The sequence below is a fragment of the Mya arenaria genome, chromosome 15, assembly GCF_026914265.1.
Source record: "Mya arenaria isolate MELC-2E11 chromosome 15, ASM2691426v1".
In the NCBI taxonomy this organism is placed as follows: Eukaryota; Metazoa; Mollusca; class Bivalvia; order Myida; family Myidae; genus Mya; species Mya arenaria.
Window position 1 is genome coordinate 7,710,396 of NC_069136.1, and position 72,089 is coordinate 7,782,484.

At 35.5% G+C, this 72,089-nt stretch overlaps 2 protein-coding genes across 5 annotated transcripts in view; one reads left to right on the forward strand and one right to left on the reverse strand.

Moving 5' to 3' along the window:
* Positions 1 to 213: 213 nt before the first annotated feature.
* On the forward strand, positions 214 to 54,679 carry LOC128220025 (tyrosine-protein kinase SRK3-like). Of its 3 annotated transcripts, XM_052928265.1 has the most exons (13): positions 214 to 461; positions 1,080 to 1,523; positions 12,396 to 12,511; positions 31,200 to 31,268; positions 33,580 to 33,758; positions 36,331 to 36,473; positions 38,028 to 38,131; positions 40,061 to 40,219; positions 44,875 to 45,039; positions 47,050 to 47,306; positions 49,234 to 49,387; positions 50,286 to 50,417; positions 50,974 to 54,679. In XM_052928265.1, the coding sequence occupies exons 2-13, from the start codon at positions 1,468 to 1,470 to the stop codon at positions 51,150 to 51,152; spliced, it is 1,713 nt and encodes a 570-aa protein (XP_052784225.1). In that variant the 5' UTR covers positions 214 to 461; positions 1,080 to 1,467; the 3' UTR covers positions 51,153 to 54,679. The 3 variants fall into 3 exon arrangements, with proteins under 3 accessions (XP_052784225.1, XP_052784224.1, XP_052784227.1); XM_052928264.1 differs by lacking the exon at positions 214 to 461 and having other exon boundaries at positions 892 to 1,523; XM_052928267.1 differs by lacking the exons at positions 214 to 461; positions 1,080 to 1,523; positions 12,396 to 12,511 and adding an exon at positions 12,560 to 12,678.
* Positions 54,680 to 65,890: 11,211 nt separating this feature from the next.
* Positions 65,891 to 72,089, reverse strand: part of LOC128220648 (E3 ubiquitin-protein ligase RNF13-like) — a 22,107-nt gene continuing 15,908 nt past the window's right edge. For both annotated transcript variants that reach the window (XM_052929130.1, XM_052929129.1), the window contains exons 11-12: positions 68,834 to 68,959; positions 65,891 to 68,121 (exon numbers count right to left, since the gene is read on the reverse strand). In XM_052929130.1, the coding sequence (XP_052785090.1) occupies positions 67,694 to 68,121; positions 68,834 to 68,959 (554 nt within the window). In that variant the 3' untranslated portion in view covers positions 65,891 to 67,693. The remainder of the gene's footprint in view (positions 68,122 to 68,833; positions 68,960 to 72,089) is intronic.

The following is a 72,089-nucleotide window of genomic DNA, read 5'->3' on the forward strand; positions in this document are numbered from 1 at the left end:
TCACAGTCATGTGTCTGACAGACTTGTTAGAGATATCTCAGTCTGCTGCCATAGTATTGTTAGTACAGCCTACTCGAGACTCAGTGGTTGCTTGCATGGATAATTCATGAATTACGTTCTAGAACTAAAGCATATGTATATATTATAATATATAGTACAACGAACAAGGTAATTTCTCGCGTGGCTGTATTTCATATAACATAAATCAGAAATGATATGTGTACAGTTGTGAAAAAAATCAAACTTAAATAGTGTGCATATTCAAGTTGTTTATTAACATGTTAAAAACGTACATGTATATTCGTGGTGTTACGTTTTATGTTTTGCCATACATACTTTATGTTTGATCAAGTGACTTTCATATATGGATTATTTTGTGTATTGGTACATATGACAAACTTAAATTATTGTTTAATACGCAAGGTCGTACGGTGATTTGCAATTCAGTGAGACAATAAAAGGTATGTAACTTATACTCGTGTGCGTCAACTCGACTCCACTCTACTTGAATATCTGTACTCGTATCTCGATTACGTCTGTCATCTCCCACTGATCTTTTTTTTCTAAATGAGAAATAATTTCCTGTGGATCTCTCTTTTGAATTAAAAGCATGTATAATCGATGAGATGACATTGCACTTAGAAACATTGATAAAACAATACTTTGTAAAGAATGTAAGTGCTAAATAATCGTACTGGCGCATTTATCAATAGAGTTTTATCATTAATCAAGATGGTCCAAACGCTTGTATTCAAGTCTGCGGCTTCACTTTGCCGACTATCCAAGACACGCGGTGATTAATGAATTTCTGCGATATTGCTTAAACAAATAAATTGATCCGTTTCAAAACAATACCGGTGAAGGTAGAAGTTCTACACCTACAGTGGAGTGGGTTGAAATGCAAATGTTTGCCATGCGCAGAATATCATGCATATTTTATCAACTTCCGGCGAAGTAGAATTAATTCCACTTCTGTTGTAATAGGGCATGTGCAAAAGTAAGTAATTAAAGGAAAGCTTATTTCAGCTTGCTAGAAATCAAAAACAAAACCCTGAACTTACTTGTCGTTTTGTCGCCAGGTATACGGAAAGGAAGGTTGTCTAGCAACGCACAGAGGAGCGCAAAAGATGATAGTTGCCTAGCAACGATTTCCAGCAGTGTCAGAACTTTACCAACGAGCAGACTAATATTCTGGATTAATAAAAACAACAAAACTGAAGTTGGTGTTGGCAGGAACGTGTCTAATGTCAGATGAAGCCATAAGCGATTAAAACGAGATAGTGATTTAAAAAGAAAACATATTTTGTATGCTTGTGTATTTGGAATAGTAAACGTCCATGGTTCAACATAATTATTCATGAACCAACGAAATTTGAGTACATTTAAAAGAATGAAATTTACGTCCGTGCACATAGCTGGGATAGTTCGTTGACGGGAAGTAGTGTCGGGATACCGGAAGTGATTAAGATGTTTGGGGAGCAACGACATCCGTGTCGCCGGTCTGTTTCACAGCAAAACTTCAGGTGAGAGAACTCAATACAATCCTAGACTAGGCAAATAACTGAATCATAACAAACTCTAACACAATTGTATTTAACAGTTGACTCTGGCGTCTCTGACATTTAAAACGTTTACGACATTACCGCTACAAACATTCCACAGCCCATGAAATCAAAACTTATGAAAAAGTTGTCTTTTTAAATATGATGGCTCTTAATATACTGTAAAGTATTTTGCTATTTTATTGAGTTCTTAATATAAACCAACTTTCTACAGATTTGATGAGATGTACTATATGAAAACTATCTGTCAAAACAGTGTGTTACAAACCCCTCATGGTACATCATTGTAATCTCATACATATGATACTATGTTGGCACTGATATGTTGTGTCTGCGAAATTATACTACACCTCAACATGATTGACAGAATGCCTATACAGTGTCTGTGTATTTTAACATATTTTTGCTGCTTCTGGAAATGACTGCGTATATACTACACAATTATAGCTTATTCTAGCCTTGAACCTTTGTTTTCAAAGAGGGGGAAGCTTATCTTGAACCTTTCTGTTCAAAGAGGGGGGGGGGGTAGTCTTGAACCTTTCTGTTCAAGGGGGGGGGGGGGGGGGTAGTCTTGAACCTTTGAATTCAAAGAGGTGTGTGTGGGGGGGGGGCTGGTCTTGAACCTTTCTGTTCAAAGAGGGTGGGGGTGGTCTACAACCTTTCTTTTCAAAGGGGGGGGGGGGTCTTGAACTGTTCTTTTCAAAGAGGGGGGGGGGGGGGGGGTAGTCCTTGAACTTTTGTTTTCAAAGATGGGGAGGAGGGGGTGCATATTAGAGCGTATACCTTTTGAAACCTCATCATAAAGAAACTGTTTTCATAATTTCATAAGTTGAATATGGCTCAACGTGACAAACAACAAACACAACTTAAAATATGAAGTGCAACATTTTAACAGGAATAAATACTTGAGCTGGACATTCAGTGCACACGACTCTGTGAAGAGGTCTACAATAAATCCCATATTAGGATAACTAACAACTACGTTTCTCCGCAAGAACTCATAGACAAGATCGCTTGTGAGTAATATGCAATATCCAGGCGTATAATTACTGTTTGCTCTAACCATGGGTCCCGAAATTGGTTTCCAGGGGCAATATCAGTTCGCAGATCACTGTTATGGCATCCCAGATTATCGGCATTGATCTGACAATAAAGTTAAAGGAATAAATGAATGGACGAGAACTAGTCCCTGCCATTCTGTTGGACAAACACTGACATTGTATGTATGGATTTATGTGCATACTGCCCACATTAAGAATGTATACATGTCAGAAAAAAATGTAAAAGGAGTTATCGAAGGCAGACAGAAAACATGTATAAGCATTGGTTAAAGGCAGAAAACATGTACGATGCTTAAAGCGTGAATTATTTCCTTTTTCTCAAGACTCGTTTGAACGTAAAGGAAACAATTATAACAGAACAGAACATAACTGAACAGAACAGAACAGAACAGAAGCACATACAGTTTGTCGTCATAGAAACAGTCATCAACGCATGCAGAGACGCAAACAATAATTCATGATTATGATCATATAATAACGCAATTTTTTAAGATAGCAAATTGCATGCAGTTGAATTTTATCTACAGAGTCTCATTTCTGATTTGCCTCCATGATAAATACAGGCAGCTTATGTTACAATTACTTCTTTTCAGAGTTAAGAAGAGTAATTCATTTGAACGTATTCGGTCTGGCAAGATAATAACTAGGTATATAATGATCTCTTAATTGTTTATATATATCACATAATACTACAAAATGATATTCGTCTTCAAGATCATTCGATGAACATAATTCACATTTCCTTTCATGGCGGGGAATACACGCATGTATTTTGCTTAATATTGTAAACTATGCATTAATAACAAGACATTTCAAAAGTGGTTTTTATAATGGTTTTGCAAAAATAAAGTATTCCAGCTGAAGATACGTATACAAGGTACATATACAGTTGTAGAAATATAACACTGTTCCAAGAACAAACGTTCTTGCAAAAATACATGTCAGTAATTGAGCGCGTGGAAGTAGATAATTTTGATGACTTTAGAATTGGCTAAACTTTCATAGTAGAGATGTCTCCAAACAAAGGGACAATAACATAGAGGATGAGTGTGGATGTTTTAGGACTAAATATATCTCCGTCGGTACTTTATGTGCTGTTGATAATGTAATTGAACGAAGTTTGAATCTGAAGTGACTACTGACACGCAATAAGGGTATATGTTGTAACAAGCTATGTCACTGCCACATGCAACTCTTCGAAACTGCGTCATTTGCTTCACATTGCAATCATTATAGATAACGTTCTAAGAACTAATAAACTTGCAACTTCATGAAAATTAAACTACGACCCAACCTCTTATGGCCCCATTGAAACGCTCAGTATTGCAACTGCCAACATAATGCAGCGGAAAAGTGTTTTTTGCTCATTGCATGAAAGGTTTGCATCGGTGGTTTTACGACATTGATTTGCCGTAGACACGGAAATATTTCACGTAAATCCTACGCATGAAGTTCTGACAATGTTATACACGGATCCCGGAAGAGAATGTACTCGATATTCAAACAAGTTGCTTTTCAATGCTCGTCCTAGGCCAAACAGTCATAAACTTGACACGCGCATTGATTAAGAGAAATCCAGCCCCGTCCTTCATCCATCACTTGCTGACAACGTATAACAAGGCCGCCATTGTAATGTATCTGTCTGAACATGGAATGGATAATTAGCAAATCACGTAAATATACTGGAAGTCTCCGCAGCTGTAGGCGAGGTTTCCAGGGAGCGTATTTAAGTACTAGGGCCGTTTCATTCAGAGTCCTTGGAGCGATACCATACCGATTATATATATCTCCAGCAACGCAATACTACTGTTGAAAATACATGTATATCAGGCCAATTGTATACAACTATGCAACTTATCCGCAAGTGAGGTTAGTTAGCAGACATGGTTATGGTTCAGGTAACCGGACCATACCTACGAAATAAGTGCCGACTCTACCGTGTTCAGGCTGTACCAACTCCAGTACCGCAAAACGAAATCAGGTATTGTCAAATGTAATTTTTGACATGTTAAAAGAATTAATGCGCTGGTGTTACAAGGTGCAGTGTGTGTATACCACGTGATAAATTACGTCATAAATGCTACGTCGGAAGGCAACTTTTTGCTTCGAATAAAGACTTTAAACAAAGTTAACTTCACCATTTCTTCACCATTTAAAATGAAACGTTGCGCAGTCTACGCAGCTTACGGTGTCCTGCCTGCGGTCTTTTACCAGAGTTTGAATGAGGGTTTAGTTTCTTAAAACACTTCGACAAACCTTTCTACAATCCGGCCGTCTGACGGATGACTGTCAAAACATTATTTTGGAAACAGGTTTGTCGACGTGTTTGAGGAAACTAATCACCTTATCAAACTCCGGTAATAAAACGAAGGCGGTGCTCTTAAAGCGGCATAGACTGCCCTTTGTTTCATTGAAAATGGTGTAGTAAAATAAAAGTTATCTTTGATTTAAGTCTTCATTTTAAGCAAAATATTGCCTTCCGACGTAGCATATATGACGTAATTTATCACGTGGTATACACACACTGAGGTGGGGCGTATGGTGCTATGCGGTTAAAATAGTGCGAATTAAAATACCACTGTATTTGAATGCGTTCAAAATATTGCAACGTTAATGTGAGTATGAAAGCAAGCCGAAGAATAAAAATATGTGTTAGGAACCGAGGGGAAAATACAATTATAGATAATCACGCAGAAATTGACAAAGTTTTGACTGGAAGACCCTGTCTTACTTTACCTACAACAAATTCAAAATCTGATATCATTTACTAAAATTGACACTAGCTATACCTTGCGAGATAAACAATGTTTATATATTCTACTATATAAGGGTGTATCAGTTACTGTTATGAAACTAGGTAATTGTAATTAAATTCATGAACTTACATTACCTATTCCTAGGTAATGACAGGCACTTACTGGTTAAAGTTTGGGGTCTTTCTCATTTTTTGGATTAATGTCTGATAACAGAATTGTATAAAAAAAGAGTAAAATCACGCTTGTCACGCCTACGGCCTTTCTAGGTCTCCATTATAGTTTGTTGGTTAAATATCTTACTTTTTAAAAAAGAAAATAAACAAGCAATAATAACTTTATTTTCCTATTCCTTATGTTTCTGTTTAAATATGTAGTTAAAAACCTTTTAAAGCATAATACTGAATATTACTTTGAAGCCATTCCTCAATGACGACAATAACGCTCTTACATACAGTCTAATTACAAAAGCCTACTTACGGACCGAGATGCAGCGGGTGACCAGTTTACAGACAGATGACCCATCGGAGGGGACAACTGACCGACCACCCGCTGGGCAGGTTCATGAATGCAGTCGTGGTTTGAATCTGATCCGCCGGTTGATTCTCTGTTTGAACGCAGTGACCGAATGTTTGACCAAATTCCAGAACGGCTAACCCGATGTCGAGACCGACCATAGCTGGCTGGTCGGCTCAATAATCGACAGACCAAATTTTTACCGCATGGTAATTAGTACCCAGTTTCAACGTTTTCAAAATTTACCCGACTAATGTGGGGTTGGGATCCAAAATTGGATCTAAGATTGATGTAGCCAATCGGACTGCGTGGTAAAATCACTTTTCAACAAAGGGCCATTTATTAACGGTCGGCCAGCGCAGTTTTTTTACGATAAAAATTGAGTAATTCGTTGAAATATGATGTATGTGGTCAATAAGCTACAGAATTTGAGTGGAAACGTTTTATATCCCCCTTCTGGGACGTATTTGCTGAAGAGAACGCCGTAGCCAAAGCAAACCAGAATTCATGACAGTTTTATGTTACGCTGTTATTTCACTTGTAGCATTTTATTGGATCATCGTAGTCTGTTGACACTGGTTGAAACTGGAATTGGGGTTACGCCATAACTTTAATATGTAGTAAACATAAAAAATCTACATTTAAGTTATGGATTCCAGAACTAGGGTTCAGTATGCAACGGGGTCAAAATTTAATGTTACACTGGCGACCCTTACATTTTGGTGTAAGGGCGCCGAAGTTCGTATACTTGTACGTGGTTTAGCATAAAACACATCCAGCTGAATATTCATAGGCAGCTCGTTTGACCCTCCAAAATGACGGATTACAAGGCCGGCACCAAAGGCGTCTGATCACGCCGTTTTTGGTTTGCAAATTCCCGATCTTAATCAATCAGAATAATATTTCCATAGATGTGTAAGAGTCCTGTATTAATTCTAAATCCGGGGCACCGTGGGACGTCAGCCTAGCGAGCAAGTCCCGGACGTCAGGCGAAACTGCGGTCATTAATTAAGGGGAGAAAGGTATGTGGCCGATGCGTTAATTATTTACTCGGGTTGTCTTCAATATATTTCTTAGAAAATGCTGTTCTTAGTTATGGATGATCTGCAACATAAGAACACTTCGGATAAAAAAACTTCTAAATTATGTTCTCTCATTCATGCGGAGATGGACCAGAATTGATTGTTTGTGTGTTTGTTTGTTTTATGCAAGATGCGCATAGTTGCTTTTTACTACACTATATCTTGAAATGAAGACAAAACACGCAGGCACTCACACCCATATCAGCCGATTACTCGCGCACGCACACGCACACGCACACGCACACACACACACACACACACACACACACACAATAACAGCGAAAGGAACATTTAAATAAAACACTTGCTAAAATTCTTACCTGAAGCAAAAAAACCCTAACCTTTCAGTTTTACAAGTATTTTTGGAGTTGTTTTATTACTATTGTGTGCAGTCCTGGGCCAAAACTGCCTACGTGGAGTTAAGCCATTTGCGGTATCTGGCTGGCAGTATTTGCTTGAACTATATCTTCGCAAGAAGTTAAGTGGTATTCTTTTCTCAAACAATCTTTCAATGAAATCACCATATTTTCTCAGCAGATGCGACCGCCAGATAATAGTTTATCAATTACGAGACGGTTACACATACAGATATTGAACTCTCTTGGCGCGGCTGATGAATGTGAAGATAAATACAACAAAACATGCAGATCTTGTTATAAATCATTATCTGACAACATAATTGGCTAACAAACTAGTCGACTAGCCAATTTTTACAATGATATCGGACAAGCAAAAACCATATAATTTCTCACCCGTGTTATCTTGTCCTGTTTTCTTTCCTTTGCGTTTAGTGATGTACTTCTAGAAAGTTGATTTACTTATAATGATAAATTATGAGTTGAGTTGAGTTGAGTTGAGTTGAGTTGAAGAACTACTGATGTATGTCGGACGATTTTAATGAAACTCGGAACAAACAATCGTCAATCGTTTTCGAAATAAATACGTCACACTCACCGATGGGTATCTGTAGTCAAATGGCGTGTCCTAATTAATAGCTTTCTGTCATAAAACTTAAAATTAATATTTTTTTCTTATATACGCATACTATAAAGAAAGCAGTAAAATTATATTATTCTACTGTTTTAACAACGTTTGCGCCAAAATGCACGTTTCCGCTTAGGGGCGCTCTAAACCAACAAACTTCGGGAGGAACGTGGTCATGTAAGGCATGCCGACTTAACAACTTATTTATTTACGTTAGCACGTCGGCTTTGTACCATTGTGGCGGGAAAAACAACTATCCTTCAGTGTTTAGTGAGCTTGACTCAATTTTATTAAAATAAATAGAAAATACTCATCACAGTAGTACTATTAAAATCACCATTTGAAATCTAGAAGACAGCTCTCAAACTTTAAACGTATTTCCATATGGTCGGAATTCAATGAAAATAATATCCATATTAACAACTATAAAAAACAAAAACGATTCGCGTCCTATTTGCAATCATTTAATTGAAAGACTATCTATTACTTTTAAACGCAATAAATAAGTATATAAAGGTATTTATGAATTGCCCTGATAATAAATGTTCTTTACATATTGGTATGGAATGGCTGTAAAGAAATGTACATATAATTTCATGTATATATGTTCATGGAAAGCTGATGAGAGACACAACAAGTGCTAGAGGACAAATGACGTTAAGTGGTCATTTGGATAATTGTTTAATGACGGAGCCTAAATTTTCTTCATGGCCGTTTTATGAATTCCACTCAAATAACGTTTCAAAGTTTTGCAAACTAAACTGAAAACGAAGTCATAATTGATGACGAAGTGAACGCTATATACCTCAGCATATACATCGTACATAGGATAGAAGATATATCAGCATACATCGTACATAGGATAGAAGATATCTCAGCATACATCGTACATAGGATAGAAGATATCTCAGCGTACATGCGATGGGAGATACCTCAGATACATAGGATTGGAGATATCTCAGTATAAACAGCGTACATAAAATGGGAGATATATCTAAGTATAAACATCGTACATAAGATGAAAGATACCTCAGATACATAGGATTGGAGATATCTCAGTAAATACAGCATACATAAGATGAAAGAAGATATCTCAGATACATAGGATTGGAGATATCTCAATTTATACAGCGTACATGAGATGAAAGATACCACAGATACATAGGATTTGAGATATCTCAGTATATACAGCGTACATATGATGGGAGATACCTCAGTATATACAGCATACATGAGACGCGAGATATCTCAGTATATACAGCGTAATTAAGATGAAAGATACCTCAGACACATAGGATTGGAGATATCTCAGTAAATACAGCATACATAGGATGAAAGAAGATATCTCAGATACATAGGATTGGAGATATATCAGTATATACAGCATACATAGGATGGGAGATAGCTCAGTATATACAGCGTACATGAGATGAAAGATACCTTAGATACATAGGATTTGAGATATCTCAGTATATACAGCGTACATAAGATGGGAGATACCTCAGTATATACAACATACATGAGATACGAGATATCTCAGTATATAAAGCATACATAATATGGTAGATATCTCACAATATACAGCGTACATGAGTTGGGAGATATCTCAATATATACAGTGTACATGAGATGGTAGATATCTCAGTATATACAGCGTACATGAGTTGGGAGATATCTCAATATATACAGTGTACATGAGTTGGGAGATATCTCAGTATATACAGCGTACATGAGTTGGGAGATATCTCAATATATACAGCGTACATGAGTTGGGAGATATCTCAGTATATACAGCGTACATGAGTTGGGAGATATCTCAATATATACAGCGTACATGAGTTGGGAGATATCTCAGTATATACAGCGTACATGAGTTGGGAGATATCTCAATATATACAGCGTACATGAGTTGGGAGATATCTCAGTATATACAGCGTACATGAGTTGGGAGATATCTCAATATATACAGCGTACATGAGTTGGGAGATATCTCAATATATACAGCGTACATGAGTTGGGAGATATCTCAGTATATACAGCGTACATGAGTTGGGAGATATCTCAATATATACAGCGTACATGAGTTGGGAGATATCTCAATATATACAGCGTACATGAGTTGGGAGATATCTCAGTATATACAGCGTACATGAGTTGGAAGATATCTCAATATATACAGTGTACATGAGATGGTAGATATCTCAGTATATACAGCGTACATGAGATGGGAAATATCTCGGTATATACATCGTACATATGATAGAAGATATCTCGCATATATCGTGCATAAGATGAAATATATCTCAGGTACATAGGATTGGAGATATCTCAGCATACAGAGCGTACATAGGATTGGAGATACCTCAGTATATATAGTAGATAAGATGGAAGATAATCCCAGGTACATATGATTGGAGATATCTCAGTATATATATCGTACATAAGATGGACGATATCTCAGTATAGACAGCGTACATAGGATGGGAGATATCTCATAATAAACAGCGTGTATAATGTGGGAGATATCTCAGTATATGCATCGTACATAAGATGGGAGATATCTCAGTATATACATTGTACAAAGATGGGACATATTATAAACAGTATACATAATATGGGAGTAATCTCCGTATAAGCAGCGTTCATAAGATGGGAGATGTATCCGTATAAACAGCGCACATAAGATTGGAGATATATCCGTATAAGCAGCGTACATAAGATGGGAGATATATCCGTATCAACAGCGTACATAAGATGGGAGATATATCCGTAAAAACAGCGTACATAAGATGGGAGATATATCCGTATAAACAGCGTACATAAGATGGGAGATATCTCCGTATAAGCAGCGTACATAAGATGGGAGATATATCCGTATAAGCAGCGTACATAAGATGGGATATAGCTGGTATACTCATCGTACGAAATATGAGCGGTATCTCAGTTTATACATTGTACATACGATGGGATATAGCTCATTATAAACAGTGTGAATAAGATTGGAGATATCTCAGTATTAACAGTGTACATAAGATGGGAGATATCTCAGTATACACAGCGTACATAAGATGGGAGATATCTCAGTATACACGGCGTACATAAGATGGGAGGTATCACAGTATATACAGCATACACAATATGGGAAATATCTCGGTATATACATACAGCGTACATAAGATGGGAGATATCTCAGTACATACAGCGTACATAATTTGGAAGATATCTTAGTACATAGAGCGTACATAAGATGGGAGATATCTCAGTGTTTACATCGTACATAATATGGAAGATATCTCAGTGTTTACATCGCAGATAAGATGGAAGCCTGTTTATATCACAGTTAAAAAAAGCAATGCTTCGTACAATATCATTTTTAACAGTTTCCAACAGATCTTGGTCCCGTGTCTAAATAAGGTAAAAAATAACAGCAACAACATGTTACCACTATTTACCAATACGATCACTTCATGTTTAAAACAAAGGTTGATGAGTTTAGTGAAATTAAATTGTTTCTGTTTGATACTTAATGTGCAGTGGAAGAAATTATCTGATCGGGGAACAAGCGGATTCCACATATGTTAATGTGAGTTCCCATACGGGAAACATTTGTCGATTTGTCGCCCGTTCTTGCCATATGGTGTATGGTAAACATGCTCTCTGCATAAAGATATTCATTTTACAGAGAGTCCGAGGTTGTATGTTAGAAAAATAATTCTAAATTCCTACCGTTAAAAGTTGTTTTTAATTTCCCCGATATTTGGGGAAAATCATATGCTTTTTAGTGTGTTTTTCGAAGTAATGGTAGTAAAAGAAAACTGCTACGTTTCCCGATCAATCACACCTGCATGGAATGCATGAATGTCTTTTTTTCCGGCCAGATTGGGAAACAAGCGCTTCCAAATTAGGAAACTGTACTCCGGAAAATTCTCGATTTCTCAAGAAAGAGTAAATCTGGGTGGTAGAAATTTATCTTTCTATTACACTACCATGATGCAGGCTAGTTATTCGTATGCACGAGACCATTTGACTCAGGAGCATAGCTGGGAATCATTGTAGTCGCAACATATTTTTATGCGATGAAAAGGCTCCAACATATCTTCCGCTGTGGTGCCAATAAGTTGAAAAGGGAGGCAAACGTTGAGTTGAGTCTGCAGTTTTTCTTTTTCAAAGGTTCTTACCAATGGAATTAACATTCAGGTGTTAACTTCAGACAACTGTTATCAGACAGCTGGTTCAGATGGCTGAAGTCGTCTCCCTTCAAAAAATACTTTTAACGGAATTTTCTTATATTCATATTTTGTCGCACAACACATGCCGGTACCGTTAAGTTGACGACTAGAAATTCTCGGTGTAGGGTCGGGAGGTGTGGCGCTCGTGTATTTCTGGTTTAAGACTTTTTCTTATTGTTTAATGTCTTGTTTTTTTAATTGGTTTCAGTACAACGTCAAATGACGAAGGTGTCAACATGCGATATTTTGCTGCGTTTACATCGATCCCAGGAAATATGAGCAGTTTCAGGCCCGACACCCGACAATCTTGTCCAATTTACACAGGTGAGTTTATCTGGGATTTCCCCAATTATGACGTCACTGGAGTTTCCGCGCGCACCTGTATCCTTGACCTTAATTTAGAAAATCAACACGAGGAACGATTTACCAAACGATTGTGTTTACCTTTTGATAATAACCTAATGGAAATAACCTTGCATTGTTTTGAAAAGGTAAGCATCAAGAAAAACATAAAATTACGAATTTAATTTGTATGCGGCAAAATGCTACGGTCATTTTGGCCACTGATGGACATTTTAACGTAGGAGTGGTTCGCAAGTGTGAAATGTCAAAATCCAACATGGCCGCGATCACTTCCTGTCTTGATTAGGTAGCCTTATATAATATATTTAAGCCTTTAAGTTGAAGCTATGCATCATTTTCATAGAAATGCAATACGAGGTCAAAGGTCGTGTTTTGATAACTTTCAAATTGTTGATTATCATGCATTTGTTGAGCAGATGAGGTCACCCAATTGTCATCTAGTTCAAGTTACTACAAATAGTTGCGATTTGGCAAATCCTTCTTAAAAGAGATGCCTACTGTTTGCAATTAGCGTATCAAGATTTTAAAGCATTGAATGAGCTTTTAACTCTGCCCCAGTCAATCAACAAAATATAAAATCAATTTCAACATCTTTAGAAAATCAACTTCACACATCAAACCGACTGCCACTTATCCAAAATAACTCGGAAGTCAAAAACCTTGTTTTTCCTGTAAACAACAAACAGTGTCATGCCAGGTTTGGATTTTGTAAAAGAACAAAAAAATTTGGTAGTTGTATATTGTTGTACATGTGAATTTCTTACAGTGGATATTTTACATTTATATGAATTGGCTACCTTGTGGGAATATTATTGATGTCCAAATGTTTAAAAAGTTTCCTTTAAGAAGAAGCATTATTGTGTCTGGTGTAGGACTTCTAGGACTATCATCAACCACCTGGTTAGCTGGGTTTGTAGCGCACTGCTATTCAGCAGTCAATTCTTGTATATAATGCACCAGTCATTTGTAACCACGGCCCCCCCCCAGGTCCGTGGAATAGCGGAGACTTTGACTTTCGGTCTAGCCAACCCCAGCTAAAATCCCTGGCCTGCGGGGATGAACAGATGTAAAGTCCCTGACAAATGCCCCTGCACCCCAGGGCTCTCACTAGGCTGAAATTTTTGGGAGAAGTGACTTCTCTCTTCAGTCAATTTAGGGAGAAGTGGGGAGACTTTAGGGAGAAGTGATACTTTTCGTAACACCTGATACAAAAACTATGCCATACCACACACTTAAGTTTATATTCACATTCAAATTAATTGCTATAAGTATAACTATATAAAATGTTCACAAATAATGTATCATTTTTGGCTCAGCAAAAGTGTATTTGTCAATGTCACATAGTTTATCTCCAAATAGCATCTAAAATGAATCAAAAACCAAGACAGCTAAGGATTTGAAACAATCAAAATGACCTTATAAATGAACTGTCAATATAGTAGGGGGACGAATCTTATTTGGTACGTTCGGGATGGGTACGAATGTCACATTCAGCTATGCTGTTATATACTTGTCTCTGGCTAAATAATTTTCAATATGCTGACATTTAAGAACCAAATGACATTTAAATCACTGTTCTTGATGAATTTTTTACCAATACATAATGGGAGGTTGAGAAATTTACTCGGAAAATTGTTTTGACAAAATGGCGATCTCGCCGATTTTTTAAAGTCATAAACAGGAGGAAAATACTGTAAGTAAACACTACATAAAGCAAAAGAAGAAGATATTTTTGTGTTTTCAAATCATTTTTTTATCATTTCATTTTATCATGAACATTTCACTAAAACCAATCAAATATTTGTTGATATGTCATGTTATTGATTTTCTAAGCGCCACCTTGCCGATGGCCCGAGATGGCTATGACCGTCTGCTTCAAAACAACAATGTTTAAAATGTCTTGCATTGTTTGATCAATACATATATAAATTACTTTTTAACTTCTTTAATGCTTGACAATATTTTTCATAATTATGTTGCCTTTTCAATCCGATTAAGACGAACTTATATCATTTGATCAGGGACTTCTCAATGTACATTCTGATTGGTTGACCATCAATAGCTCCGCCTACTGGCGATGTTTTGGTAATTGGATGGCACGGCCCAATTATCGGATTAGGAGATTACCTAATTTTATGAATGGCTAATTGCGGTGTTTTGACTAATGTGACAGTGGTCAAATACTCGCTGATTGACAGATTTACAATGTGCTAATTTTTTCGGCGAAGTCAATGTCGCTTTGATGATACAAATGGGCGAAGTCTGGGAATTTTAGGCGACCACTTCGCCCAAGTCGCCCCCTCGCGAGAGCCCTGCACCCCAGGGACCCTAAGTTAGGCCCATTCCCCGCTATATTTAAAGCGAAGAAAAATCCACCAGCATTCACCCGGCACTGCGGGGCCACCTGAAAGGTAAAAACATGGCCCATTTCCCCGGCTATCCCCGGTATTCCCTTGGACCTGGGGGGGCCGTGGTTACAATTTACTAGTGCATAACCATTTAAGTCTTTAGTTTGGTTAATGTTCCTCAAAAAGTTTATAATTGGTCAATATTTATAAATCCAATAAAGACCATTGACCAATAAAAATGCTTGCATGTGCAAACTAACCAATGATAACCTGCAGATAAGTTATTCAGTCTTATACAATTTGTCCCAGCCAGGTGTTTTTGAATCAAACTTGAACCAGGTGCAATTTTCTTACCATGTTGCATTTTATAAGGTTGTTCTTAACATTTACTGAAAATAACAACCAGATTTTTTGCAAGTGGGTAAATTTTGAACTCGCAAATTCAAATAGTTACTTGCTTTTTTCTCAAGTATTAAATTTGGTTAAGTCGACATTATATGCCGAAAAATAAAGTAACAAAAGTCAATACAAGTGAGTTCTAGTTAAATGTTTAATGAACAAACTTGTGTCAAACATTACTTTTTCGTAAGAACACATGACAAAATTATTTTAATCAATAGAACATTAGACATTTTTTCATTTCACATATTTAATTAGTCTGAATAAAACTTCTGTCTTACTTTTATGTCACTGTAACATTCAGGAAAAAACCCAAATGGTATGGAATCGCACACACAAACAGTGGTTTCTTCCCCTTGCTGTACTTCTCTGCTTGTCAAGGGAGATTACTGTGTTGGAATTTGTGTACGTCATCAGATCAGCACACGAAATTAGTGTCACAAAAGCGTTTAATGCTTACCTTTTATGTGTTGTAAAGCGTCTTAGCGACATATATGAAATATGGGACTCGTGAATTTTAGCGAGTAGATTTTTTATGAGGTAGCTATCAGCAAAACTGACTTGCATTTAGCGAGTATGCTTAAATTTGATCCCTGGGGTTTGTAATGAGATAACTTGTGACCTTTGTAATGTCACCAAGGTCACATTTGTCTGTAATGCTAGAAGTGGCCTTGTGATTTTCATATTTATTTAATATTACAAGAAACACAGAAATGCAGCTGCTGTTAGGTTCCAGAGAAAAGCTATTGTAAATGGTTCTTAATTGAAAACAAATAAATCAAGTGTCTTCTTGACTCACACTATTTAAGGAATCAGGAGGGGTCCTTCTGATTAGGAAAAAAGTAACATTTTGATGAAAATGTGAATATCACTTTTTCCTAGAAATGAATAAGAATACTTTAGAACTAGAAAAAAATTAGAAGCATGTGATAAAGTTTCATTTTTTACAGCAGTTGGGAGGTCTGATCTTTTGTTGGCATAATTTTTAAAAATACAATGACAGAAATTGAGAAATTGTTGAGCATTTTGAATGGGACCTACATGTAATTTCTGCCTGAATTTGGTAAGAAAAAAACTATGAATATATTAGTAAATATTTTTTCTTTTGACTTCCTCAGTATGTTTTGTGTTGTATGCCATAAGGGAGAAAAATCAAATTGAATGTTTTATTAGAGAATGAAAAAAGAGCTTTTAATAACATGATATAATAGTGAATTTCTTATGATAAAAGAAATGCAATAATGCCTTACACACCTGTATGACATTGTATAATTGGCAGAGTAAGTGAAACTGTGACAGTCTTCCTTCAAGAATTGTTTACAGTTGTGAATTAAGTTATTCCAGAATTATATAAATTGATCACTCTCATTGGCATGATGTTGGGCTGAGAGTGAAGTGTTTTGGGGGAATTTGAGTACCTGAGGGAAACCCACTTGTTAGATTTGTGACCACAAACCAAACTCACTTGTCCCCAGGCTGGTTAGTGAATCTGGGATGCCTTTACGTGAAGCAAGTGCACAAACCATTGAACTTTATATTGGTCAACCTTCAATTCTACATAGAGAACTACTTAAAGATCCTTTGATTTTGTTGAAAGGGCTTGTTACAAATGTTTTTTAAGCAGTTATATAAGAATAAGGGTTCAAAATTGTTTCAGTGACATTTCTTGGTGCAATTTGCTTCCTTCTTATGGCTGTTTCCACTTGCAAATGTTTCTATTTTTTCCACAAAATATTAATGTTTTCCTTATAACGATACTATAAACAGAGTGACTGGTAAAATGAATAAGTATGTTGAGAAAACCAGCTCTAATACATATGGACTCTACATAAAAAGTCAAAACATGTATATTTGATATCTGGTATTTTGGCATGAGTTTATATTTTCCCAAAGTTTGGTTTTGGTGGCACAGGTGCCAATTATTTTTTTTAAATCACTGCACGTAACCGTAAACTAAAGAGTGAAATTTGAATACTGCGAATGACTTTTGGGAAAGCTTGCAAAATTCTGCAAGTGCTTAATTGTTTATCTTTTCTTTATGGATGTATGCATTGAAATGAAGCTGCAGTCTTATAATAATGTATGGTCTTGATATTTAATGTCATCATTTATCACACAGATTTTGCAAATGTTTTTTCATTTCGGTTGGAATCACCAAAACCAAAAAAATGTGAGTGCATAATAAAGCTATTAAAGTCTTACTCCGAGAATTTGGGGATGTTCATCCCAGACTGAATTGAATGTTTATTATTGTTTTGAAACTAGGTTGAAGTGTCACCTTAACTTCTCAATGAGTGGGTATGATATTACCTGACCTTGATAATTCTACACCTTGGGGAGGGCTTGCATTACAGTTCATTCATAAAGAGTTGATAAAATTATCTAAATGTGCTGTAATATATTCCAGTCACGCCAGATTGAGTTACTCTCTATTCATGGTTTCATTCACATCATTTATTTTAAAGTTTTTTTCACATCATTATGTTTTTGACAATAGCACAAGAACAATTATGTCCCAAAATATATTTTATTGTCTTGTCTTGAAATGAATTATGCTGTGTCGTGCAAATTTAAGGGATAACTTCACATGATTTTGACAAATTTTGTTCTAACATAAAAGTGTTCTGTACATGACCGATACACAACATATATACACACAAAAATGCTTGTGGTTTGAAAAACCTGCCATGCCCATAAGCCTTAAAAAACATAGTGCTATCTATTTTAAAAAGTCTTTGAATTTAGAATTGATGCTCCTAAAAACAAGAGACAGCCATGTGTCACCCAAGTGGGATATGTAATGTATGCTGTACATTGATCCACCTAAGAATAATACCATTATGGAACCATATTTATACAATATATTTATCTACAAAATCATCTTGAAATGATATAGTTAAAAAACAACAACAGGGATCTGCAATTTCTTTCTTGTGTTGTTCTAAGTTGATATCAGTGTTGTATTGTAACATACTTATTAATTTGCACTGCGGCATGATCTTTATGTGAGGTGTGGTTATATAAATATAGTAATTCTATCATATGAACTGTCATGATTTGGTGACAGAATTGTCTGATTAATGTCAGAATATTTTCTAGGGGCAGTTTATTCTTGTATTCATTACATCCATCACTTACAAATAACTGCTTGTATTTGATAGAATAAGTTTAATATTTTATTGACTTGACAGTATTCAGACCTGAATGTGTGTTTAAAAGCAGCAGATATATTGATACCATTGATATGATGCTGTAACACTCATTCTGGATAATCACATATTAATGGTAAAAGGCTGGAAGTATGTACTTTCAAAATTAGATGTTTTGATGTGACATAGTCCCATAACCAATAATTTTGTGTAAGTACATACTAACAATCTTTAACTTTTTTAGTGGTCTTCATGAACTTGTGTCAACTGACCACTTACACAGTCTGTATCTACCACTTCACCTGATTGCAGTCAGTAATGGCTGACTGCTGATTTACTATTAAAAATGCGTGTAAATTGGCAAGTTCAAAATATATATTATGTTGCAGGGTGTTTTTTCCCAGTATTTTGGGAATATGACCTATACCCGTGAGTTTGGGAATTTTCGTGTCATTTTTGGCAAAATTGGGAAATTCTTCATAAATAATTACAAAGGATATAATTTATATAATACTATAATGAATAACATTGGTATTTTCAACATAATATGCACTGACTCCGTTAACACCTTACATTGTTTAATCCCTTGTAATAACTCTTTGAAATAGTCAATTGTTTGATTAAAAAGTTCTTAAAAATTTCAGAGACAATTTAATGGGCTTACCTTCCTCTTAAAATTGATACAAAATCGGTTGTCTATTAAAAATGATGACTTTCAGACTCATAGAGATAATATAATGTAAACATGTTGGTGAGGCATGACAAAGAACAGCATTGTCTATTAGTTATTTTAATCCCCTTCTGCATTGAATAATTTACTGTCAACTTTAAATAATTAATCCTTTTGTTGACATTGACACATGTTTTTAACACATACTGTCTGATTGAATAAAAAATATAGTTCAACCAATGAAAATCCACCTTTCACCATGACGGGGATATGACATCATTCTATGTCTCTGTGAATAGACGCATTTAGGTGAAAGAACTGTTTTGTTTATATTTTCATCGCCTTTTTTCATATTTTCTTTTGAACTTTTAGAACTCCAGATTGGGAATTTTTATTCGGAAATTGGGAAAAAAAAGATACGTTTTGCCATTGGGAACACAACCAAATACTGGCCAAAAAAACACCTATGTTGACTACTAATGCACCAGTCAATTGTAGACACATCAGTTCATCCTCGCAGGACGGGGATTTTACCCGAGGTTGGCTGGACAGAAAGTCTAAGTCCCCGCTTATCCCTGGACCTTGGGGGGGGGGGGGCAGTGGTTACAATTGACTGGTGCATAACATTCTAAAGCAAAATAATATATTGAAACCAAATGCATGTGAACTCAATTTGTATTTTGTTCTTCCAAGGTTTTAATGTGACTAGTAAATCTTGGTTTAACAGTTGTGAATATTTATATGGGATGGTTCAATGTGAACTAGTTCACAATAGGAAGATTTTGCCTTCAAACAAAGTCATCTTCGTAACAGATCAGAGATTCTCGCATGCCACACGTGTGTTTAAGCGAAATCAAATATATAAGTGTGCAAGACTTTTAATTAAAACTGAAAATAAATTTTTATAGGAACTATTTGACATCAATAGTGATTTGAAATTATTGCGCTTTATGACATCAGTTAACAACGTCGCACAAGCTTTTTGGTGCAATGTACATAAGGGCAATTTATATGTCAATTTTACCACAAATTGATACTTTTAGATATGCAAAAAAAATATCATTCATGTTTTACCGGTCAGGAGTGGAAAATCCGACCCTCCTAACCCGGCATGCCTCGTTACTGGCTTATGCGCGTGCCCTGGAGTTGGATTATTCTATCCGTACTGGAAACACATGATAGATACTTTTATTGTTATTTTGACATTCTGCCGATTTCCATTTCAGTTCAAGTTACATTCATTATGTATTTTATATGTTTGTATAGTTAAAACACCTCAGCATATTTATTATACATTCCCATATTCCATCAGAATATGCGTAAGTCTGATGGTAAAAACCTTGCAATAGTTTTTCGGGCTATTAGTAGTAAATTCAATGTTCCTATGATTTATGTAAGGTCTGACTTAAATAGTTTTTAGTTGCTTTGCATTTAATTAAACATAGAAATCGTAAACTACCTACTAAGGAGAATCATTTGTTCCCTGCCTACTGATATTGCATATAAACCGGTTATGATGGTGTAAGAGGAAGGAACTCTAGGTTAATCAGTTTATTCTTGCATACCGGACGTGTGTTCCGGTCAAGTGACCAGTGCTGGATAAACCCATCTTACATAACCCATGTAAGATGAGTCACGTGCAACAACGCGCCACTTCTTATTTAACAATTGCATGATTTATGAAAAATATATAACGCAATTTAATTAAAGCGCAATCAAATATATATGTTTGCAAGACTTTCAATTAAAATTGAAAACAAATAATCGTAATAAAACGCTATTTTTAGTTATTTAAAATTACTGCGCTTTATGACGTCAGTACACAACGTCGCACGCGCCTTTTGGTGAAATGTACAAAAGTGCGTTTTCTACGTCAATTTTTCCACAAACTCATAATTTTGGGTATGCAAGAAAAAATATCAATCATGTTTTTCCGGTCCGGACTGAAAAATCCAACCCTAGGGCACGCTGCGTTACCGGTAACTCGGCAAGCCTCGTTACTGGCTTACGCGCGTGCTTGGGTCGGATTTTTCTATCCATACCAGAAACACATGATAGATACTTATAATAATTATTGCTTCATGGGGCTGTAGTAATCAAGGACTAATTCCAAGGCAGAGTTGGGATTATTTCCCTTGGTTGCTTAAATCAGATTGATATATTTCATGCCTTTCTATATCTCACTATATTCCATGATCATTTTATTTTTTTTTATTGTTCTTGACACACAATACAAGATTACTGTTTGTCGAAATTAGTCCATTAAAAGCATTCTAAGCCCAAAGGTGTGGTGTTACCAGGGCCTTTATTCACAAATAATGTCTTCAATCTGAGTTCAGGACTGATGGGCTCAGAAATGCATATTTATATTTCATGGTTAAATGGCTATTACAAGATAAACATTTCAAAAAAAATCTGTATACATATGTAAAACTAACCTGTTCTATGATCAGGCATATATCTTTAGTAAAAAATGGACTAGTTATATAATTTAAAGGCATTTTAAAACACTGAAGAATTCATTTTTCTGAGGCTGAGTGTCTAACTCAGACTCAAGACGTACGTGAATATTGCCCTAGGGCTTGTCAAAATCCTCAAGACCCTACTGTTATTTAATTCATTTTGTTCAGTAAGGATGCATGTGGAGGCACTAAATTTGACCATTAAAAGTTCGTGAATCTATTTAAATAGTTATTTTCAGCAGTCATTGTAATAGCTACTCAAATATCAAGTAACAGAGAATGTCATCAATGTTTCTATAGAAACCAACCTCACACAGTCGCGCAGTGACATTTATTAAAATCTAGGGAAGCTACTCGTAAATATAATATATATATATATAATATATTCACGGCACAAATTTAGTCTTAAAGGTATTACTAGTTGTATAAAGAACCACTGTGTTCATTGGTATCATTTTAGGAAAACAGTCATAGAGATAGACTTGACATTTGATAGGTTTTCAAATGGATTTACTGGGCTTATAATGTAGCCTTATTTGGGGTTATTTACCAGCAGTTTATTTATCATTAGTTCTAAAATAAGGCCGTTTGCGACTACCGGTATACAGCAATGTGAGAAATTAAGGGTAATATAAGTTGTTGAATTAAAACTTTGTTCTACCATCTTAGCATATTTTTCAAAGAATGGATGATTACTGGAGGTTATTATCCACTGGAAAAGATGGTAAGTTTTATCTGAATTTTAAAAAAAAAAATTCTATCTCACAAAGTCTTTTTAGCTTTAGACAGTCATGTTAACAATGAATCGCCCGCAAACATCAGTGAATTGATACTTAACATTTTAAGGTTTATAATTCAGGACTTGGTCCGTATGCATTTTTTTTTCGTGGCAGATTGCCCCTAGTGAAATCACAGTGATTGGTATTAAATACATGACTGTGGCTTAGGGTGGAGCAATCAAAGGTGCTCGTCACATTGCCTGGATACAGTAATATATTTATTTTATAATTTTTTATTTTTAATATTTTTTTTTATTTTTAATTATTTATTTTGGTCAAAATAGTGAATATATGTCATTTAAAAAATTATTCCACAATTTTTCATGAAAGAAAATTAGTATAATATATAAATAAATATAAGGTAAACATGTGCAAAAAATCATCAATTCCAAACGGACCTAATCAATAGAGCATAGTTCCTAAAATATTTGAGATAATCTAATAATTTTTACTGTTCTGATAAGGTAAGATTCCCATCTACAAGAAAAATATAACTTTTATGCTAGTAAGATTGACCTTTACGGCATATTCAAACAAAATGCACCGACCAGAAGCTGAAATTCGCCATTACGAAAGAACCGGGAGGTTGAAAAACAACGTATTTTTTCCCCCCTAAATCACGTTAAAAACAGACTGACATGCAAACTTTCCGTATGCATTACAAAGAGAAGCTTAAAATTAAAAATAAAAAAAATATAAAATAAATGTATTACTTTATCCAGGCAATGTGACGAGTACCTTTGGGAGCAATATATGTTGAATTGTTTTGGGACTCGTTGGTAACAAAATACTACATGTTTGGAATATTATGGTCAAAAATGTAAAAGGTACCATTGCTATCAGCTGTGCAGTCCTGTTTTATACTGATATTTCTCTTTTCTAAATGGAACCAATCCTAAACAGTTGAAATCATTTATAAACTTTTGAAAATAGGAAGTTTCTGCTCCTGCAGAAGACAGACAGCCATTTTCTAAGACTTGGCACATAATTTCTGCTACCCGTGTGGGCTTCTAGAAGCATCAGCCAATTGGTTCGTTGATTTAATTAGTTTTTGAAATTGTAAAGGAAGTATTTAAAATAGTTACGTTCTTCAGGTTTGGCTGAAACTCAATGCTTCAGGTTTGTTGTCTTAGAATTCACATGGCAGATCTCGATGATTTTATTTACTGGGTAGAGTGCCAAAGAATATGAAGACAAGAGTCAGATAGGGTCCATTTGTGCATATAAATTACGTTTACCAGCATGTGTATTAAAAGTTGACTGTTATTTCTTGCAACTTATAGAAATTCACATGAAATACCAAAAAGAATCTAAAAAAAACCTGCAACAACTATTGAGATTCTACAAAGTTTTAAGATTAGAGAGTCATTAATCACCTTGGCAGAAATAATTCATATTTTCCAGAACTACTGAAGCACAATACGCTGGTAAATTATTCAGACTATTCCATTGATGAAATGCAATAGGTTCAGAGGAAATATCTATTTGCCTGATTTAACACAACATCATTGAACGCTGTGGACTTAATTAATAACATGTATCTTCCACAGAAAAAAACCTAAGTGAATAGTCTGTATGGAACTAAACCTATTCCCTGTGAGAAATTAGGAAAGATAGAAGCATTCTAATCATTCCTAATAATTATAAGGCCCGGATGAGAAAGGGTGATTTCTTTCAAGTTGATTGAAGGCTTTATTAAAGTGCTTACAGACAGAGATGGTGAATCAACTGTTCTAAAACACCACTTCCTGTATGGGCTATTTATGTTGGTGGAAAAATGCTTGGATCCAGTTCAAAAACTTGCTGTTGTAATAACGAAGGATGGGGGTCTGTTATAACTGGGAGTAATTTTTTCGGATTGAATATCTGTTTGAAAATATAGGCGATCAAGCTGTGTATTGGAGTGATGAGTTTTTTATGTGCATTTTGTAATGAGCAAGAAAACGAGTAACACTTTCAGTGCAATGGATTAATTGTGATTTTAGATGTATTCTGTAGTTTTCTAGTCAGAAGTACATGTTACCTTTATATTTAAAATAAAGTTTGATCTTTTAATTCTAATTCATTTTCTTTACCAGGTGTAGTATTTTGAATATTATTACAAACTTAAATGTTATGAAATGTTTGTTTGTGTGTTGATAATTCTTTTTTTCCTGGAACTTTGTTAGATAAATGACTTGAGATGTTCAGAAATATAGAAAGATTTTCTCTTTTTAATTACAGATGGTTTACTGTATTAGTATTGAGTGGTCTGGGAAGAGGAATGGTTTAGCATTGATTTGATTTATAACTTGAGAGGATTCTTATGGTTTCCTTCTACCATGTCATGGATTTCTTTCTAAATTAAATTTCGAACTGGCTTATAAATAAATTTGCACAAAATAATAGTTTTTAGCTCATCTGTTTCTTACTGAAAAAAAGTTGTTGTAAATATTGTGATATCGTTGGTTTTGATGTCCTCCGGCTGCCAAACTTCTTATTGTTCAACAATCTAAAAAAACTTTGCCATAACTTAAAAAAGACATTCAAAATATTGAACTGAAACTTGGTACAGATGTTTGCCAGTTACAAAATCACAATATGACTTGAATATTTGTTGAGGTAACCCCTTGTTCAATGGGAGAGAAACAGACAACTGCATTCAAGCATTTGTTCCTTGGCGGTCTTTAATTCATTGTTATGACTGTTAACACTGTTTACACTTTCCAGCTATTACTTTGATGAAGATAATTGATTAATAAAGATAATGAAAAAAATAGAATGAAATTGTGAAGATTATCATCTTAATTTCGATCCAGTCATGTAATTAATACTTAACTCTTCATTCAGTCTGAAAAAAATCATGAGAAGAATAGGTTAGCAGACTTTTTATTTACCAGATGTGGGGTTTTAAAAAGAGTGGGGTATCTAGAAAAGGGGCTGTGAGAAATGTGTTTAATTATCAATTTAATTAAGTTTTAGATTTGAAATGCCATATATAGTTCTTATGTATTTATAAACATATAATAAGCTGTTTAACAAAACAAGTGAAATATTTCAAATTTTATTATTTTAAGCATTCAATTCCATATGAGTTGCATGCTCCCATAAAAGGACAGGGTGCAACACCCTTCCATAACTCTTTAGCTAAAAATCCCTAAGGCTAATCTTGAGAAGATTGCACAACAGAGGGAGAGTGTTTATCTCTGTATTGCAGTATTGTCCCCAGAATTTATTCAAGTGGTCTGCAAGCCTCATTTACTGGTGACACCCAGCACCATACCGATCTATGGCAGTAATTGATTACAGAAAATTGTCAACAGGGAAACAAAATTACTGATGTAATTATATAGTATACCAGAGGCTATCTTATTCACAGCAGCACATTTTCTCTGCGATAATTACATTTGCAATGGATTTCTGAGGCGTTTTTTTTCGAGAATTCTATCAGAATTCACCCCTACAGCAATGTAAATTGGAAAATGGGGAGTTTTACTGTTATATCAAATGTGGAAAATAATGCTTCTCTGAGCGCTTTTGTCAGATTGGCTTTGACATTTAACTAAGTATTTTGTTTTGTTAATTGTTTTGTGGCTTGGTTAAAAATACTTTTTTATGTAAGTTTGTGGCAGAAAAAAAAGTGAAACTGTGCATGTGTGTGCACTGTGAGGGATGACAGTTACTGCTAATTGTGCACATAACAGTTACTCTTACTGCTAACATTACATTTTGAATTGTTTTGAAAGGTTTTAAGTGTCAAACAGTTTTGGGTGTTGAAAGATTTATTGAAGTAAAAAGATGGTGATTGTTTATTTGTTATGTTTTAGTGCTGATTTGCATTAATGTTGGAAAGGAGTTGGTAGAATTTCAGATGGTTAATTTCTGAAGCTGGCTTGAATTATGTTCTGAGAAATGATATCAAATTTTGACTTAACCTGTCTTTCTATCTTAACTGATTTCAATTTTGCTCTGTTAAAATAATTCAATTATTGTGACATAGTTTAATACATATGCAGTTTTACAGTGTAAATTAATAGGAAAATGGAAAAGAAAAGTGATAAAAAAATGAACAAGGATAAGAAACAGCCCAAGTCAGTTAGCCGGAGTATTTCGATGAGATTTACAAATTTTCGGAATCGAGGAAAGGCTGTCGACAAATGTGGACGAGTAAATGAACAAGTTTTATCGATTGGTCGCCCAGTCGGTTCGTGTAAGACACAGTCTGTATCTATGGGAGCAATGAACCATGCCCAGTATAGGGCTGATATGGGTATCCCTCGGGGCATTGTGAACTTGTGTCAGCGGTGCTCTGAGCGGGCGAGAGATGGGCAGGGGGTTGGGCATTGTTCAGGGAGTAATGAAGTTAGGGTATCGGAGAGGAGGTGTCGAGGAAAGTCTGCGGACAGGTCACACTGTTATCAATGTTCAATAGAGAGACAACAGCGGAGTTACTGTGATTTTGACGAAATTTTCACCTCTGGACATACTAGTAATCATTCAAACATTAGAAATAATAACAACATGATGTCATTGTCATTTCCAAGTTCAAGGTCACTTCACTCGGGCTTAATGTTAAGCCAAGATAGCACCCCTGTGAGCCCCCACGAGGCGCCATCTTGTCCACCCCCTGCTCTGCCGACACCCACAAAAGGCTGTGTTATGATTGGCTCAAATTGTTTACAAGGTCAAGGTCATTCCTCTAACAGGGATGACTCCTTGTCCCGCAGTTGGGATAGAATATATGCATCAAGACAAGGTTGGTCCTGCATGTGTTTTTTTTTGGTTTTATGTGGGTAAAATGGCTATAAAAGATGTTAGGTGGGCTCCAGGCATTTCAAAGTAACATGTCAGTGCATGTAAACAATCTTGAGCTGTGTCAGTCTGTAGGAGTTACCTTTGGACATAAATCTTTCAAATAGTGTCTGCAACAGTACGTAATTGAAATCATTCATGTGAAATGTTGTTACCTTAAAAAAGGTTAAAAGAAAAAAAAGGAAAAGTAGTATTATATTAATGAGTGTCTCACTTGACCTCCATGCCCCCCCCCCACCCCACCTTCCCAGAAATCGAAGTTCTAAAGTGCTTTCTTGAAAAACACCTGAGTTTTAGAGTATATACATTTAGATTTTGCCCAAGGTCTCTTTGCAAAAATAACATGTATATATATCTGGCAATAAAGTAAAATTACATAGAATATCTGGTGTTGAGGCTGTTCATATGAAAACAGGCACTTGGCAGGTAGTCACGGCAACATCTGTTTACTGGTGGCTATTTGCAACATATTATAATATCATATAGGTAGCCTTTCAGGAGCGATATAAACCCAACTGGTTTTTGCAAGTCCATCATGCTAAAGGCTTATGAAGGTGGGGGTATGCTTCTTGGATTTTTTTATTCATTGAATGCTGGTTAACAGACAGTTTCTGGCATTCCAAGAATATAAAAGCACATAAAAAAGTTTTTAAAATTTAAAAAAATGTTTTTACTGAAAATGTGGCGGAATTTCAGCTCCAGTCACAATCCTAAAAAGTATACTTAATTAAAAAAAATGACTCAATTTTAATCTACAGACATTTTGACTTTTCACTAGGTCTTAGCAAGTCAGCTATTACAGATGTGCTTATAATTAAATGTGGTTATATTTCCTTAAAACTCTTCAAACACAGTATCTTAAAGGGGCTTTGCTTTTTTTCTTTGATTGAGATAATCATTATGGTCAATTTACTACTTTTAAGTCATTTTGTTGTTATTTTGACAATTTGAAGGGCCCTGACCCCATTGAAAAATGTAAGAACATACACTAAAACAGCAGGCCCCCGGCTCCTGTATCACAAAAATACTGATGCACTGAGATGTCTATATGAAGCGCTGAAGTTGTCTATATGAAGTGCTGGAAATGTCTATTTGAAGCGGTAGAGATGTCTATATGAAGCACTGATGTCTATTTGGACAAAGAGGATAAAATGAAGTTCCATGTGAACCTCCTGGAATTTGATGCACTCAAAGAGCATCTGATCAGATAGTTTTCAAGATAACTTATCTTGAAGGAATTTGTCTTAATTATGAGAGCCAATATAAATGTTTCAAGTATCCAGTTTTTTTGCCAGTAAATATTTGAATTCACATAAAATGAAAATTTTGTGTTTATTATTATTGCAAAGAAGATACATTGCATCCTTTACAACAACCTAATGATATGCACTCCAGGCGTGGGTCTTTTCCATGGATTTATAGTCCTGCAAATCCTGTAAGAGGAATGAAATTTCATGAAATTATTTTGTTTGAATCCCGGGGAACTGCTTGTTTGCCTCAAAATTTTCAGAGAGGAGGATGCTTTAAATTGGCCCCTGCTGTATTGTGAAAAGTACAATTAACTGTTGGAAGGATAATTTTGGTAGCTTGTTTGTTTAAAAAAAGTTCAGGTAATGTCTAAAGGTCTGCTATCTTCACATTCAAGCTAAGATAAATGAAATGGAATTAAGTGTGCAGGTAACAGATACATGATACAAAACTCATGACTCTGGTTATAATAATTGTTCAGTTTTGTCCCTTTACAAACTCATTACTCTGGTTATAATAATTGTTTAGTTATGCCCCTGTACAAACTCATGACTCTGGTTATAATAATTGTTCAGTTATGCCCCTGTACAAACTCATGACTCTGGCTCTAATAATTGTTCTGTTATGCCCCTGTACAAACTCATGACTCTGGTTATAATAATTGTTCAGTTATGCCCCTGTACAAACTCATGACTCTGGCTCTAATAATTGTTCAGTTATGCCCCTGTACAAACTCATGACTCTGGCTCTAATAATTGTTCAGTTATGACCCTGTACAAACTCATGACTCTGGCTCTAATAATTGTTCAGTTATGACCCTGTACAAACTCATGACTCTGGTTATAATAATTGTACAGTAATGTCCATTTACAAACTCATGACTCTGGTTATAATAATTGTTCAGTTATGCCCTGTCGTAAAACTCTTGACTCTGACTCTAATTGTTCAGTTATGCCCCAATGTAAAACTTGACTCTGACTCTAATTCTTCAGTTATGCCCCATTGTAAAACTCTTGACTCTGACTTTAATTGTTCAGTTATGCCCCAATGTAAAACTCTTTACTCTGACTCTAATTGTTCGGTTATGCCCCGTTGTAAAACTCTTTACTCTGACTCTAATTGTTCGGTTATGCCCTGTTGTAAAACTCTTGATTCTGACTCTAATTGTTCAGTTATGCCCCTGTTGTTAAACTCTTGACTTTGACTCTTATTGTTCAGTTATGCCCCGTTGTAAAACTCTTGACTCTGACTCTAATTGTTCAGTTATGCCCCTTTACAAACTCATGACTCTGGCTCTAATAATTGTTCAGTTATGCCCCATTACAAACTCATGACTCTGACTCTAATAATTGTTCAGTTATGTCCCTTTACAAACTCATGACTCTGGCTCTAATAATTGTTCAGTTATGTCCCTTTACAAACTCATGACTCTGGCTCTAATAATTGTTCAGTTATGCCCCATTACAAACTCATGACTCTGACTCTAATAATTGTTCAGTTATGTCCCTTTACAAACTCATGACTCTGGCTCTAATAATTGTTCAGTTATGCCCCTTTACAAACTCATGACTCTGGCTTTAATAACTGTTCAGTTATGCCCCTTTACAAACTCATGACTCTGGCTCTAATAATTGTTCAGTTATGCCCCTTTACAAACTCATGACTCTGGCTTTAAAAATTGTTCAGTTATGCCCCTTTACAAACTCATGACTCTGGCTTTAATAATTGTTCAGTTATGTCCCTTTACAAACTCATGACTCTGGCTTTAATAATTGTTCAGTTATGCCCCCTTACAAACTCATTACTCTGGCTCTCATAATTGTTCAGTTATGTCCCTTTACAAACTCATGACTCTGGTTTTAATAATTGTTCAGTTATGTCCCTTTACAAACTCATGACTCTGGCTTTAATAATTGTTCAGTTATGTCCCTTTACAAACTCATGACTCTGGCTTTAATAATTGTTCAGTTATGCCCCTTTACAAACTCATGACTCTGGCTTTAATAATTGTTCAGTTATGCTTCTTTACAAACTCATGACTGGCTCTAATTATTGTTCAGTTATGCCCCTTTACAAACTCATGACTCTGGCTTTAATAATTGTTCAGTTATGCTTCTTTACAAACTCATGACTGGCTCTAATTATTGTTCAGTTATGCCCCTTTACAAACTCATGACTCTGGCTTTAATAATTGTTCAGTTATGTCCCTTTACAAACTCATGACTCTGGCTTTAATAATTGTTCAGTTATGCCCCTTTACAAACTCATGACTCTGGCTTTAATAATTGTTCAGTTATGTCCCTTTACAAACTCATGACTCTGGCTTTAATAATTGTTCAGTTATGACCCTGTACAAACTCATGACTCTGGCTTTAATAATTGTTCAGTTATGTCCCTTTACAAACTCATGACTCTGGCTTTAATAATTGTTCAGTTATGCCCCTTTACAAACTCATGACTCTGGCTTTAATAATTGTTCAGTTATGCTTCTTTACAAACTCATGACTGGCTCTAATTATTGTTCAGTTATGCCCCTTTACAAACTCATGACTCTGGCTTTAATAATTGTTCAGTTATGTCCCTTTACAAACTCATGACTCTGGCTTTAATAATTGTTCAGTTATGCCCCTTTACAAACTCATGACTCTGGCTTTAATAATTGTTCAGTTATGTCCCTTTACAAACTCATGACTCTGGCTTTAATAATTGTTCAGTTATGACCCTGTACAAACTCATGACTCTGACAAGGAATTGTGGTGCTCTTATTTACCCATTTTATCTATGAGAGTGTTGTGTGTTTCAGAATGGCTGAGGATGGCAGTGTCACAACGTAGCAGTCTGAAAGAGAAGCTACAAGAAGATTTCCTATCATGTAAGTAGTTACATTACATTTAGGTGGTCTCTCTCATTATATGGTCAGGAAAATAATTTTTGGATTCCTTTGGGATTTTATAACAAGAGTTTCAGTTGTAGGTGCGTATTTAAAATCGCAATTAAAATCATAGAAAAAGGAAGTATTTAAAAAAAAAACCTGGCAGGTAACAGACACATAAGAAATGACAGAATACGCAATTCATCAAATTAAATTATTTTACCTCATTTAAAAAAAATTGTTTCCCTGTATTGCCAATCATTTTCCAGCAGCAAATTGGAAATAAACGGGTACTACGTTGTTTGATTATAAAAACTTTCCTTTGTTTATACGATCTAAGAGTAGGATTTGTTATTGAAAATGTAACAGCTTGGCCATCTCCGGCAAGCCTCTGAATAGACCTCCTAAATAGGCTTAGAGATACACGAAAATGTAATGTGGTTGTTACCTCGATTATCATTACGCTAGGTAGATACGCCATTTGATAATGTAAACAATGGACTGAAATGAATAATTAATTTCGTGCCTTTCACGCTTTTGAGAAATTTGACTAATATGGAAGCAATATGATGTCACTAATTCTCCTTAGAACATTGAAAGTTCCTTGACAGTTGAAAACACATACATGTTTACAATATGGGCGCTGCCATAGTGACGATTTTCTAGGTCATATCTGTTGGATAATGGCTTACAATGTTCTGATTGTTGTGATTGGTCCAAGATAAGATGCTTTACGATCATAGACAGGTGCAGGAAAATCACATGTTTTAATGCAAACTTTCCTGCAAAAATGTCAAAGAAAGAAGGACAGAAAAAGTAGAAAAAAACTTGATCAAACGCTTTTACGCTTTATTTGAATTCACAGCTATCTGAGGAGATAAGCCGAATTAATAACAGACACAGAGCTATCTTGTGATGCTTAAGCCATATGGCAGGATCAATAATTGATGGAATTGTCAACAACATTTGTTATGGCGAGTCCAAAGCAAAGAAATGTCATACGGGTATAATAGTACAAGCATATTCTAATCGTTAAAGACAATATACACTTGTGACATTAAATCCAATGCAAATAATGTTATTGTTTCATATCACACTTAAAAAAAAACACTTGTTCATTGTTGTTACTCAATTAAAATGAAAATGATGGGGTAATAGAAACTTGAAATACTCATTGATAACATCAGATACTTCAGTGGTAGGTTTCCCCATACCAGTAGATGACAGGCCACTTTAGGGTGTGTGTGTCAGCTGACCAAAGGTTAAGGCCACATATGTTACTTCTTATGAAAACTTCTTCCTCAAGCTTACTACAGAATGGTGTGTGACCTAGGACCATGAATTTTGAGTACAATCTCAAATTGGGGTGGGGTGTCTGTTGATCAAAAGTTAATTACAACAGTCTAAACACATAAAACACATTTATTCAATACCTCCACATGTTTCGACAAAGCAGTGCTTAGAGGTAACAATAAATGTTTCACAAACATCTCTTGTTGTTGTTTTATTAAATGAAATGAAAAAGCGTGTTGTAAATTTTCCTGATTTTCGATACTTAAGTCATTTGTATGATAATCTATATCGAGTTTCCGGGCATTTTTTGCACGAGGAAGGCTAAAAATATTTATTTTTTGACATACCTGTCAAGTTTGGCTTCTTTAGTTTTAACATCATTTAGCACTGTCATGTATATATGGCTTCAGAAAACAGCTTCAAAAAGCCTTTATCTTCACCTGCCCTTGAAAGTTTTCCTGTGACTGTGCATGAGTTGCAATTATTGTGTTTCCCATTTTATGTGGTTTGATATCGTGACACCTTGAATCAAACATTCACAAACAACAGTTAATCAATATTTTGGAAGGTCTGATTGATTAGTCAGTAATTGCAAATTTGGACCATCACGAAACGAAAGCAGTCTATAAATCCTATATTATAACTGCCGTGTTTTTAGCTTCAAAATTATATATACTTGTAGTCATATGTTTTGGTCAAAAGTCGCCTATATCTGATATTAGTGCCTAAATTGAGATTTTAATTAAGAGGTTCAGTTGTAGATGATCTGATAAAAAAAGTGAATTTATTGTAGCTTGTTTTTATATTTAGAGGGTTTAAATCCACTTTTTACAAAAATTTATTTGGTTACCAGTGGTGACGAAATAGTTTTGCAAATTTTAAACAATGCAAATAAGTGACCTTTTTAAATACGAACAATCTGCAGCAAAATTATAATTGAAGATATAGGTACATTTGGACTAAAATTATACCATAAATGTTCTATTAACTCTTGTTCATTCATTTCCTTTCTCTTTAGGTAAAATCTGCCTGGAGCCGTATAGGCGGCCGAAGGCCCTGCCATGTCTTCACAGCTTCTGTGAGCACTGCCTGAGCGATTATGTGAGGCGCAATTCGGGGTCTCGGTCCGGATACTTTGCCTGCCCCATGTGTCGAAAAGAGGTGAAAATACCGCCTGGAGGCATTCAGGACTTTCAGGTAAATATAAGTGGAAGGACGGGACGTTATTTCAACCATAAATTTAATGTTCTGGCCGAATTTCTCGAAACTTCTTAAGTCCCTTATAACAGGATTAAGCTAATCTCACTATTTATGTTATTCTATAAAATGTGCTATATTTACTTCTTCAAGAATTTTTAGAAATTATGTAGGAATAATCTGTATGATTATCAGAATAAACCATTTTTCATTTACCAATAAAACATTTTCAGTATGCATTTTTATGCCCCCACAAAGTGGCGGCATATAGGGTTGCCCTTGTCCGTCCGTACGTACGTACGTACGTCCCGAAGATTGTTTCCGATCTAATTCTTGAAAACCGTTTGTCCAATCCTCACCAAACTTTAAACACATGTTTGTGACCATAATATCTTGATCAAGTTCGATAGTCATGGAAATCGCTTTAGTCATTTAGGAGTTACGGCCCTTTTTTGCCAAAAATACTTCAAAAATATATGTTTCCAATCTAATTCTTGAAAAGTATGTGTCCAATCCTCACCAAACTTTACATACATGATTGTGACCATAATATCTTGATCAAGTTCGATAGCCATGGAAATCGCTTTTGTCATTTAGGAGTTACGGCCCTTTATTTGCAAAAAAAGACTTGAAAAATAAGTCCCGAAGATTGTTTCCGATCTAATTCTTGAAAACTGTTTGTCCAATCCTCACCAAACTTTAAACACATGTTTGTGACCATAATATCTTGATCAAGTTCGATAGTCATGGAAATCGCTTTAGTCATTTAGGAGTTACGGCCCTTTTTTGCCAAAAATACTTCAAAAATCATTATGGCTTATTTTCTGTGACAAAAAACCGAAGTGGGGGCATCCGTGTCCTATGGACACATTTCTAGTGGCTAATTGAAATAAGCGACTTAAGCCTGTTAAGCTTAAGAAGTTTCGAGAAATTGGGGCCCGTGGGGTGGTATTCACTATACAACGTAAGTTAGTATTCAATTTACAACTTGAATTAATCTTATGGTCATACATCAGTGAGTACATTCACTCAATTGGTCCAGAATTAGTGTTTTTTTTTCTATAGTAGTTACAAGTCAATAGTTATATTTGAATGTACTTAGGCGCATCTGCCCTGTGGTATAATCCTAACCAATAAACCAGTTAAAAGATGAAAAAGCCCTAAAAAAACAAATTCACATGGATTTGTATAGAGTGGTTATTTTGTAAAACATGTGTAAATTACATAGGACATTGTATTTGGTTTAATTCAATTAGATAACTTTTCCTTAAAGCAAATCACATATCCCAAAAACAAGCTGGAAAAAAAAAAAAAATCACCTTCATGAACTTACGGTAATTGAAGCGACTTCAATCAGTATTATTTAAATTCGCCTTGATAAAACAGGACATTCATATTGTATAATACGTAAGGATTTATGACATCATTGTTTATTTCAATATTGCACTCCGATTGGGTTAGTGATATGCCAATGATATACAACGTTACAAAAATCACCTACTCTTTTATACAAACCTATGTTGTCCGTTACATTTCTTGAAGAACAAAATCAATTCTCCATTGCAGAAGATACCGCATATTTTTAATCACAATGAATAATCATTTGAAATGTAAATATAAGTATTAATCATTTAAAAAAAAATCTTGCTTAATTCTATATGAAATTAAGGGGGCAAGCGCGCTTCATGAAATTTGCTTGCATGCCCAACTGCATGCATACATAACGCAAGCAGGAATGTGATCAATCCTTGAATGAAAAGTCACCTTTGTATTTCTCATTGATTTTTTTCATTAAAAATCACCTCAAACAATTCTTCAAAGAGGTTGTAATGAAACTTTTTGTCCTTTTGTAGTATTCTCAAAGGTGGAATGATGCACGCTAATATTCAGATGAAATCACTCCCTGATATTGTGAAATGTGATAGAATTGCAGGCAGAATTATATTATAAGCCTGACAATGGTGAAAGGTCTTCCATTCTGTTATGGTGTATGACTCTCTGGGGATATTTCTGGGCCATTATGCTATAGGTTGACAGTGGCTGATTCTTCTGGTCTTCCTTTTAGTGTTTCTGTTGTTTTTTTATGTGAAGAAACAAAAGTTGTCAAAGCCACTATGGTGCTGCTATTTAATTATGTTGCTCCTGATGTAATGCAAAAACTTCAGTGATGGTCACAATTTAAAATCATAGTTAATTGAAAGATATTTATATGAAACTTGGTACATAATTTAGTATGTTTAAAATGTGCCATTTGACTATTGAGTCTTGCTACTAAAACAACTAAGAAACATTAACAAAAATTACTGAAATCAGTATTGTTTTCTCTATTATCATTGGTCAAGATATATATATATATATATACATATATGATGAAAATCCAGTATCATAAACAGTTCTGAGCATTAAATTTACTGTGGTATAATTTTCATTCAGGGGAACAGCTGTATGAATATGTTGTGAATTGAAACAAATATTAATTCCACATCTGTAGATAATTCACTAGACTACTGCAAAATCTTAAGGAAATAAGAAATATTAAAGAAGTATATTGAATATTGTGTTTAACTTTCAGGACAACTTCATCCTGCTGAGTCTGTCGGACACACTACACGAGGATGACAGTGGAGAAATCTGGCAGAAGGATGGTTACCCCCTGTCCCCACCCCGTAGTCTTGCCCCTCCCACACCACTAGAGGTGCAACTAAGGCAGTATGAGTAAGTGGTCTTTTGTGTAAAGTTCAGGTGGGCAGGGGCTAAATGCTCTGTCCACAGATAACACTCTGCCCCCTCAACAAAGCCCCACCATAACCACTCTGCCCCTTCAACAAAGCCCCACCATAACCACTCTGCCCCCTCAACAAAGCCCCACCATGACCACTCTGTCCCTTCAACAAAGCCCCACCATGACCACTCTGCCCCCTCAACAAAGCCCCACCATAACCACTCTGCCCCCTCAACAAAGCCCCACCATGACCACTCTGCCCCCTCAACAAAGCCCCACCATAACCACTCTGCCCCCTCAACAAAGCCCCACCATGACCACTCTGCCCCCTCAACAAAGCCCCACCATAACCACTCTGCCCCCTCAACAAATCCCCACCATGACCACTCTGCCCCCTCAACAAATCCCCACCATGACCACTCTGCCCCCTTAACAAATCCCCACCATAACCACTCTGGCCCCTCAACAAATCCCCACCAGGACCACTCTGCCCCCTCAACAAATCTCCACCATGACCACTCTGCCCCCTTAACAAAGCCCCACCATGACCACTCTGCCCCTTCAACAAAGCCCCACCATAACCACTCTGCCCCTTCAACAAAGCCACACCATGACCACTCTGCCCCCTCAACAAAGCCCCACCATAACCACACTGTCCCTTCAACAAAGCCTCACCATGACCAACACCCCATCCCTTGGTATGATAGGTTTTGTAGCATTTTCAGTAACTTGCGTTGACTATTTTAAGATCTCCATTAATGGGGAATGTCATTGACCAAAATTGATGTCAATGTCATTAATTATTCAGAGACCATAGACGTAATGGTGAGGCCTAAAAAAATAAATTGTTTGGTTAGGGTTACATCCTTTTCAAAAACAGGTAGGGTAGGTAGGCTTTATATAAGAATATCATTTTCATCATTGGATAATGGTGTTAAAGTTATCTTCTGGTTTTTTTTGTTTTTTTTTTAGTTTTTCTCTTCTTTTTTTTCAAACTGACTATAAAAACGGTAGGGTCGGCGCCTATTCTGTCTGTAGGGTCGGGTTACCCGAACCAAATGTATTTTTTTTTTTAGGCCTGAGCTTCTTTGAATCATAAAATGACAAAATATGTGTGACATTGAATTTTTCTGATTACTATGTTATCGAAGACAAGAAGACCGATGAATGAATGCTAAAAGGTGGTTCCAAAACCTTTAATTTGTTAAGGTCATCTTATGTGCGATTTATTAAAGGCATTTACCCTGCAAATTATGCTTGACAATGTGCCCAGGGTCAATCAATATGCATGTTGGGTTGAAAGTAGTCTAGTGATATAGGTACCCCCGTCTCATCAAAGATGTTGTGGGTTAGATCCCCACCAAGGGAAGTTTCTCAGAATGGACTCCAATGAAACAGGAGGAAAATGATTCCAGCATGGTTCAATTAGCCAATAAGCCCACATTTTTCATCCCAATAAAGCCCAACAGATTTAGTAAAACTAAGCTAACCCCACAAACAATGCTTGCCTGATTTTACAATGTCAATAAATCTGCATGTATTTTCAGCTGGTATTTTGGAAAGGTCAGTCGTAATGCGTCAGAGGAGTGGCTTCTATCATCAGGCTACCCAAAGGGCTCTTTTCTCGTGCGACAGGGCGAGGCCTCCCCAGGTATGCACAGGATTTATATATGGCATTTAGGGCTACATTGCTTGGACTTGATCAGCATTTCAAAAGGCATAAACTTCACCTTAGGAAAATAGATTGACTTTCACCTTGAAATATATATTACTGTTTTGTTAAATAGTTCCACGCTAGTACACATGTCCTAGCCATCATTTTAATGGGTGTGGCTTGGAGTTTGATCATGTGTATGATAATTGGGTTGTGTGATGTGAAACCATATTCTCTATTTATTATTTTGAGGAAAACATGAAAATACTGTTAATAGGCTGTCGTATAGAAAAGTTTATATAAGAATACAATTTAAAAAGCCTTCTAAGAAACGCTTTTTAGCAAAATTGTGGTGCTATAAATGTCTTCAATAGTCTGCAGAATTTTTCTACCTGAATACAGCTGATAATAATCTACCTTCCCATTTTAGAATTTAGAGAGTGTAATGATTTTTCCCTTTATAGTTAATTTGCTGGGAGAACAATTTCCGAGACTAAGGACACCAGGTGTTGTTCTTCCATATAATTGCCTTCGTGTAAGGATTGATTTCATCGTATGAATTCAGAACCATATTTCGCTACAGTTCAGATCAGGCAGAACATTGGCTAGAAACATGTCCTTTTAGTACGTATACAAGAAGGAAATGTCTTAAACATCCGTGTACAGAGGACTCTGTAATCAGACCGTGATATAAAGCTGTATGTGGCTGGCAGATCATTATCCTCGAAATGCTCAACTAGACAGAAATAATACCCTCACTTAGCCATCAATCCTTATTTATGTAAACCTCAATCTCAAGGCTTTGTGTGGCTTGATGTTTTTTCCGAACATTGCCTTATATGATGGCATGAACTGTCAGTTACATGCCCTCCCCCCGTGGTGTTTCAGCCAAGACATTAAAGCCACCATGAGATAGTGCCAAACAAATTGAATCTCATACATAATAGATATTTCCTGGAACATAGGTCTTTGGAAAAAATATGTTTTGTTGTAATTATTTTTATACTTAATTTGTCTGGCAAGGAAAATTGTGCTTCTGAGCAATTGTTTTCATTATCTGTATTAGATATTTTCAAAACCTCTTATTTTGGGAGAAAAGAAGTCCAATTTCCTTTTCATATAGCTGTGCAATTAATTCAGATTTTCCACCAATGGCCTGAACTTCTTCATTTTTTATATAATCTTATGTAAAATAAAATTAAAAAAACTCTTACATACTTACATACTCATAAATCATTTATTACGCCCTAAAACAGTTTTACAAGGCCCTAATCAGGCTAGTGTGAATTCCCATCACTGTATTCACTCTAGGGTCAATGGTATTATGAGGAAGTGATGTTTTTTGTATGAGGTTATGCAAGAACAATAAGATAGATCGTAAATCACTTGATCCTTCTCTTATGTCAGTCAAATTTGCTTTTACAGCATCCAGTTATCAGGATTTACTCAAACCTTGGACAAATAATTGATATTTACAGGGCTTCTAAACTCCAGTTTTAACCAGGAAATCAGAATTGAGACTTTTCAACTTCAGTCTATTGTACAGTTGTAAACATTGTTTTTTTGCTCAGACATTTGTATTTAAAACTGTAGGAAGTATTTTTAAATGAAGATAAATGACTTTTGAAACAGTTTCAAAAGGGGTCTAAGCCTGCTTTCTGCTTGAACAGACCTTCAGCTACTTTTCTTGATTTACAATTATCAACTATGAGGACCCCTGAATTATATTCCATTCTACTTTGTCAATGTTTTTTGTGTGTCAAACTGGTAATATTGCTTCGTTATATACATCTTGTGTGTTAAAGCAAATTTTGCTGAAAATTAAAATCCATGAAATATAAACCAACTAAAATACCTGTGATAAATATGCTCCAAAATTGACTAGACAGAAATCAGTGGGTGTTAACTTTGTTCTTCTGTTTTCAGACACGTTGACATTGTCAGTTCGCGACTGTGATGAGTTACGTGGGTACCTCGTTAAACACTACAAGATACTCACAAGACGACAGAACAGGACAGAGTATTTCTTTATCACACCGAAACGCATGTTTGACAGCATGTCGGAAATGGTGGAACATTATCTAGGTGCGCATTACTTTTTGAATAGTATTTGTGTTGACAAAGGTATTATTGGATATTTGGCTATTTTTATGAGAGACTTAAGAGACTGAGCATTGATTGTTAGCTACATTCAATTTCCCATACTGTGCTACAAAAAAATTAATTGGAGCGATAAAAATTCATTAAATGGACTGAATGATGTCTTAAATTTAGATTAAACTCTATATAAATTTCCACGGACTTCATTTTGTTTTTAGCTGAAAATTACTGATGTTGAATGGATTATTATTTCAGTACTTGTAAGTGCGTAACTAAAATTGAATGTAGTTGTAATGATAGTCTTCAAGTAGTCTACTTCTCGTGTTCTGACGATAGTGTTATTTCAATCTTTATCATCAATCACAAAAACACTGGAAAGGTTTTAAGAATTTCTCCATTAAGTTTCTGGAAAAAGCTTAATTTGTTAGATTTTATTGAGTTATATGTATATATCTTGGGGCACAATAGGAAATTGTGTCTTGTGGTTCTCAAGGAAATTTGTGTCTCCTTGTCTTCCTAATTGAGGCATGTTACCGTAAATGCACTTCTAGTCATGCGTGTCCTTCACATTGGTAAACAACTAGGTTCTCTGAATCATTCTGGGATCTGTTCAAATCTCAATGTTTACTCAAAATTTGCCAAAAAATGTTCACATCTGCCTTGTAAAACCTAAGGGCCTTTCCTATGCATGTGAGAATGACAGTTTGCCACCATAAAAGGGAAGGATAATTAATCTGGCAAAATTGTGAAATCTGCATGATTATAGAGATTTTCACAATGGAGAATGGGTGAGACAATATGACCTTGTGGGTGTCAAGGCAAAGGGTGAAATTGAATATGCTGCCATTTGTGTGCGAAAATGAACACCGCCTACCATTGCCTGACAGGACAAATACGGTAATTGTCAGACAAAGATAGGAAGATAATTAAGTTATTGAATAGGTTTCAGGACTTTTTATCTGAAGATAGATGTTCAGCTGTAATTTTACATGGAATTGCTTTTTAATATAATTTATTTAATTTAGCTAATCAATATGAAGATATTTAAACTGACACCGGTGAGCCTTGGAAAAATATTAAGAAACAAGTGACTTCCAGGCTTTTATTATTTCAGACAAACAGGCTTAGCAAACAAAAACCTGAATTGTGAATCATGTGCTGTTATAAACAGTTCAGAAACAAGTATTGTAAAAAAAAGGAGGTGATTTAATTATTTTGAAGAAAACAATATGAACAATGCAGATAATAATGCAGTGTGTTTGCGTCCATGCCCAAATAAGTTGTTTTAATGCACCAACTTTTTCATTACAGAGAGAATATTATAATTCTTCTACTGTCATTTTTCTCCCAAAGAAAGTTTTTTTGACATGCATCATGCCAGATAGAGACTGATGTTCACAGAGGAGAATTCAGATAAATGTAACATTTGATATTGGACATTATTGGCGGACATTATTGGCCCGTCTATGTGATTGATAGAGCTATCTGTCATGGTGGAATTTAAGACCTAAAAATGTGTTAGAATGCACTTGGGAGATACCATGTTACCATGCCCTCATACATATTCATTTACTTTATGTTTCAAACAAATCTGTCAATTTCAGGAAACAAAAAGTAGTTTTTGCTATCTAGAAAGTGAATATACTGTGTGAAATAAAACATACTTAAAAAACAATCAAGTTGTATATCTGCTGAATAAACAGCAAAAAAGAATCCATATAAATCTGAATTTATTTAAATGTACAGTTTCTAAGGTCCTGCCCAAAGGTGCTCTTCACAATGCCTGGATACAGTAATACATATTTTTTTTATTTTAAATATATATATTATTTTTTTTATTATTATTTATTTTAGTCAAAATAGTGAATATATGTCATTTAAAAAATTATTCCACAATTTTTCATGAAAGAAAATTAGTATAATATATAAATAGATATAAGGTGAACATGTGCAAAAAATCATCAATTCCAAACGGACCTAATCAATAGAGCATAGTTCCTAAAATAATTGAGATAATCTAATAATTTTTACTGTTCTGATAAGGTAAGATTCCCATCTACAAGAAAAATATAACTTTTATGCTAGTAAGATTGACCTTTACGGCATATTCAAACAAAATGTACCGACCAGAAGCTGAAATTCGCCATTACGAAAGAACCGGGAGGTTGAAAAACAACGGATTTTTCCCCCCTAAAACACGTTAAAAACAGACTGACATGCAAACTTTCCGTATGCATTACAAAGAGAAGCTTAAAATATCATTCTTACCATTAAAAACTCGTTGAGTAAGACGCGTATTTATCCAGATCGAACGTTTTTTGTTGCAGTGTTTTTACTTTCACTTCGAGTTTTGACCTTGACCGCGCACTCGGCTATGACTTAACTACACGAAGCGTTTTCATTGGACGGCTACCATCGACTTTCCTTGTTTTATTGACGTAACTGGAAAAACATTCAAATGTTATCCAAAGTGAAAGTAGAAATACTGCAACAAAGAACGTTCTATTTATAGCATAAAAGTTATATTTTTCTTGTAATTAAAAATCTTACCTTATCAAAACAGTAAAAATTATTAGATAATCTCAATTATTTTAGGAAAGTCTATGCTCTATTGATTAGGTCCGTTTGGAATTGATGATTTTTTGCACATGTTTACCTTATATTTATTTATATATTATACTAATTTTCTTTCATGAAAAATTGTGGAATAATTTTTTAGATGACATATATTCACTATTTTGACCAAAATAAATAATAAAAAAAATTAAAAAAATTATTTAAAAAAAAAATAAAAAATTAAAAAAAAAAAAAATATATATATATATATATATATATATTACTGTATCCAGCAATGTGACAACACCTTTGGTCCTGCCTAGAAATGTGAAAATAGCAGTTGTATTACCATACTTGCTAAAGTTCAAAGTTGAAAGTTTATTGTTCAAAAGGCCTCCGGCCCATGCTATAAGTATGTACGTCTTTTATTGCCTGCCAAAAGGAGTGTAGTTCTGTTTTATTTCCATAAACAAGCACAATGTGACAGTTTTCAGAATTCACTATTTGTAGTGAAAATGCCGCATTCTGTTATTTTTAAGTAGAAAAAAACTGATCGGCAGTTAAGTTGACATTTGAGTGTGAATTTGTCTACTGGGTGCTGGAGAGCGTGGGAATATGTGGTCTTCTGGAATGTTCCTGGCCTTCTAACTATCATGAAAGGTTACTCCCTGCAGTAATGGTGCATAATAGCCACAGATTAACCCTAGATTGCCCGGAGTTAATACGGTGTAATATTCTTCTATTACCTCTTCCTGCTTGAAGTGCCCTGTCTCTTAACTCTGTTCACCGATTTCCCCTAGATATTAAGGGTGATCTGATATTGAGAGTTGGTTGTCTATTATTATTATAAGTTTATCTATTTAAAAAAAAGTTGAAGTATTAAAATAACAAGGTGTCGTCTTAAGCATCATTGATGGCGCCGTTTGCAATAACCTTAACCTTGGCCATAGTTAGCATCATTGATGGCACCATTTGCAATAACCTTAACCTTGGCCATAGTTAGCATCATTGATGGCACCATTTGCAATAACCTTAACCTTGGCCATAGTTAGCATCATTGATGGCACCGTTTGCAATAACCTTAACCTTGGCCATAGTGTGCATCATTGATGGCGCCGTTTGCAAAAACCTAAACCTTGGCCATAGTAAGCATCATTGATGGCACCATTTGCAATAACCTTAACCTTGGCCATAGTAAGCATCATTGATGGCACCGTTTGCAATAACCTTAACCTTGGCCATAGTGTGCATCATTGATGGCGCCGTTTGCAAAAACCTAAACCTTGGCCATAGTTAGCATCATTGATGGCACCGTTTGCAATAACCTTAACCTTGGCCATAGTTAGCATCATTGATGGCACCGTTTGCAATAACCTTAACCTTGGCCATAGTTAGCATCATTGATGGCGCCGTTTGCAATAACCTTAACCTTGGCCATAGTTAGCATCATTGATGGCGCCGTTTGCAATAACCTTAACCTTGGCCATAGCTCAAAAACTGATTAAAACATTGTACACATATAATTATGCACATGTATATCAAGGCCAATAACTCTGATTTTAATCATTTCTTAGTTATGTCTGATGTTTGACTGAAAACAACAACAGTCAATTTCCCGATCAGAGGGCTCTGCAACACGCTTGTTGTTATTCATATCATTCGTTTAACACGTGAACAATTTGTTTTTCATGCAAAATATTGCTGTGCTGTCACCATAGTGCAAGAACTTAGATTCTGCATAATTGATTATAGATATATAGAAGTAGTTAGTAGCTGCTATTGCATTAAGGTGACGTGCCCTTAGTTTGCTTAGGTGGACAATATTCATGTTTATTCAAAAGGTTGATTAGTTTGATGCGCACAATTTATTTCTTGTTAAATGAGAGTGTACCGTAATTATTTTGTTATTCCCTTCTTTTGGTGAGTGCAGATGGACTTATTTTCTTGGTTGAGTCAATTGTGCTGTTCCCTGTCTTTGGTATAGGACCTGCAACTGGAGGACTTATTATACTCTATTTTATTATTGATGAAATCCCAAACAGCTTTAATTTACTTAATTTTAATGATTTATTCCCCTCTTTCAGAGAGCGCAGACGGCCTCTGTTGTAGGTTGAGTCAGGTGTGCAGCAAGCCGCGTTCTCTGTCATGGGCACAGGACCGAGGAAAGGAAGACGACTATTCGACTCACCGAGACACAGTTACACTAGTCCGACGCCTCGGTAGTGGACAGTTTGCTGACGTCTGGGAAGGTAACACCTGATTTGGCAATGGGCTTTATTATTTCTAGAACAATACAGTTGGTCATTTTTTCATGATTTTTGGTTTTGAGCTCATAATCCTCCTACTTAACAGATGTTGGTAATTTAATTTTTATTCCCCTATTCGAAGAAGAGGGGTATATATTGCTTTGCACATGTCGGTTGGTAGGTCGGATATGGAAGTTGGGCCTGACCAGTAGATGACTTCTATTGTTTTGGGGGGTCATCGGGCCAAAGGTCAAGGTCAGTGACCTTGATTGGTTAAAGGTTGTCCGATTAATAATTCGACAATGCCTGCACCCATGGCCCTCAAACTTGACTTGGAGGTTGGGCCTGACAAGTAGATGACCCCTATTGATTTTAGGGGTCATTGGGCTAAAGGTCAAGGTCACAGTGACCTTGAATGATAAAAGGTTGTCCGAGTGATTACTTAACAATGCCTGCACCCATGGCCCTCAAACTTGACTTGGAGGTTGGACCTGACCAGTAGATGAACCCTATTGATTTAAGGGGTCAAAGGTCAAGGTCAAGGTGACTTTGAATGTGAAAAGTGTTCAAGTGATAACTCGACAATGCGTGCACCCTTGGCCCTCGAACTTGCCTTATGATTTTAGGGGTCATTGGGTCAAAATTCAAGGTCACAGTGACCTTGAATGGAAAAAGCTTGTCTGTGTAATAACTTGACAATGCCTGCACCCATGGCCCTCAAACTTGACATTCAAGTTTTTGGTGACTTACTGATGACTCCTATGGATTTTGAGGTCATAGAGTCAAAGGACATGGTCATAACATGCTCTATCCTCACACTTTGAATGGTCATAATCTTAAAACTACCTCAACGGCATCCAATTTTTGTGACAAATCAGCTGTCATTTAGGTCCATGCATATTTCATTCAATTGTCCATATAATTCTGACAACATGGTGCTCGGGGGGGGGGGGGGGGGGGGGCATAATGTTTGACAAACATCTCTTGTTCTCTAAGTTTTAATTGTGATCTGTCATTTAATCTCATTTTTTTTATGATCGGTCATTCAATAAAACCGGATTTAGTTCAATTCTACCAAATGAATATGATACAGGTAGTTCTTACCACAAAGTAGCTGACTGTTTTTTTATCATGTGCATGATTTTTTAACTGGTGACTTGATAAATTTGATACCAATTAATTAGTATTATAAAAGAAATATATTATCAGTAAGTTAAGCTCAGCCATTTTAAGCTTCTTAGAGTATTTGATCAGCTCAAGAGGACAAATTTATCACATGTTAAGCTCATTCCATTAGAATTTGGATTCCACTGACAACATAGCACTTTACCTTTCAATACAGTGTGATGTTTTTGAATATTTGGTTTAATGTAATCCATCATTAAATACAAAACAATGCTTCTGGTGAAATTTTATTTTAAAAGTTTGAATATTTTTAAAGTTTTTACTTTTCAGGGTTTTTTTATATGGACTTTACATTTTTTAAGGAACAAATTAATAACATTGCCTTAGAATCATCGTTAAATTTTGTTTTATTACCCACTTTTAATGCCGTCCGTCCGTCCGTGTGTCCGGCTCAATAACTCGTGTCCGGGCTGTAACTTTCCCTTGTATGGACAGATTTGAAATAACTTGCCACATGTGTTCCACATTCCAAGACTGTGACAGCTCTTGTTATATCATGTATCATAATAATAGCATCATTATGGTGTTATTCAATAACGTAATCCATGCAAAAATGATATAATGGTTTTAATAGTTATGATATAAATTAAACTTAGAAATAATCTGGATGTTTATAATTAAAATGCACATATATATATATGTCTTTGCATCTTAATGATGAATAATTCACCTGAACCATATTGATTTCATGAACAGTAATAGTAGCAACAAACATCAGTTGAAGTAGTTGAGAATTTGATCAAAAGCTGAAAGATAATAAATATATCTTCTTTGAATTGTTTTGTTTGTATTTCTTTGATTTTCATCTTGGAATGTTTTCCCTTGCAGCAAAATGGAATCATCAGGATGTTGCAGTGAAAATCCAGCGTCAGGATACCGTAAAAATGGCAGCGTTTCTTGACGAAGCCCAAATATTAAAGACTTTAGATCACCCAAACATCCTTAAATTGCTGGCAGTGTGTTGTGTGAAGGAGCCGGTTTATCTAGTCACAGAATATCTTGAAAATGGCCGACTGTCTCTGTACCTGCGGGAGGGGAAGGGGAGCGAACTCAAGTTATCGCAACTCTTGTGGATTTGTGCTCAGGTAGGGAACACAGGTTACCTCCCTTAAGTTTTACAACAGCATATTTTGTTTGTGAATGAGAGAATGTTACAGTGTCTTTCTCTCTCAGATTCATTCAGTTCACTTTCACTTTAGCAATGCCTGTAAAATTTAAGTGTGATTTTTTGGAAGTGGGGTGGGGAATGACCTGTACCCTTGAAATAGGAATTTTTATGCCCCCTGAAGGTGGGCATATTAAAATCGCACCGTCCGTCCGTCCTTATGTCCGTCCATGTGTCCGGCTCAATAACTCGTGTCCGGGCTGCAACTTTCCCTTGTATGGACAGATTTTAAAATAACTTGCCACATGTGTTCGGCATACCAAGACGACATGTCGCGTGCAAGAACCGTGTCCCTACCTCTTAGGTCAAGGTCACACTTGTTTATTCACAATGGAATGCTGCATTTAAGGACATAGAGTATAGGTTGTTGTGTCCGGGCTGTAACTTTCCCTTGTATGGCCAGATTTGAAAATAACTTGCCACATGTGTTTGACATACCAAGACGACGTGTCGCGTGCAAGAACCGTGTCCCTACCTCTTAGGTACATAAGAATGTAGGTTGTCAAGTATGGGTGGTATTTTTTATGTTCAGAGGCAATTTAAAATAACTTGCCATATGTATTTGTTTGATCTTTAACTTTTCATGTACTGACCTTGTTCATAGGTCAATGTCACATTCGGGGGCATTCGTGACATACTGTGACAGCTCTTGTTTGTATTGTTTTTTGTTTGTTTATTAAAGTGAGATTTTTAAATAATTATGTACATGTTTGTTTGATTTAAAGTGGATAATTGTTTCAGTGCAAGATAGATATTTCACTTAAGTGAACACTCACAAAATATATTTTTCAAGAGTGAAGTAGTCACTTTTGGTTATCATGAGATGAAACTTGTTGCTATCTTTCACTGAAACAAATAAATTTTATTTTTATTATATGCCTTAATTGGAGTTAAAAGTCATGTAATTACACTTTTTTAGGAAAAGTTGCAATTTGTATGCACATGTAATGTCATTGTGGAAATGACATTGTTGAATTTTGTCCTAGCATTGTGCACTCTAGTTTGATTTGGAACTGAGAGGTGGCTAAAATTTCAAACCGTTGAATGAAACAATGACATATACATTGCTACTTCTTTGATAAATCTCAAGAAAGCTCAGTAAAGCATATTATAACTCAATTATACTCTTTCTAACTTTTTTATTTGATGGCTTTTATACCTTCAATAACAATAAAACAGAACTTCTTCAGCTGAAATAAAAAGAAGTCAATAATCATTTATTTTGAGTTACACTAAACCCTGTTCACTTCCATGGGTTGTTTTGAATTATTTGTCTAGACCAGATCATCTTGGCTTCATCATTTATCTGCTTTATTGACATCTTCAATGTTTTTCTAGCCTATTAATGCTAATTACATGTTCAGGGTAATATCATTTGCACAGCGTGAAGAACAAAAAGAAATCATTGAGCTAGACTGTTTTATGATAAATGTAACTGTTATTCCGTGGTTGACAGTAATAAAGACAGCAGGAGAGGATGTGGTGTGTAATTTGGGTTATTTTTGGCATTATTCTGTCTAACATAATGAATATTCATTGACTTGTTTTATAATTTTACTCAGCAAAGCAAAAGAAGCAGTCCATACAAAAAGGAATTGCATGAAAAATGGAAATTACATAAAAGTTAACTAGAAAGAAAATCACTCGCATCTAACTTTCAATATGTTGCAGGTTGGGGACGCATTATCTCACATCCACGTTTCACTATGTTGCAGGTTGCGGACGCGTTATCTCACATCCATGTTTCACTATGTTGCAGGTTGTGGACGCTTTATCTCACATCCATGTTTCCCTATGTTGCAGGTTGCGAACACATTATCTCACATCCATGTTTCCCTATGTTGCAGGTTGCGGACGCGTTATCTTACATGGAGAAGGAGAAGTTTATCCACCGCAACCTCGGTGCTCGTAATGTTCTAGTTGGGGAGAAAAACAAGGTCAAGGTTGCGGGTTTTGGCATGACCAAGTGTGCTGATGACCCAGACTTCAACTTTAGACGAGGTGGGAGCCAAGTCAATGTGGAGATTTAAGTTTTTGCACTGGTCTTGTTTTTACCCTGTTTGTTTGTTTTTTTAAAAAGGGTAAAAAAAAAAGTAGTATAGCCTTGTTTATGTTGTCAGAAAGTAGTTGTTGTTGGTTTTGTAGCCATGCTGTTGTCAGGCGTGTGCAAACAAAAATTATGTTGGTCAGTACTTAATAACCTTTAAAGATGAACCTGATGCACATGTAAACTCTTGTAAGAGCTGTTGACAATGGCTGGCCATGCTCTTGTAAGAGCTGTTGACAATGGCTGGCCATGCTCTTGTAAGAGCTGTTGACAATGGCTGGCCATGCTCTTGTAAGAGCTGTTGACAATGGCTGGCCATGCTCTTGTAAGAGCTGTTGACAATGGCTGGCCATGCTCTTGTAAGAGCTGTTGACAATGGCTGGCCATGCTCTTGTAAGAGCTGTTGACAATGGCTGGCCATGCTCTTGTAAGAGCTGTTGACAATGGCTGGCCATGCTCTTGTAAGAATAAAAGAACTAGTTTCTTACCATGAGTAACATGAAATTTATTAAGCACGAACCCAAGTCCTCTTATATACGGTACCATATTTTACCTCTGTAGTAAATGCTCAGGGGCAGGGGAGGGTTGGGGGGGGGGGGGGTGTCTAATAAAGGAACTTGAAGAAAACTTAATCTGATTGAAAACTTTTAAAGACCTGTCTTTTTCCTTAGTAAATGTCGTATTGGTGGCCATTTAACTTCAAATGCCACTTTCCGGTACTACAGTAGTATACATAAAACTAACATGAAACCAATTTGTTTTATAAGCAGTGTGCATGCCTGAGGGTTCAATTTGAAAGGCTTTTATTAGGATAAATACAGTAGTGATATATGTGTACCAACTGTTCTCCAGGTCTGAAGATGGCAATTAAATGGATGGCTCCTGAGGTATTACTGTATAATAAGTATGGGTCAAGGGCAGATGTCTGGTCATTCGGCATTCTCATGACAGAAGTGCTCACCTATGGCAAAGAACCTTATGAAGGTATGTGATTTTTTATGGTGCTTGATTGTTAATCTATACAATACACAGTTAAGTAGACAATAAGAATGGATTTTTATCTGTCTATTTGAAGAATAAGGAGTACCTTAGCGTCGGCATCATATTTAAGTTAAGGTTTTGCAAATAAACACTTTTGTCATTATCTCAGCAAATACATAAGTTATTGTATTGAAACTAAAGATATGTGTTCCTAACTGTCCAACCTACTTTATCATTGAGGTTAGATTTAAACCTCTTTCTTGGATTTTTTTAAACCAAAACAAAAAAACCTCTTTGGATTAAGCTAAGGTCACTATTTTTGTTTACCAATGGTTTGCGTTATATTTACTTCTTAAGCCTATTATAGTGTCGAGAAATCGGGGCCAGACTACCTTTTACTTAATATAGTCTGATTACAAGCATGACTCTTCTAGTTTTTAATAATTGTTAAACCTTTTTATCAAAATTCTATTTAATCAAGTATGTATATTGGCAAATAGGCTCTGCTATTTGTAACTTGCTGGCTTAAATGAAATATTTTCTTATAATCTGTGTACAGGTATGGGAGGGAAGGAGGCGTTTGAGCAGGTGCAGCAGGGTTATCGAATGCCCCAGCCTGATGGCTGCCCCTTGGAGGTGTATGACGTGATCCGCTCCTGCTGGAGCACCAACCCACCGTCCCGCCCGACCTTTGACTTCCTAAACACCTTTCTACATGACCAGCACAAACCCTCATGACCCAAGCACCCCCAGGTCCAAAACTGAGTCCCTTTGTGACTTGTACACTATTTTCCTTCAGTGACAATGCGGCCCTCTTAAACAAGCGTATCACAATAAAGAGGATCGAAAACACAAGTATACAATTATATTCATTTAAAAATTTAAATTAAAAGTTATCTTGAAAATTCTACAAACTTTGTCTGAAGTGACCAGTTCAAGATGTTTACTGAATTAAGTGCTCTGAGCAATATGGTAGAAACTCCATATAAGCACAAAAGGGGCTACATCTATCTTGCACTAAGAACTTGATTTTATTACAACTGTCGATTGGAGATCTAAACAGGTAATCCTACAATATTTGATGCTAAGACAGGGCCATGATCCCTATGTGACTTGTAGATGAATGTGATTGTTATAATTTTCACATTACCCTCTTAAAACCCTTGATAGACTCCCTCCTTAGCCTCTAGTGTCACTGTTGTGAATTTATTCTCTGACGCTTTCATGGAGGCTCTAAATTTTAGTATAAATACCATCAATGTGGCTTTTGGTGTCTATGACAACTGGAATGTGGAAGAATAAAAAACTTACCCAAAATCTGAAAAGTATGTAAAAGCCAAAAACGTTTTAGTTGAAAGCAGAAGCCCATAGGATCCACTACAAGCTACGTCCAATACTTGACAACAAGCCTGGACTGGGAAAAGTAGATTTGCAAAGTATGTAGTTTTGATGCAGGCATTTAAAGGCCGAGGATGGTACACAGATAATGACAAATAAGTCATATATGACAAATAGGTTCACCTGTGAAAAGTTTTCCTTACGTTTGAAAGTAAGTTGAGATTGGGAAGGCAATGATTTTGTGTCGGAAAAACAAAGATCCTGAAGAATACGAGGCTACGCTTATTGGTTGTGAGAATCGGGGCGAGGAAGCCCAAGTTTATTGTCACAAGGGATACTCCACATTTACACAGTCTTCTGTGTTCTGAAGGACATGTGTTCACTGTTCTATATTGATATACATGTTATGATGTAAATGTCATCCTTGTTTAGTGCTTTGCTTTTCTTTTTAGACGGAAGAAAGAACACTTTGAAATGTTGTGATATCTTTGAACTCTCTCTATATATATATATAAAATTATATAATTATCTTTTTTTTCATGTTTTATGTTGTACAGTTGTATTCGTATTGTTGTGACTTACAAAAAGATGGGCATGAACAAGGTGCATTGTGTTTGTACAGCATGTAAAGAATATTTGACTGTATTCGATCATCATAAAGAAGTATTTACATGATTGTTATATAGCTGTGTTGTTTCATCCAAAAGTATGTATTAGAAAAACCACACCATTATCATCTGTTTTATTTTGAGGCCAGTTCAGAAAACAAATGGCATCGCACTTGTTAAATAGTATAGAAATATTTCAAACTGAACCTGAGAACATGAGAAAAAACCTGAACAAATTGTGGAAAAGTGAGGATTGGAATAAAAGGTGTGAAAACTGCACATCATGGCAGCTTTGTGTGTGAAAACGTGAATTGTGTGAGAAGCAGGATGTCTGTGTGAAAACAGGATCTTGTCTGAAAATGTGATTTTTGTGTGAAAAAAGGATCTTGTCTGAAAACATGATTTTTGTGTGAAAATACTGTATAAATGGCAGAGTTTTAAAGAGGCGCGGGGAGATTTTATCTGTGATAAAAACAATTCCTTCCCTCCATGGAAATTAAGGCAGACTAATTGTTTGTTTTACACACACATTTCTTAATTTAGTTCAATTGTTTTATTTCATGAAATACATGTATGTAACTATGTTCTGTTGTAATATTTTTCTTCTAATTGGCATTAGATTTTTGTTATTTCATGAAAGTAACATGTTTAACATAGAAATGACCCCTTGTTTCTCTGACTTGTCAAACATTTGTTGAAAGATTTTGAAATTTGAAGCCTGGAGATAAAAATATTCGGGTTTTCTCAGATTAATCGGGTTTCAATAGACAAAAGTTACTTAAGAAATAAAAGATTCAATGACCTGTGACAGCAGCTGAAATACAACCTTTTTATTTGTACTGGCATTGGAAAACCCCATTTATGTGATTTCTGCATAACATTTTATAAGCTTGTTCAAGTATATTTGAAAACTTGACACATGTGCATTATTTCTACTTCATCTTGACAATGTTTGTGATTATGGTATTTTACAAAAATCATTTAGCATAATGTGTTCATGTTTGAATGATAACATTATTTAACTGATAAATGCATGTAAAATGGAACCCTTCATAGCTGTTCTCTATTTGTCATAGGTGGTATGTAGTGAATATTATGATTGTCGCTTCATATACGGGGCTGTATCACTTCCATGTGTTTGCCTAATGGTCATATCGCAAGAGACCGAAGGTCAAGTGTGGCGTGTCTTTGTGCAAGCAACAAGAAGTGAAACAAACCCACACATCAACCTACTAACACAGTATAGATTTTATTTCTTACCTTTTAAGTGTTTTTTAAAAATAAAAATGATAATAGTTTTCAATTCTATGAAAAACATCCTATTTCTTACGTGTATTATTGTGAAAGTAGATTTACACATGTGAAAAGCTCCTGTGTGGTACGCAATCTGAAAACACTGCATGTAATACAGGTTCGTTTTCCTGGCCCCAATTTCTTGAAACTTCTAAAGTCCCTTATAACAGGATTAAGCTACGATCTCAATTTTTGTTTTTCAATAATTTTTGTAATACTTACTTCTTTCTTTAACGGTTTTTATACCTAAGATAGGAATTAACTTGATATTAATCACAATAAACCATTTTTCATTCATCAAAATTCAATTTAAGTATGTATTTCGGCTAATTGAAATAAGCTAATTAAGCGTGTTAAGCCTAAGAAGTTTCGAGAAATTGTGGCCTGTTTGCATATTTTATATTTAAATCATGCAATATTTTAGAAGAAAATTTAACAGGTATAAAATTTAACAGGTATGAAATAACTGGTTATCTAACACAAAGAAATGGCTATAAAAGAATTTGTCAGTTTTAGCTTACATCTAAAATCTAAGAAATTGTACCCTGTATACCATTGTATTTAAATATGCTATATAATCATCTGTCAGTATATTCCATGTGTGTTTAAACTAAAATGGAAGAAATTATTTCATGAAAAAAAAACACTAGAAGATGGACAGAAAAAAATCACTTGTTTATGCGTAATTCACCGGTTATCACTCTGCGCCCATTTATTGACATTTTCATGGAACACTGCAGCACTTTTAAGGTGACATATCCACAACTATCAGGGTCTTCATCCCAATATGAGATTACACTCTCTCATGAACACATTGCTTCATTTGGGAATCTTTCTGCTCACATTCATCTGTATTCATTGGCATTTAACTAATCATTCATTCAAATTAGGTCCTATTGGCACATGAAAGCAGTTGGAAACAGCCTTTGACCACAAAATTTAGAGTTTATGATGTACATTTTTTTACCCTCTGTGAACAAAATTTGGAGTAATTTACTTGCATGGATGTCCATTTTCTTTAGGGGTGGGGAGGGGGGGGGGATTTTTATGCTTCATATATTATGATGTTACCTAATGACTAAACATTTGAATTCCTAAATGTAAAACCATAACTTTGTTTTTTGTTAATAAGGGTAAAAAAAATCTTTCTACTTGATAATTTAAATCTGGATTTATTTTTTTTCACAGGAAATTATTGCGTTTAATTTCTTTCTTATGAGATTTAGCCTAATTCTTTAAATGAAACACCTGTTAGTAATGTGGGTACTTCACTGTAAACAAATATGCTCATATGTTGAGGGAACATTTAAACATTCTAAAACATACATACATGAAACCTTATTAGTATATAACTGCAAAAAAATAAAGAACAACAGGGAACCAAAAACATCAAGCAGCTGCATCTTGACATTCCCTAAACATTTGTTCTCTCTGTTATTACATACATTTTAATGAAAAACATCTATTTTTACTAAAATGAACATGTACATAATTATAGAAATTATTATTGTTGCTAATTGTCCATTGAATCTTTAGTTACAAAATTTTAATTACTGAAATGATATCAGTATTTGTATATAATATTGTTAGTTTATATTTTCAAGTAGGCACTTGATTGTTAATGCTTTAAATATTTGCCTGCAAAAAAAGGCTTATTAAAACTTGCAAGTTCTTCAATTTCTTATGAAAATGTATGTATACATTAACATAATGTAAATTTCAAAAGTATTTTTGTGTTCAAACATATTCTACGCATGCTTTTGGGTAAGTCTGACTAAATAAAAGCGTTTTCACTTAAATATTGTCATTTGCTGGTGAACCTACCATATATTTATTTGTTAAATGCACTCCCTTTTGAGAATGTGATGGCTGGGGCGAAATGGAAAATATCAATAGAAACTTTAAGGAGTTGATTGAAATATTAGATACAAGTGCTATGATTGAATCTGTCGTTATCAATCATGATGTGACATATGAAAAGCTTGTGTATGTATATTAGTAACTACCTATTGTTATGTAGAGCAGTTTAATAGTTTAATTATTGTTTTTCAAATGTGTTTTGTACAACTGATAAAATGTCTGGACATTGTTTCTGATTTTACATTTTTAGCACGTGTGTTTTTGAAGAAGAAAGTCCAGTTATTTCAACAGCCTTGTTTTTAGTAGCCATAACAACTTGCAAAATCATTAAAGATGGCCATAAATTAATAGATAGACATGAAATACATATGAAACTTAGTACATATTACGGACCAAACTGACCATACACTATGCTTTCCCGTATGGTAAAGACTAACACCATGCAGTATCACGTAATAATTATCACAATCATAATACAGTTTTACATAATTGAAATGCAGCTATTTTTGTACATGGTGGTAGAGATTGTATCCGCTGATCAAGGGAGATCACTGCGAAGGGGATGTTTATTCACATGTTCTGCAAGGTCCATAACTCTGTCTTTGATATTTGTTGAGTTGTGCCCCTTTTCTACTGAAAATTTAAGAATATCTAGACAAGTGTTGGAATACCTTGCAGTGCTCTTGTTGTGAAGTATTATCTCTTCAGTGTACTGAATCCTATCAAAAAAGATGGTCCATGTGCATATATGTATATACTTTGTTCTTTAGTTCTTACTGTCGCTCCATTAACAAATCAAATTGTTGGTAATTTGAATTGGACCCTTATCTATGGAAAATAAATGTGTGTACAAGATATGCATTAAAAAGCCGATTAATCTAAATAACATCTAAATAATCACTGCTGTGTTAACTATGGAGACTTAAATGTTTGCTGTGATTCTTCACATAACACTAGTTAATCTCTGGACAACTTTTTGGTGATGTTAAGGTTAGGACTGTGGTGAAGTATTAGTGCATGTGCTTGGTGGTATTCTGATGAACCTTTTACTTATTTCTCTTATGTACTCTGTTATTTGTCATGCCATTCTGTTGATTAATAAAACAATAAAATATGGACATTGTTGTTTAGTTCATTAATTATTTATTTTTATGTTCCCTAAAGGGAGAGCATATAGTTGCCACTTTGTCAGCCCATCATTCCATCCGTCACACGCTTGTCCTGAAAATAACCTCAAAACTAGGAATGGGATTGAAATAAAACTTGGAATATATATAGATCGCAATGAGAGGTAGTTTAGTGCACAAGAACCATCATCCTATCATGTATATTTATTAAATTATCTCCCCTTAACCATTTTTTTCACAATTGGTGCTTGTCCGGGCTTTAACTCAAAACAATGTATGTGATTGAAATAAAACTTTGTATATATATATAGATGGCAATCAGAGGAAGTGCAGTGCACAAGAACCATAATCCTGTCATGTATATTAGGTGGCACACTTCTGCTGTTAACCTCTACTTGAAACACTTTAATGTTATGCTTAAGCCAAAGTTGTTAAGCCCAGTACAAATCTTTTTAGGGTTTCAAGGCAGCAAGCAATTCCAGCAAGAAGGCTTTTTTCTTCTTCTTTTTTCAGTAGCTATTATTTCACAGGAGTAAATATTGTATTTTCATTAAACAGTAATTAAATACATTTGATTAACTCTTGAATTTTAATGCTTTAGACCATGTTGTTAAACACAAGACTTCAGACGGGTCATGACTTTACAACTACTGATGGGATTGAAATAAAACTTGGTGAATAGATAATGGAAATAAAATGCAGTGCACAAGAATCATAATCCTTTCATGTATATTAAGGTAGCACACTCCTTATGAAACCTCCATTTGAAACTCTGTAGAGAAAGCATTTCGGATCCATCCAGAAGCATAATTTGTTTTATTACTTTTTTTCGATTTTCAATTTCTAACATTTTTAGCTCACAAGGTTTGTGCTCAAGGTGAGCTATTGTGATCGCCTTGTGTCCGTCGTCTGTTATTGACTGTATCTTCATGAAAGTTGGTCAGAATGTTAATATTAATGATCTCTAGGTCAAGTTCGAATCTGGGTCATGTGCGGTCAAAAAATAGGTCACCAGGTCAAATCATAGGAAAAGCTTGTTAGCACTTTAGAGGTCACATTAATGAATGTATCTTCATGAAAGTTGGTTTAAACATATTTTATTGAGCAAAATTTATCAACATTTCAATACAAATACATAATCAAATTTCAGGATTGGAACGGTAGAAATAAACTAATACGAGTTCCTTTCCCTGTTATGATAAATTACAATTAGCATTTGAGGCGGATACTAGTGATGGAGTATTAATCATATTAATATACAAGCTCATATTAAATGATGTTTAAAATTTAGGCAATTGAATGATAGACGTTAAATGCAAAAAACATTTATTGTAGAAAAAAAACAACTTTATTCTAAATTAATCAACTGTATTGAGGTAGAAAAAATATAGTATGAGAAAGAACGAAGAAGAAAAGAAGGAGAGGCAAAGTAAAAGATGTGTGAGTGTTGGTGGTTTAAGTCGATCATTGGCTTTCAAATCTTTTTGACAAATAAATAAAACGATGAACTGCATCAAACAGAGTACTATTTTGCTCTTCAGTCAGTGTGTCATCACCATATAGTAAGCAACGGAGGGTAACCTCAGTTAGAGATTGAACAGTATTAAACATATTTTGCCTTTGTTCAGTTAAGAGAGGACAAATAAAGAGATAGTGGTATGTAGTCTCCTGTCTTCCACACATGCAAAATGGTGAGGGAACAATATTTTTAACATAGAGATGGTGATTCAGGGAACTACAATCTTTGCGTAGGCGAGTGTGCAGGACCTGAAGCCGGCGTTTCCCGTAATAAAATATTCTAAGTGTTTTGGGCTTATCAGAATAGAGGTATGATTTAAAACCAACGATATTGTTTATAGCCTTTGCGTCAACTGGAAGAGAATTCCATGCAGATATTGTAGAAGGAAGGAATGAATTCATATACAAAGATGTGCGGGCTCGGAAACTAGATATATTGGATGAATTTCTAAGTGTTCTTGATGAAGCTTGTCCTACTGTCTGGGGAACCAAAACCGACAAGTAATCTGGCGTAAAACCATTTTTCATTTTAAAGAAGAGAAGAAGTTTGTGTTTCTCGCGTCTAGTACTTAAAGTTTCCCAACCAGATTCAATTTGTAGTAAATGCAGAGAAACAAGTCTAGTACAACCAGTAACTATACGTGCACATTCGTTTTGTATTTTATCCAGTTCGTCTTTTTCGTATTGTGTACAATTATCCCAGATAGCATCTGCATACTCCAAGATAGGCCTAATAAAGGAAAGAAATATTACCTCCAGATAACGCCTATCAAGTAGATAACGAAGACTTTTCATTATATTAACTCTGGACCAGGCTTTATCTTTGATGTAGTTAATATGAGCATGCCAACTGCAATCATCAGAGAGAAAAATGCCAAGATGTTTGTGAGATTCAACAGAAGAAATAGCTGTGTCGAACATATTCACTGGTGGGTGAATGGGTTTATTTCTTTTACGAGATATGACCATTGATTCTGATTTTGATGGATTGAACTTAACGAGCCATTTGTCGGCCCAGAGAGATATTTTGTTAATATCATTAATATCATTCTGTAGTTTTAAGGCTGTAGACTGAGGGGAGTCGACAATAACAAAGAGACTCGTATCATCCGCAAAAAGGTTTATATTTGAATCAACCTCCTTAACAATATCATTGATGTATACGAGGAACAAAAGAGGACCTAGAATTGATCCCTGTGGGACTCCAGCTTTAATCTCAGATAATGAGGAAGTAGCTCCTGGAATTACAACGCGCTGAGACCTATTTCCTAAGTAATTGGAAAACCAAGACAGTATACGACCAGAAAGTCCTGCTCGTTCAAGTTTGTACAATAGGCCACGATGCCAAACCTTATCAAAGGCTTTACTTATATCGAAAAAGACAACTCTTATTTCAAGTCCATTGTCGAGAGCTTGACAAAATGTATTATAGAGATAAGTTAACTGGTTAACAGTAGAGTCACCGGGCATAAAACCTGATTGGAAACTGGTAAAGAAGTGTGAATCACGAAGAAAATTAAATACATGTTTAAATACAATTCTTTCAAATACCTTTTCCATTGTATTAAGAAGAGAGATTTGGCGATAGTTAGAGGGGTTTGAAAGATCACCTTTTTTGAAGACGGCGCAGACATTTGAACATTTCCATTCTAATGGCATAACCGAAGAATTAAGCGAAACATTAAACAATTCACATAAAGGTTGGCTAAGTTGGACAGATGCTTCACGTAGGATACGATTATTAATGCCATCTGGGCCCGATGCTTTACCTGTCTTGAGACAATTAATTGCATCCTCAACCTCAGATGGTAAAATGATTAAGGATTCTAGTTTTCCTTGTTCAGCTCTAATTTCGTGTTGGTGAACAGCTTGACTAGAGTCGTCAACGTATGTTTGGCGGACAAAAAAGTCATTGAGAATATCCGCCTTATGTTGTTCATCCGTGACAAGTTCACCATCAAGTGGATTGACTAGTGACGGAATGCCCCTTGATGTTGTCGGAGTGATAAATGATTTTAAGGTTTTCCACCAGTCCTTTAAACTGAGCTCACTGGATTTGAGATTCGAAGCAAGTTTATCAAAATAAAGTGATTTAGAACTACGAACGAGAGCAACTACTTCGTTTCGCAAGCTGCGGAACCTTGTCCAATGTGTCGGATTATTTGAGCGTTTAGCTTTTCTAAAGGCACGTTTTCGTTGCCTGATTTTTAATTTAATGCTAGCGTTCATCCAAGGAGGTTCATTTGGATAAATATTTACTACCTTGCTTGGAATACAACTGTCGGCAATATCAGTAATAGTTCGTGTTAGATTAGAGGTAAACAGATCTATATTAGCATTTCTAACAGTTGTCCAATCAGTATCCGAAAGCTTCTGTCGTAATTGTACATAATTGCCATTATCATATTTCCATACTTTACGACGAGAGAACTTCTGTACTGATTTTTGGTATCTAAAAATTCCAAATACAGGGCAATGAAATCGAATGTTTTGCTCAAGAAAAGGCTCACCAACACCACTATGGACAAGAGAGTTTGAGTTAGAGACGAATAAGAGGTCAATAATTGAGGACGAATGCTCAGTAAAATGTGTTGGTTCTGAGATACATTGCTCAAAGCCAAACTGCTGTGACAGAGAATGAATCTTACGCCCTGAACTATTAACTTGAATGTTAAGGTTGAAATCACCTGTTACAATAATACCATCAATACCACTATCTCTCGCCAAGCCTATTGAGTTTTCAATGTTATTAAAGTAGTTGTTACCTGAATTAGGAGGGCGATAGAAGACACCAAGCAGAATACGCTTAGTTGTGCGGATCTTAATTTCCAACCAAAGACACTCGATATCATTTAATTCTAAATCGTTTCTTCTTTTAAAATTGATACCTTCTTTGATATAAGCGGCAACACCACCATACGAATCACCGCAGCGATCTCGCCGGGCCGGCCGCGAAAATCCAGGAATAAGAATTTGGTCGTCTAATATTGAAGAAGCTATATAACCACGTTTCCGAAAAGGTAAGAATATCAAAGGAGGCTAGCTCAGTTGTAAGTAAATCCAATTTCGGTAAAAGACTTTGAATATTGTAGTGTATAAGGGACAGGTATTTTGGACTACACAAGAAATTCGAAATATTAAGAGAACTTTCACCATTCAAACTGACAGTGGATGAATTGTGACTTGAACTAGGACCAAGATTTGGGTGAATATCTCCGGACAATAAAATAATTGTGTACAACCAAGCTAGTATAACCGTGGAAAATAAAAAATCCGTTCATTGTTTCGCAATACAAGCATTATTACGATACGTTTCACTTGGAAGATAAGAGCGGGCTCCATCGGACATAGACAAGTGAATGTTGTTCGAACGAACAATATTTAACTTGACTGAGTAGCTGCTATGACTATTTTGAACTATAACTAATGCGAAAAATATTGTCAAAAAAAATGGGAATTGAACATATAGACAGTACTTATAGGCATGACAATTACTGATGGTATATCACGAGCGGTCAAGATATGCGCAAAAGTAAAAACAAATGCATTTCTACGGTTGTCATGCCTCTCAAAACTGTACTGTATTCAGCTGGACAAAAAAGACATGACTCGACTCTAACCACCAAATAACACAGAAACTGTATAGAGAGAGAAGATAGAGAAAGAAAACAGTAATAAATGCAATTCACAAGTAAGCATTGGGGAAGCGTTCTTACAGGCCGATGATTATTATTTTTTTTAATTATCCGTTTTAAATGAGATCGAAAAAATATTAATAATATAGCTGTACAATTGACCGGTAAACTAGAAGAAAAAACAACAGGAAAACATATTTGATGCAAAAAAAGAGAAAAGTGTTTGACACCTACAGAACAATGAACTTATTGCTGTAGTAGTAATTCATATTTTCATCGAAGAGTTTAAACTGTGTTCTTAAGGAATTGAACATTAATTTACTTTAAATGGTAATCAATCGTATGTACCTTTATAGACCTTAATGGTAAAATAATTTTAAAGCTTGTCTGAGTGATAACTCAACAATGCCTAGAAATATGGTCATCAAACTTGATATGGAAGTTTGGCCTGACCAGTAGATGATGCCTATTGTTTTTGGGGGTCATCGGGCCAAAGGTTAAGGTCACAGTGACCTTGAATGAGAAAAAGTCCAAGTGATAACTCGACAATGCCTGCACCATGGTCCTCAAACTTGACTTGGAGGTTGGGCCTGACCAGTAGATGACCCTTATTGATTTTAGAGGTCATTGGGCCAAAGGTCAAGGTCACAGTGACCTTGAAAGCAAACTCGACAATTCCTGGACGTATGGTCATCAAACTTGACATGAAGGTTGGGCCTGACCAGTAGATGACACATATTGACATAGGGGTCATCGGGACAAGTTCAACGTCACAGTAACCTTTAACGCAAAAAAGTTAACAAATCTTCTCCCAGTGATATCTCAACAATGCCTACACCAATGATCATCAAACTTGACATGGAAATAGGGCCTGACCAGTAGATGATCCTTATTGATTATCAAAGGTCAAGGTCACAGTGACCTTGAATGCGAAAATGTTGTACCAGTGATAACTCGACAATGCCTGCACCCATGGCCCTCAAACTTGACTTGGGGTTGTGTCTGACCTGTAGATGACCCCTTATGATTTTAGGGGATATCGGGTCAAAGGACAAGGTCAAAGTGACATTGAACAAAAAAAGCTTGTCTGTGTGATAACTTGACAATGCCTGCACCCATTGCCCTCAAATTTGACATTTAGGTTTTGGGTGACCAGCTGATGACTCCTTTTGAGGTCATAGAGTCAAAGGTCATGGTCACAACACACCATATCCTCACACTTTGAATGGTCATAATCACTAAACTGCAACAATGGCATCCAATGTCAGTGACAAATCAGCTGTCATTTCGGTCCATGCACATTTCATTAAATTGTCCATATAATCCTGACAACATGGCACTCGGGGTTGGGGGGAGGGGGGAACTTGCTGATTTTGCTGCAAAACTTTTATGTTCCAATTTTTATGCATTAACAGTATGTTTAAATTGTAAAAATCGGCATAATCCTGTCCTTTGTTTAAGTTATCTCCCCTGAAACTCCCCTTATTTGATAGTTTTTGAAAATCAATGTTAATTTCCTGGCCATATCTCGGACATTTGTGAATTTCAATTTCTGCTTTTTTATTTCATTTCTTAGTGAAATTTACTTTCAAATTTAATTCTCAAACCTGCCCATATCTTTCCATGTGATGAAAGTTGTGTATAATAATGCTACAACAATTTACCATCTACAAGCTCATTGTATTACAATTTCTTCCTTTTCATAGGAAACGAGTGTATGGAGAGCAACCATTGTTTCCAGGGATATTCTTGTTGGTTTAGATTATGCTATTTTTCGCTTGATTGTGAAGAAGGCTGATCTGGATCCCTCTAGTCCTTTCCATGAACAGAAACCAGCTCTTGTATCCTTTTATTACGGCCACAAGAGTTATCCTTGTGGGGATCATACTCCACTACCTGTTGACAGACATCTTACACTAGACCATTCTGATACTCACCATTTTTGATGACATGGAAAACCTACAGAAAATTATTTTGATCTTGGGGTAATTTTGGACTGATGTTCTTTATTTTGTTGAAATTAAAGTAGACCACTAAAATTTCAACTCATTTACCAATCTAAGCATTTGAAGGTAACTGGTTGATCCAAATAAATGTTTTGAAACCAAAACCATTAATTACCTTGAAATATATTTAAATAGTTCCTTTAAACTCCACCTCAACATCTATTTATAATTATTACCCAGAGTGCTGCTTTGTTAGGAACATCTTGAAATTTTGTTTCAAAAATGCATTGACCATTGATCTACAGACAGGGGTCATCTACTGGCCAAGGGCTACTATTAAGTTGAGCAAAAAAACAACAACATGACCCTGTTCTGTGACCTTGACCTCTGGCCAACATACCCCCTTAAGAATAGGGGTCATCTACAAGTCCAAGTATGTTTAAAATGATGGTCAAAAGTTAAAAGTATTCTCAAATTATTGTGGAGAGATTTTAATAACACTTATTTGATTTCGTTCTTTGCCCTTAAAGACCCCCAAAACCATAAGGGTCTTCTTATCAAGGGCAACTTACCACTGAAATTTCATGGTCCAATGTCAAACTGTTGTAGAGTTATTATGCCAGTAAGGTTTTCAGAACAAAGTTTACTGCGACGTTGACCTTCGACCTACTGACCACAAAATGTTGGGTTTTTACTGTTTAAGGACTACCTATTAGTAAATTTCATGAACCTAGATCTCAATCTGGCTATTTTTAGGTGTTTATAATACTGCTGACCAACTTTTGACCTGCAGACCGCCTAAAAATAGGGATCATCTTCTTGCCAAAGGAAACCTACCACTGAAGTTTGATTGTACTAGGCAAGGTCAAGGTGAATTCAAGTTATCATGCTGACAAGGCATGGTCTTTGCGCAGACTAACCGACCTACCACAATCGTTTGCACTACATGCAAGACAATTATCTGACTTGATTAGTTAAGAATGTTGGATGGTTGGAGCCCTTGTTTGAAGATTCAATGCAATACATCAAGTAGTTGCCAAGATATTCAATTATTGCACGTTTGCATGCAAAAGCCTTATCAGAATCTTAACAAATAAAGGGCCAAAATTTGTATTATGGTTTACACAAGAAAAGATATCTTACTTGATTAATTAAGTAGGTTGGATAGTTGGGTACACATGTCTAAGTTTCAATGCAATACATGATGTACTTGCCGAGATATTTACTTAAAAGTGGTTACATGCAAAACCTTAACCAGAATATCTAATCAAATACCAAATCAATTACTGCTAAACCTGTCTGTTATTTTCTTTTGACAAACACACTTGTTTAATGAGCATTAGATTTGACAAAAACTCCATCATTGCACAAAATTCAAAGATAAACATAATAGTCAAATCATTAAATTGAAAGTTATAGTAAATGTGAGGATCATAACGGTTAAAAAGCTTTAATTTTAATGTCACCCGAGTGAACCCTTAATGAGTGGAGGTGCTGCAATTCTGATGGTCATGCTTTTATGCTACTTTTTTCCACTTTCATGCTCCAGAAAATTGTTTGTCATCTGTCATTCCATGCGCATAACTTTTCTCAGCACCCACAAGCTTGTATGCAATGAAAACTTATTGGAAGCTTCATTAAGGAGATGCTCATATATATTACATCAGCACATATATTACATCAGCACATTCCAGCTCAGTGATTTTCACAGAGCTAGGGCCCTATTTAATTATATTTAGTACTGTCTTATAGACAAGTCCATCCCTTTATTTGTGTCCGGCTATTTCTCAGAACCAACCACCTTGAATTCAATGAAAGCTTTTGGAAAGCTTTGCTGAAAAAAGAGATGCATAATATCAGGGTCCAAATCAATCAGAATTATGGCACTTTTCATTCATAGCTAGTCCAGGCTATTTCTCAGCAACTACTGGCCTGATTTCTACAAATCTTAATGTGAAGCTGTAAGGAGATGATCATTTTATCACCATGTTCTAGCTCTAGACCATACAAATTTGCCTTCCTTTATTATGACATTCAAACATTTCATTACCATAGTTTAAAAAAACTAGGGATTTTTTTTCATTCATCTTCTTTTCCTCTTTATAATACCAAAATCCTTGCATTTAGGCTTGGCAAAAAAACATAAGTCAGTTTAATAGGTTATACAGTATATTGCACAATGCAAACATACAAATTAACAGTCATAATTATAAAAATCCTTAATAACAAATAAGTATATTTACAAAACAGGTAATCAGTGCTTGCTAATTAATTTATGTCAAAGTAGTTCTAACACAAGGGTTTACCTGCATACATGTACATAAATATGGATTAGTTTATTGAAATAATCACAGTAAAAGTTAAACAAAAAACTATCACGCCATTTTTTCAACCAGCCTTATACAAAAGATTGTTAGACCGAGAGTTTCCGTAAAAAAAAAAAAGTGAATGTCATATATGGCATTAAAAAGAATACTTGCAAACCAAACTAACTTGACCTAAACTAGCAAATAAAAGGATTACTTTTTAAATAGTTAACTACTCAGAAATATTGGTTCGAAACAGCGATCGTAGCATATTTGCCCTCATAAGAAGGCCTCTATAAACACTAACACACATCAATATCAACAGAGGTGACCAGAATGAAGCGTCTGAAATGTTTATCAAGAATTCCATTTGCTTATAGAGTTAACGTTAATGTTAATGTTAACAATACCAGCAATTCATTGTACAGGAGTTCTACTAATACAATAAAAACATACTTTTTGAAGGCTCATCTCAAGACCGAGGTAATTGCCCCTGTTTTTTATGAAGTCTTGTCAGCATTGTGCATGCAGAGCCCTCATTTTGTAAATTTTTTAAGCAAACTGTTTGAATATAACTTCCAAATCCAAGTTTGTATGTGTACAGCACTAGTCCTTTTTTTAAACCACTTGAGAACAGGAGCACTCTTTAGATAAACAAACGCTCAAGAATAAAACTGTTTTTAAAGCGGTAAACACCATAAATAAGGCCATATGTCTGCTCCTCATCAAAACATGCTTAATGCCAAAGAAAACCCATTATAAATACCCAAGGTGATTAATATATTCATCAAAAATCAATAGGGTTCATCTGCTGGTCATGACCAATACACCTACCAAGTATGAGGTCCCTGGGTCAAAGCGTTCTCAAGTTATTGATCGGAAACCGTTTTTCATGTAAAGGTCACACTGACCTTGACCTTTGACCCACTGACCTCAAAATCAATAGGGTTCATCTGCTGGTGATGACCAATACACATACCAAGTATGAGGTCCCTCGGTCAAAGCGTTCTCAAGTTATTGATCGGAAACCATTTGGTATTCCGACCGACCGACAGACAGACCGACCGACCGACCGACATGTGCAAAACAATATACCCCACTTTTTTCAAAAGGGGGCATAATAAATTCATCAATATGTTTAAAAAGCCTGTATCAACTTTAACATACAATGTTTCAAAATGGCAATATAAAATGTCTGCTATATTCGTGCATTTGGTCTTACAATATGGGCAAGTTTGCCCACTTATAAACATGTTTGTGTGTAATCAGAAATAATTGGTAGTAAATATACACATACATATGTAAATCATGTCAATATCAAGCATATCAATTACAGCAGTACCTTAAACTTATCAAAATTGCTCAGCAAAATGTTGTTTCATTTGATTTATGCATCACTCGATTTGCATTTATTGACCATGTACCCTGCTACGTTTATATCATTTTTATAGTATTACATTATAGTCACACGAAACAGATCAGTACTACCGTAAATACTAGCACAGATACTTATCTTAAACATTTGACTTTATCATTGTATATATTGTAGACGGTATCCTAAATCTACCTTAAGAATACACTGCACTTATCAAACAGGTACAAAATTACACAAATGTTATACAGAAATAAAAAATCCAAGTACATAATCTCAGACAACACCGTTGTTTTTCTTTTCATCCACTTTGCCCTTCCCAACATACATAACATCATCAGCATCACCAGGGTTACCAAAATCTCCATCCTCCTCTTCTGAAGAGAAATCATCATTCCTAAAACCAGAATTATCTGCCCCTTCATTGGTTACAGTGACCACAGTTTCATGCTTGTCCTGATAGGTTGAGCTACTTGGAGCAGCTTGGTTCTCATTGGTCAGCTTCTCTTCAGATCCTACTTTCTGATTGGCTGGCCTTTTTTCATGCACTGGTGCCCTGCCCAATGAGAGAAGAGGATTCTCTTGGCCCAGATTAAGATGCCTGACTCCACCTGCTGCCCCCTCCTCACTCTCTGATTGGTCGGAATCATGGCTGCAGGTGTGACCTGGATTCACTCGGACAACACCAGTAGGAGGGGGTAAACCTGTAATATCAATTTGATAATATTAACTTATTTTTTTAGCTATGATTGTGCAACAAATTAAACAACTTTATATAAGTCATGCTTGTTGACACAATGATAGACAAAGTGGTCTTGAGGAAAACAGGAGTAAATGCAGGTTGGTGAAAACAGAGAATCCGATGCACTTTTGAGTGATGGTAGAAAAGTGATTAAACTCCTTGTACAGGTATGTGAAGTAATAGTTACTTCACCCAAAACCAGAGTTATTAAAATTATGAACAAGATTTAGATATACATGTTATTTCAAACATGAGGGTAGTGGGCAACAATACGGTTTTGTTGTATGTTGTCAAGGACAACTTAAATAACTAAAGTGCATTATAAGTGTTAAGCATTGTTCTTTATCCGCATGCTAGTTATTTAATGGTTAAGATCTACTTGATACTGTTCCAATATGAGAGTTATTGCATAGACAGAAACACTCTCAAATATGACTTGACGAATTATATTCCAAACAGTCCTTTGCTTCAAACTTTTATAAATATTTGTATTCACTATAACTTAAATTTGTAATTGGCTTAAGACTTTGAGGTAATATAAAAGGCGAGGTTATCCCATTTCCTTAGCAGTTTGTATTGTATAAACCTGGCGATAACTTAAATGAATAAAAGAACATGTATTATTACTATAAAATGTAACAACTCTTCATAAAATAACAAAATTAGCCCTGTACCTGAACTGTCAAACGTGGATCTTCTGTTAGTCTGCCCACTCGGCTCGCTACTGTTGCCTAGCAACGGAGTTCTCTCTGTTGGTCTCTCATCATCCGAGCTGTCTGATTCTGTGTCTGGGTCATCCCCTGTATTGTACACAATGAGCATGTGTATTTTATATTCCCATGTATATTTCCTAAGTACATGTATTATCTAAATCTGACAGGTGATTTGTGTGGAAGTGAACTACAATGTTTTGTCTATACCATATTGATGTATTATATCACAGACCTATAAACCATGGATTGGAAACTCCTTCCTAGCCCTGTTCAGATTATTTTGAACTGTTTCAGATGGAGAAATTGTGCTTCATTTATCTATGGAAGGGTATTGAAGCAAAAATTACATCTTGCGTTCTGACTTGTACATCTTGCCTTGTTACTTTTACATCTTGCATTATTGCATCCTTAATTTGTTATTTGGGCAACTGTTATGCTAGCTTCATGAAAGTTCCTTCTTGTATCTTGGTTGGTGTCAAGTGACATTCAACGTTTGCCAATGCATAAATGTGCATGCATATGTTTTCTGAATTTCTTGTTAGTCATTTATTAATTTATTCATTATTGTCAGATAAATGTTGTTATTTTAGCTATCATTTACCCTAGCTAGCTTTATAGCTTGTTTCCTGACTAACTTTCTTCCCTTGCTTTGTTTTCCAAATCAACATAGATGACGAATGTCAGCAAGCATCAGGACGAATACTGCATAGCCGAATATAGCAAATTGATAAACAAGAGGGCCATGATGGCCCTAAATCGCTCACCTGAGTAAAAGAGTTTAACCTTTGTTACCAATATAGCTTGTTTCTAAAAGAATATTGAACAAGAGCTGTCACAGTATGTGATGAATGCCCCCGAATGTGACATTGACCTATGAACAAGTACATGAAAAGTTGATCTTGCCTTTACGTGTCAAATACATATGGCAAGTTATTATAAATTGCCTCTGAAATACCACCCATACTTGACAGCCTACACTGCTATGTCCTCATATTCAGCACTCCATTGTGAATAAACACTTAGTGTATCTTTCACCTTAGAGGTAGGGACATGGGTCTTGCACACAACATGTCGTCTTGGTATGTCAAATACATGTGGCTAGTCATTTTAAAATCTGTCCATACAAGAGAAAGTTACAGCACAGACACGACAGCCTATACTCCATGTACTTATATGCAGCATTCCATTGTGAATAAACACTAAGAGTGACCTTCAACTTAGAGGTAAGGACACAGGTCTTGCACATGACCTGTCGTCTTGGTATGTTAAACACATGTGGCAAGTCATTTTAAAATCTGTCCATACAAGAGAAAGTTATAGCCCTGACACGACAACCTATACTCTTTGTCCTTATATTTGCAGCATTTCATTGTGAATAACACTTCGTGTGACCTTGACCTTAGAGGGAGGGGACACGGGTCTTGCACACAACACGTCGTCTTGATATGTCAAACACATGTGGCAAGTTATTTTAAAATCTGTACATACAAGAGAAAGTTACAGCACGGACATGAGTTATTGAGCCAGACACACGGAAGGAAGGGATGGACAGACAATGTGATTTTAATATGCCCACCTTCTTGGGCATAAAAACATACTGGTCAAACATGTTGCCTGGATAATCACTGACAGGACTTGTCACAGTTGCCTGCACACTGACAGGACTTTTCACAGTTTCCTGCACACTGACAGGATTTGGTGATTGACTGCACACTGACAGGATTTTGTTCAGTTGCCTGCACATTGACAGGACTTGATGATTGACTGCACACTGACAGCATTTGATTCTCACCTGCACACTGACAGGACTTTGTTCAGTTGCCTGCGCACCACACTGACAGGACTTGATAATTGACTTCACACTGACAGCACTTGGTACAGATACCTGCACACTGACAGAACTTTTTCAGTTGCCTGCACACTGACAGAACTTTGTTCAATTGCCTGCACAGTGACAGGATTTTGTTCAATTGTCTGTACACTGACAAAACTATGTTGAATCGCTTGCACACTGAAAGAACTTTTAGTATATAGATACACAAACAACAAACAGTGCACCATCCAATAAAATCAATAAACTGCCTTAAGCTCTAAAAATCAATATTCAGATCACATTCAACACCTTTAATTAATACTACCACAATTGCCCATCTACGACAACATCACAATCCTTCTAATGTTAATACAAGAAAATTCTTTAGATACATTATAAGTGAATAACACTATCCAGAAAGAAGATAAGATTGTAGCATCTGCATGAACAATAACTTACATGAAGTTCAATGGAAAAGTCCGATTATTAAATTTATTATTAAGTAAAAATGAAATTTCTTTTAAAGAATAAAATGTATAATAATGATTTGATCTATGAACCTAAAAAAATAACAAAAATTACCTCAGAAAAAACTATGTTGAAGACTTAATAAAATTCAAAATCTTGTTACTAAAAATAGAAAGTAGTGGAATCTTTAACAAAAAGGGAGACCATAGAGCAAGACTTGCTGCCCTTGCTTAAGAGTAAACTTTACATAACTATCAGATTTTAATAAAATGAATTTATAATGAACTTGTAATCCCCAGGGTGAGGCCAATTTTTCTCCAGGGGCATAATTTGAATAAACATGGTAGATAACCAATCGACAATGTTACACACCAAATATTTAAGCACTAGTCTTCATAGTATTTGCCAAAAAAAGTTTTGTAATTTTTCCTTTAGGTTGCAATGGCAACCAGAGTTCGGCATGGAATTCATTTCTTTGAACAATTTTGAAAAAACACCAACCAAGGATCATTCCTATGAAGTTTCAATAAAATTGTCCAAGGGGTTTAGGAAAAGATGATGATAATAACCAATTGTTGAAGCTTTTCCTTTAGGTTTAGGTTGCCATTGCAACCATAGTTCTGCAAGGAATTTATTTCTTTGATCAATTTTGAAAAAGCACCAACCAAGGATCATTCCTATGAAGTTTCATTGAAATTGTCCAAGTGGTTTAGGAGAAGATGACGATTATAACCAATTGTTGACATTTCCTTTAGGTTGCCATGGCAACCAGAGTTCTGCATGGAATTCATTTCTTTCAACAAATTTAAAAAAAACAATGAAGGATCATTCCTATGAAGTTTCATCAAAATTGTCCAAGTGGTTTAGGAGAAGAAGATGTTTATAACCAATTGTTGACATTTTCCTTTAGGTTGCCATGGCAACCAGAGTTTTGCA

Coding starts and splice junctions, on each gene's coding strand:
- LOC128220025 (XM_052928265.1), top strand. CDS start 1,468: ATGTTTGGGGAGCAACGACATCCGTGTCGCCGGTCTGTTTCACAGCAA. Junction 31,269..33,579: donor ACAAGAAGATTTCCTATCAT/GTAAGTAGTTAC, acceptor CTTTCTCTTTAG/GTAAAATCTGCCTGGAGCCG. Junction 36,474..38,027: donor GTGCAACTAAGGCAGTATGA/GTAAGTGGTCTT, acceptor ATGTATTTTCAG/CTGGTATTTTGGAAAGGTCA.